The sequence below is a fragment of the Cupressus sempervirens genome, chromosome 10 (genome assembly GCF_028749045.1).
Source record: "Cupressus sempervirens isolate cs-2001-9-10 chromosome 10, ASM2874904v1, whole genome shotgun sequence".
NCBI lineage: Eukaryota > Viridiplantae > Streptophyta > Pinopsida > Cupressales > Cupressaceae > Cupressus > Cupressus sempervirens.
In genome coordinates, this window is record NC_143127.1 from 91294112 (window position 1) to 91366200 (window position 72089).

The following is a 72089-nucleotide window of genomic DNA, read 5'->3' on the forward strand; positions in this document are numbered from 1 at the left end:
AAAATGAGATATCGTCAAAAAGCTGATTCAAAGATGGACTAATTAGTATAGGTTTTTTCTAGTTTTTTCTAGTATGGTACTTGTTTTTACTATTGAAGTCTGATTTTTTTTGCATCCTAAGGGGCATAACTTGCTTTATTTTGCTCTATTTTTTAATCTGGAAGAAGGGCCAAAAAGTTCTCTTCAGGATCTTTCCAAATCCTCTACTATTTTCATCAGTTTTTTTTACAGGTACATTTAATCTTCATTTGAAGCTTTTTTTCTCTCTCATTATAAGCAATCTTTTCTAGCTTCTAGGGTTTGGTTTATTGAATGTGGGAGGTGTTTTATTTCTTATTTTCCGTAATTTAGTTTTGTAAACTCAAACTTATATCAAAACAAAACCCCTTCTCAAAAATATGGTTAAGACATCTTCTTGTCTAGAACTTGTAACCCCTCATAACTATCACAGTGCAACCAATTTTACAGAGGCCTTTTGAGGCCATGCAGCACAGGAACAATATGGATGAGGCAATGGGATTGATTTATTTACAAGTATCAAACAATCTATAGTTTTATCTTGATGGATGCAGTACCCCTCTAGCTATGTAGACCAAGCTTAATGGCTTGTTTGGTACAGTGAATGGGTTCAGGGCACTTCAAATTGAGTCATAGCTTACCTCTCTTGTACTAGATTCATTTCCTTCCATTGAAGACTTCTTAATGAAATTCAAACAACAAAGATCTTTATTGCAGGGTTGTGGGAAGATCAAGATTGACACCGAGTGCATTTACCTGATTCTCTCTAAGCTTCATGGAAACCTTCAGATTTTTTGCTTCTACCTTCCATTCCACCATTGATGCTTTAGGTATTAGATTTACCATGGCATCCTTTGAGGTTTTTTGTGATCATTTGACTCGATGGAAAGCTAAGCTCTCTCAATTGGATTCTCTCATAGGCTCATAGACTCATGCATTGGTAGCTCAAATATCTTTTGGAAAGAAGGAGAAGAAACATAAGTCACCTCCTATAGAGTCTCAGATTCATTCTAGCCCTCACCTCTCATCAGGCCCACCTCCTTATAAGGGAGATAAATCAAAGCCAAATAGACCGAATTGTGCTTATTGTAATAAGTCCAATCATGATGAGTTACTTTGCTATAAGAAGAATTTAGTTGGCTCTGCCAAACAAGTTTTTGATTTGACACTTCTCCTTCAAAAGGGAAACATTGATATTCTTCCTACTTCTCACAGATCTTCTTCTTTGTCATCATTTAAGTCATATGGTAAAGACACGGGAAAGGGTCATGCATTATGTGCAACTATTACTCCACATTCTTCTAGATGGTTACCAAATTTAGGTGGTTCACACCAAATGGCATCTTCTTGTGATTTGTTCTCTTCTTTTGAGGCTTCTCTTGCTCCACACATTTTGATGGGGAACACCATTTTTATTACTGTATGTAGGAAAATTTCTATTTACATTGATGATAGTACATTTCATGATGTACTATGTGTTCCATCCTTGTCCTCTAACCTTCTCTCTATTTATCAAATTACTCACAGTGGAACAGAGATGACAATTGATTTTACACAAGATTCAGTGTAAATTAGAGATAGTGAGATAGGAAATATTGTTGCTATAGGGATTGTTGATCATTCTTCTGCTTGTACTCTTTCTCTCATTTTGGTCCACCATCAAAGAATCACTCTTTTTTGCCACGAGAGCCAATTGAGGTGAAGTCAGGTCACTTGAACTTATCTATTGTTCTTGAGACTAGTGTTGTGACTTGTACACCTCATTCTTGTTGGAAAAACAAGGATTAGTTTATGTAAATGTAATTACATTGCCATTGTTAATGGTATGTTCCAAATGCAAATCCCAATCTCTTATAAATATAAGAGTAGGAGACATGTCTCTATGATTAATCATTATTAGTTAACACATTAACAATATAAATCACAATATAACATATGTATTTTATATAGTATATATGTATAATATAGTATAGATATATGTATAATATAATATATATATAATATAATATAATATATTTATAGTTTTATGATATATATAGTATAACTATAATATTATATATATTATATTACATCAACATTGTATGTTAAGATTAAATCAATCCGACTATAGCTATAATATTAACACTCCCTCTTAGTTAGGGAGGATTGATCAAGAACACATTATGCTCTTAATAATATGAAGAGATATCATCTTAGTATGATATTCCTAGAATGGTATATTTAAGCATATCAACATGAATCCATCAACACTCACATATATATGTTAACATATATTACATATGGAATTTGCTTCGATTCACTATGAGGCTAAATTTCTCAACACTCCTTCTTTAGTAAGGAGGGAATTGAAGCAAATATAATACAAGATTAAACACCACCTTAAGTGTGGTCTAGAATAGATTTATATCTTGGTGTCCGGCGTGAAGATCTGGCCCAAAGAACCATAATAAATTTATTTTCACAGTGTCCGGCGAAATCCTACCCAAAGAACCACGACAAATTGATTTTCATGTTGTTCGACAAAATTTGGCCCAAAGAACCATGACAAGTTGGCTATCAGGTGTCTAGAAAAATCTAGCCCGAAGAACCATGATAACACTTGCTCCAACACGTTTTGTGTTATGAGATATATCAACTATTAATAAGGTTGTCACCTTACAATAGTGACCTCACACATATGAAAGATAGTCACCTTTCATAACACAAAATATACAAAATAGTAACCACCATGAACCAAGTCAGAGGGTGGTACAAGGGCTTTCACCTCAATTCTCTCTCATAGAGAAGAATGTATTACAAAGAATTTCACTTAGAACTTTCTCCTCATAGAAAAGATATCATTTACAAAGAATTGCACCTCAAAATTCTTCCTCTGAACATCGATCCTAGGAATTCAGGTCCTTTGATTACTTTCTTAGAACCTCTCTTCACCCAAGGATGTCTTTTGAACTCCTTCTAAATCTAATATCAATCTTCAAACTTTCTAATGATAAGTCATTACTTCCTCATGATATACATAGAAGTAGGCACATCAAAATCATGCAGTCACACACATGTATTTCTATCCTCCCTCTGAGTATCGATCTTCTAAGCTCCTGTGTTTCCTTAGAAGAAGTGTCATTCTCCCTCTTAATGTCGAAGGATCTAATAATCTCAATCATCAAGGATATTTTCTTTACGAGACTTGCTTTATCTAGTTTGATCACAACTTCTTTTAAGCTATTGTCATAAGCTGCCTAATGTGCCATTCTTCTTTTCCTGCAAGATCAACTTTAGATACAAAGAAAAGGATCAAAGCAAAATAACTCTTATAGTATGCATAAAATTATAAATAAGAGAGTGAATATGGTATGAAGATAAATGTAATAATCAAGGCTGATGAATACTTATATGTACATCCTTCATGCAAGTTTCTCAATGAAGGTCCATATGCATCAAAAACTATCTCCATATAGGCATTTGTCAAATAATGGGAATAAAACATTGGTTATTATTTCCCCCTTCAATATAAAATTCTCGCTTATTCTATTTTATAGAGTTTTCAATCCCTATCAACCTCTACATCATTGTCTTTTAAACTTTTATAAATTTGAATTTAAGGATATTTGATACACCATAGACCAAGCTCTTTACAATATGTTTCTCTTTATATATACATATCCTATCCATTTCTAAAGGTTTCTCATCATAGTAGAATTCAATAGCTTCCTCTATATCTATCCTTTGTGACGGTTTATTTATATTGTTGACAACATGACACACGTTTAATGTTTCCTTAGTTTAATTATTTCCAAGTCCTTTGTCTTATCTCACATTTGATGATGTACGGTGAACACAATATGTCTAACCTATTTTGTAATATGTGATTTCATCTCCTTTCATTGTTCATTCGTGGCGAATGTCACTTCCTTGTGATGTACACAAGGGTAGGCCCATTAAAAATCACATAGTCAAAAGGCATATGCATGAATCACAATCCTCTTGATTGCTACAATTTATTGATCATTGAAGAATCCATCTCAACATGGTTTACTCCTTTTGAATCAATATGATCAAAATCATTGAAGGTTGATTGAATCATATTCTCTATCTGCTCCCTTTCTTTTAAGGTTGTTTCTAATGAAATGTCAGTCTCCCTCTAAATAACATTCTTAGTGAAAAAATCAAGGCCAATAGCTCTTATAGTACATACAAATAAGAGAATGTTAACATTAATAATGGTAGTAATTTAACTCATGCATATTACTAAAAATAACATAACTCTTCATTTTATGACATTATTTTGATTTCAACTTTAAATTTACACGTAGTCATTCATAGAAAACTAAGTATGGTCCCTACACTAGCACTATGAAACTTGATTCATTATTTCTATAGATTTACTTAGTGAACATATTATATTATATTATAAGCATTCATCCAATTATTATTCTTCAATAATAACCTACTCTTATTTATATAATATAATCAACTTAATATTCATATATTCATACTATTTCCATTTGCATACAAAAATAATATATTATACTTACCTTTGAGATGCATGTACCTTACAATGATAGAAATAGCGTCTGCTATTAACTTGAAGGAGAAGATGGAAAAGAAAGAGCCTTAGGATCCATATGTTGCAACCATAGGTTAGAAGGTGTCCGAACTTCTTGTGATTTCCTTGTTGTCATTGTTAGTGGTGGGTATGGGTCTCGACTAACTCATGTTTACTTTAAATTATTTACTTTTTTGCCTCCAAATGTAAGACTTTGAATGGTAAGCTAGAACACCTTGATTATATTGGTTGACAATTAAATCCGACTTGGAAGGTTAGTGGTGGCTTCGCAAGTTATTCACCAATGATATCACCATATGCGATAGGCGGTAGAAAAAAATTAAAAATGTGTTGCCACATGTTGGAGGTGGTATCTATATGGGCTAGAAAATAATGGGAGAGATCTTAATAAAATTTATTTTCCCTTTTTTTTAAGCGCCCTCTACAAATTTGATTAGGTGTATAAAATATTCCTAGTGTCCTTGTATTCCTTTACAATTTCCAATATAATTTACAGTAATGTGCACTACAATTTTTTTTAAAAAAAATTCCCACAATGGTTGTATCTTACTGCTTACTCTGATAATAGGTCCAGCGAACTTGATGGTAGCCATCTATTTTTATCTCCTTGTATATTCATGCCTCTCAACAATAATAAACTAGATCCTTATTGATCTCAAAGCCGGTACATGCCATGTGGAAGGTTTAATGTATTGATCAACATAACATGTTTTAAAATACTCCTGCAGCAGTCGAGATACATAAAAAATATCAAAAGTTTAATTTTATTGACAAGTCATTCTCTATACATTAACTTATATCTATAAAGATCGATCATCCACCAGACTCTTTATCGCTCGCTATACTGTTAACTGGCACAATTTTTTGCTTAGATAGGAACCGCTATGATATGAGTGTAGTGAATGATTATGGTGAGTGAATTTGGCGATCTCTTCCAATATGTCAAATTCTTTACCATATGTCGTTTGTGAACATTTGTGATATACTATCTGATAATGTGGCTCGCCATTTTTCTATCAACTATCAAATTTGATATTATTGCCTCTAGCAGCTCTTGTAGTAGTCCAACAACTATCAATTACTTATATTGTATAAATTCTGTGGCATGTATGGAACTGGTACTATTTTATGTTCTGCATAATGAACATTGTTCAACTAAATACCATTCGTAAGATCTTTTTTTCATATCTATTCTTACATTTGCAGTTGGCTGTGATACCATGTTGGAAAAATGTGGATTGGTTTCTGCAAAAGTAATTACACTGCCATTGTTATTAGTATGTTCCAAATGCAAATCCCAATCTCTTACAAATATAAGAGTAGGAGACATGTCTCTATGATTAATCAGTTTTAGTTAATATATTAACAATATAAATCACAATATAACATATGTATTATATATAGTATATATGTATAATATAATATATTTATAATATTATATATATAGTATAATTATAATATTATGTATTATATCAACATTGTATTTAAGATTAAATCAATCCAATTGTAGCTATAATATTAACACTCCATCTTAGTTAGGGAGGATTGATATAGAACACATTATGCTCTTAATTATATGAAGAGATATCATCTCAGTATGATATTCCTGGAATGGTATATTTAAAGAAATCAACATGAATCCATCAACAATCACATGTGTGTGTGCGCGCACACACATACAGATATATATATATTACGTATGGAATTTGCTTCAATTCGCTATGAGGCTAAATTTCTCAACAATTCTCTTATTCAGATTCCATTTGTTACACAAGATTCCTCTTCAACATTGTCTGACATTCCAGCTCCATTTATTGAGCCACCCAATGTAGTTTTTGAGGGCATATCATAGAACATTCATCTCCTCTCTGATGACAAATTCAGCACACCTGTTATCCCACCCCATTGGAGATTTCATTTCAGGATTCTCATGTGTTCTCTTTTGAGCATCAGTCAGGACTTCCAGCTTCACCTCAAATTGAAGGGTTTTGTCTTCTTTGTCCACTACCTTTGTTTCTTCCAGATTGGAGCCACATTGATCTCATCGGTGACATAAGAGTTCTACCATTCAGGGGGCTATGGAGTCTCAATCTTTTTTAGCATCTTTCTATCTCTTTTTGGAGTAGGGGTTTTCCCATGTGGTTTTCTTTGTTTCTCCATTTCATAGAGTTTGGTTGTGCTAGGTACCTCATTAGGTCATGTTGTCAGTAACCATTTATGCTTTCAACATTGTAGTTTCCTTGTTTTTTCATGCATTGTTTGTAGTTGCATTGTTGCTCATCTTAAGGAGGGGTATTAAAGTAAAGGATTAATTTAATTACATTTATTAAATTACTTTTGCTTCCTACTTAAGATTTCACTTTATGCAGATGTATTCCCATTTAATAATTAAATATTAATTATTAAATGTCATTTGTCTCTTAGGGTTTCCCTTTTAGGTTTTACAATCTCCTTCTATAAGGATTGATCCATTGTATATTTGTATTCATCTTTTTTGTCCGATAATATATTCTTGCATATTTCAAAGCCAAACCCTTGCCTTCTTTTGTTTTCTTCTTCTCTGTGACAGGTTTTGGCATGCAGGTGTTCTACAAGATATGTGGATTTGTTATCAAATCTTTCGATAATTTAAAATAATTATTAACAAAATCTAGAAATAAATATTTGTTTTCAAGAAAAGTATTTGTAAGGAGAACTATTGAAATTTATGTCAAGCTTAAAAGCAACTGAAGTCAGACTTCAAAGTACATGCCAAAGATCATTGCATAACTCAATGTGAATTTCAATTTACTTCCAATGTTGCATTGAAGAAAGTACCACCAAAGATGTGCCCAACCAATAAACCATCACCGAATTCCTCTTTTAATTCCAACCGCTCCTCAATTCCTATCACTAAAACTCTCCTTTGAATTGTTTTGTTTTTTGAATGACCTTGAAATTATAGCAAGAATATTAGAGCAAAATAAAATTGAAAAAACCACTCATGAAATCCACTGAATAGGGGTTGTGATGTCTGCTCATGGTCAAGTAAGTGCTCAAGAGTAAAAAATGTTTGTTATTTCAGACTTCTTTGTTGTTGATAGAAGAAAACACTTAGTTTTTTCTCCCTCTATTTGGTATTGTCCCTGAAAATGGCTTCCATTGTATTTGAGTTCCATTGCTTTCAAAAAAAACACTTTAAGTAGATCATTAAGACTATAAGGTTTATCAAATCTTGGAGAAATCGTGTTTTGATCATGATGGAAGGATAGTTTTTCATTATGGTTATATATATATATATATTTATGGTGGAATGTGATTTTATTCTAGGTCTTATTCTTATTTATTTTCATTTATTTTTTATTAGGTATTTTTACTATAATCAAGGTGGTTTCATAGATACTATATTTATATGTATTAAACTCTATCTTAAATTATGGAATAAGTGTCGAGTTATCAAATAAGTCTTGGAATAAGTGTCCAACTATCAAATAAGTCTAGGGCTTCGCCATGTTCCACCTAAGTGGACACAACTGATGAGAATATTGTTTGGGGAAAAAGACCCCAATTTCTTGATTTGATAAATATATAAATTAGGATGGAAATAGTCAAACTATGAAGCCTCTCAATGTGAATGTAGACAATGCCATCAATGATGAGCCCCTAAGGCATAAGTCCAATCCCTTAGGTTCACTTTTGTTTTGAATGCACTTATCATATTCCTCAATAATGATTTGTATATCAATGAAGTATTTATCTATGATCAAATATCTAATGTTTGTATCTAGTTGTTTAGACGTGTGTAATTACATGTGTTAGACATAGTAGTCATAATGCAAAAGAAACCAATACTCACATATACAAGGATTATTATGTGTTGAATATATTAAGTAGTATAATCTATTTACCCTCTTATGTAGTGTTATATAGAATCAATTTGATTTTAATATGTTAATTGATTATTAATTTGAGATATTTAATAAATGGAAGTTACATGTGATTATGTCATAACAACATATAGTATAATACTTAGAATTGTTTAAAGTAACTTTATTTTAGTAACCAAAGTTAGATGGGTTAAAGTTATCTGATTTACTCATGTTATACAAAAGTTAGCTTGTTTTAGTATTTATGTTGTACTATATATATATATATATATATATCAAGTATGAGTCTAAATGGTTACTTTCTCATAGGTCCAGATAGGGTGATAGGGTGTTACAGAAATGAGAACGGCCATTAAATAATTATTAACGTTCACAAGATTAAGCTAGCTAATGAAACAGCCTCCCAAATGTAACTCGGTACTTTTGGTGCTTCCAAATTCTGATTGCGCTTCTCTAAAATCAGCGTAGATCAATAGTAGGAAAAAACTGATCGCCAGAAATTAGTTTCTTTTGTGCTCTTTAAACTAAAAATCTCCGATCCGATAGACTACCTGATGTTCATTCTACGGAATGCGGAATCTTATCCTTTCATGCTGGTGCGTTTAACAGGAGAGATAATAGAAACTACAATGCCAGAAATGAGGACGGCGGAAAAAGACAAAGACTATATATATTCTTAACAGATCAAGATGAACTGATAAACTCCTGTATCAATCTTCCAAAAAGTCTGAAACCACTTAAATTAACTTCCATTATTCAAGAAACTGAAATAGCCGTTTCCAACATACACATCAATTGCATAGCTTTCATATTCTGAAACTTCTCCCGAGTAAAAACTCAAGACAATTTCAGACTTTGCTTTAAAGGGATGTGAATAGTATCAAATTGTTAGTACCCCAAGACATAAGATAAAAAAGAACTCTTATATTTATATTTACTGTGTAAATACAGGTTTGTATTATTTTCCAGAATTGAACAAGAAAACTGTGATCAAGGGCATTGATCTAAGTTATTTGAAATCCCTATAAAAGATACTGCTCTTTAAAAAACACTTATAATTAAGCCAGACGAAACCTGTCTGAGCATAACTTGGGCGAAGGTAGAGCAACCTGCAGTTTTCATCAAACTCTCACATGCTACCTAAAGAGCTAATGGTTAATTACTCGCAGTTAATCTAGTACAGCATCTTACCCACTATGCATTGCACATAACTCTCCCTGATCATCTTCAAAGTGTAATCAGCGCATGGTTTTGTTCTAAGGGGAGGATGGATTAGAGCCATGGGCAGAAAACTGTGAAGCTGAATCTTCATGTGAAACGTAATTATAATTCAGAGGAACCATTGGCCTTGGGTGCTCTCTTTTGCCATTGGCAGTAAGACCTTGTCGAGCAGGAGTAAGCCCATTCATTCTGGTATGCTGGACACCAAGAGATAATCTCCTATTAAAAGGAGCGCCATTTACAGAGTTTCCATTTACAGAATTTCCATTCAGACGCAGGCCCATTGCTTTTTTGCTTGAAAGCTGCTTATGGGGACTTGCCCTTGCACCAAAAATTGTTTCTTGTTCAATTGTCAACTGCCCCTGAAGACGTTTTTTATCCTGAAGACGGAAGCAAGGGGTAATTAGCATATTTTAAAGCATTAAAAACAAATGAGAGAGATTGCTTAACAATTACATACCCTGAACCTCCTCTTTTCCTCTTCTCTCTCCTGCCTTAACATGTTGTATTCATCTAACATTGCCAAAAGCGGCACCTGTGGGGTTCAAAAGATGATGCAAGGGAAGTAAATGTCATAATTAACATCTCGAGAATCTATGGTTAAATCAAATTTATTGAGAACAATAAACAAAATCCTTGACATCAAATGGCCTAAGATCAAATGCTCACTTCATCATATAAGAAAGTCGTTCTTCTTTCTTCCTCCCAATTCCTGGTTTTTGCCATCAACGAATCCACAAGAGCTACATCCACAAGAACAATCTCAGTTTCCATCTCCAAAATTGAAGATTGGAAGTGTCCAGGGAGGAACATTGTTATAGTTGTATTGAAACAAAGTTCAAGTTAAAAGATTTACAGCAGCCTCAGAAACAATTGAGAAGTTTCATTTGTCCATTGCTCCTAATACTTACCCGGAATTTTGTTGACCATCACCCGCGCACGTTCTGCCCGTTTAAGATTTATATGGGCACCTCTGCTCACGCTGTATCTGTTTTCATCCTGCGCATGAATTGCTCAAAGTTTACAGCAGAAACTTAAGAGTTTTACTCATATGGGTAGTGTAAAATGTATAAATGCTAGAATCAACCAAAAATAAAGTGCGTCGTACTCAAAGCTTACCCTGTTATAATCCTCCAGCCAATTTTCTTCTTCACAAGCCGCCATCCATTTCTCCACCTTCTCCATTATTTCTTTCCGACTTTGTGCTTCTTCTTTGGCTTTTGCAATCTGATCATCCATGCTTGCCAGAAGATCCAAATGATCAATGGTACCTTCATAACAGATCAACAATAATTAGTAAAGACAAATCAAATAGAATTATTAAAAACCAAAAGCAGATTACAAACCAGAATCAATCATGGCCATCATATTCTCTTGTGCAGACTTGATGTCTATTTCCATGTGAGCCCGCCTACATATATCTTCAAGTTCTGTTTGCTTCTTAACTAGAAGCTCCTTCAGTTTGCTAGCTTTAAGCTGATCCAACCTTTTTACTTCAACCTCGGCCTGAAGAGAAGAAAAATGAATGTCATTTAAAGCAATTTGATTGACTTGATAAGGAAAAAATATGTAATTATGGATATCGGGTTGCATCTAGAGTTGCTGAAAGAAAACACACCTCTTCAATGATATCAAGAGCGAGTGCTCTAGGAACTGAAACATCTTCTACTGAAGCTGAAATATAGCAAGTCACGTGATTAAAATGTTTCTGTTCCTCTTTAGGAATATCCATCAGATTCCACAATTCCATTAATTCTGCACCCAGTTCCTGGATCTGTGTGCCCAGAAAATTGTAGTCATAATGAATTATAAATCACTAAGGCACTATAGAGTATCGACTTATTTTCACCAAGACCATCCAAAGCAAATTTGATACTCTCACAATTCAGCTGTATCTGACTAGCATTTCTATCCTTACAAAAGTTCATCTCAAAATATGCTAGCAGATATTTTTGGAAGCACCTATTGTAAATATCTATTACAAATCGATTAAAAGAAGATATCTCTTGACTTATTTTAGATCGATTTTAGTTTAGATAAATAGCTAGATTTTTAAATCTGTACCACTATTTAAAAGCGAAACTTGCCAAAAAAAATTATTGTTTTATACCTGCTTTTCTTGAAAGTTGAAACATACTATTTAAAATTCAATTGATTGTTTTCGGATTTTTAGCACACATTCTTTCACTTCAACCTGCCGTGCTGTAGAATGTATCTCAATGTAATTAACAGAACACTTAAATAACTTATAACACACTGATATTGGTGCTACTTACAATCCTTGGCAATTCAGTTATTGCCTTTCCAATGCACACACAGCTTATAGCTTCTAGCTTTTACCTAATGGACATGATTAGAACTGTCAAGCACACAGCCCAGCATGACAAAAATTCCAACATGATACTTAAGGAAAAGACGAGTCCCAAAGCAACTTTTGCAGTGTTCCCAATTGTAAAGAAGAAACAAAATCAAGAGTAGATAACAAGGAGAGATTGAAAAAGAGGTCCTTATATAATGGAATCGGTTTTCCTTCCAAGTTTCATAAATTCTGCTCTGCAAGACTTCTAAGATTTCAGGACCAGTTGGAATGATTGATGAACTTGATGAGATGATGCAAATTAATGTACAGAGATTACCTAGTCTACAATCCCAAAGCATCCAATTTTAGCCTGAAAAGCTTCTTATAAGGGCGGTAAGTATATCTTCTTAAACCACTATTTTCAACATGTGTAAGATCAACTAAATATGTAACTTGAAATAATCGACTACAACAAATTTCAATTGAGTAAAACGCATAGGCAAAGCAGTATAGGGGTCTACAGAGGTTGTAGATCTCTCAAGGTTATATGGAAACCTTGAGGTGAATATGATTGAAGCAGATCCTTAAGAAGCGAATTAAAACAGGGCTTAATTTTTGTCTGTGATATGACCATCAGTTGCAGCAGGATGGCAGTTCCATAACCACCAGCTGCATCAAGGTAACTTGGATTCCTGACTTCGCAATATCTCTTCCATTTCCTGACTTCTAGGATTCTTGCTTGCAACTCTGTTGTTAAATTGCTGTATGTGCACCCCTGAGGAGTCACTGAGAGCAAGTGAAAATAATTACACCATTAACAAATTATGTAATTCATTCTTTTGCATCTAATCGATGCTGTGCTCCCTAACTGAGCATTTTAGGAAGATCTGGAGTCAGCCGGGGATAGTGATTCCATTCACATACTCTTGAGTCTTTATTGAATGTTATGAGAAGTGTAGCATGCATGTACAATAGAAAGTGCATCTAAATTTGTTGTAGAAGCATTGCAAGTTTTAGTGTAATGTCCATATGCAGTTGATATCCTTGAAGGCCTCCAAAGGCAGTAAGCTTGCATATATACAGAGAACATAGTGCATACACAGGAAGTAAGCTTAAAAATATGCGGAGAACATAGGGCAAATGAAGGCAAGGCCCCCATTATTCTGGAGTTCCCATGTTGGATTCTCCAAATGAATATCAAGGCTGATTACAGATAAAAGGGAGACTCGTCGATGCCACATCCCTGCATAAAGAACCATTCCATGTGGGGCAGTGGCACTTAATAAAGTAAAATGTTCAATAAAAATAAAGAAATTGAGATATCAGCAAAACTCAAAGGAAGTGACTGACAACACACAATAAATGGGAATGGGGCAAAAGTTTGGATAACAGGCTGTGCCATCAAGAAACCATAGCATCCCTACTTGTAGGAGGCGTGGCCTGGCAATGAATGCAGGGCAAAAATGGCATCTTGTGGTAATTAATTACCTCACAAACTCCCCTCTGATTGCATTTACACTCTGCCTAGGCTGAACAGGAGAAGAGTGTGGGAGACTGAAAGAGAAGGCACTAGATACAGAGTCCGGAGGGTGTCCGTTAGAGTCGGAAGAGCGAGAAATATGAGCAGAAGGAGGAAGAGCATGACATTTAAAGCCAGACTCCATAGTCTCTGATGGCAACCCCCCCTGCTTGTGCAGAAATAAGGGCATTGGAACTGGTTGCGGAGTTCCATCAAAGCATAAAAAGGATGGAAAAAATTTGGTGGAGGACACAAATGACTGCAAGGAAATTTTTAAGTAGAAGTGAAGGAGTTGTAGGTTCAGGAAGAAGAAGAGCAAGCATGAAGGAGTTGCACATCCAGGGAGAAATGAAGAGCATAACAAAACGGCACATGGACCTGTAAAGTCAAGTACTGTCACTGTTGTTAAATTTATTTAGGTAAAAATCAAAAGCCACCTTTAAGTTTCTCAAGCTTTGTGTTTTCCATTTCAAGTTGGCTAAGGAACATGTAAGTGAAGATTTAACAAAAAGGGGGCAAGGAAGGGGGAGAGGAAAGAAAAGAATTGCAAGGAGGGAAACATGCTCGGTGGCAGCTCAACCAAATTTTATAGCATCTGTTATCTACGAATTCATATAGGAAACATGAATGAAATAAGAAAGCATAGCTAAGGCATGTGAACTGTTTGACAAAATGCCTCAAATTAATGTAAAACGATGCAATTGTTAGAAGCTAGAGTTGTCGTTGCACCAAAAGATCACCCTGTCAATGCTCGATACAACCACTAGACTTATAGAACACAGGAGGAGGTTAAGCCATGTCACGAATCCTGAAGGGGAACATTGGTGGTTAGTCCAACAATCCCCCCCTTAGCATTACCCGAGGAGATTCAAACCTCTGACCAAGCTCTAATGTCACTTGTTAGAAGCTGGAGTTGTCATTGCACCAAAAGATCGACCTGTCAATGCTCGATACAACCACTAGACTTATAGAACACAGGAAGCGGTTAAGCCATGTCACGAATCTTGAAGGGGAACATTGGTGGTTAGTCCAACAGCAACACCTAGGTAAAAGGATATGCTTGAATTAGATATGTAGAGAATGCTTTAGAAACCTTTATTTAAATATAAAAATAGTACTGTCTCCTATGCTTTGATCAAAGTCGGAAAAAATGGGTATATATGCCCTTCAAATGTTGTTTGAAAATGGATTTCTATTAGGATAGTTGTCATTCCTACCCACGGCATGGCCATGACTCTTTTATTACTTAAAAACTCAAAATTAAACTACATTATTGTATGCTTCTCATGTCAGCTAACACAATGTAATCCATATATCACCATAAAGTTGACATAGTCAAGGAATGATTCCATTTGGAAAGCTCTAGTGGTAAAAGTTAATTCAACTGATATCCTAGTGAATAGATAAAATATTAAACCTTATAAATTATTAAAAATCTTCCAGATAGTGATGCTTGGCTAACCTGAGTTTTAGCTAAGAAAATGGCGTACAAGTTTAGGTGTTGAAGATGAGAAATAAATGATCATGGAAAGGATTTGTTAACCACAAAGTAGAGAGTTGAAGATGCCTACCTTCTTTTAAAAGTTTCCTTAGCAAGCTCAAACAGAGTTAGAATAATCACCCTAAGGCATGATTCTTTGATAATTATACGTAGAATAAAATTGTTAAGTCTCCATATCATGTGTATTATGGTTTATAATTTGTATTTTATAGATAAACTTGGTGTCCATCACTATTTTGTGCAACAAGGGAAAGTGATCATGCTATTGACCATATCCCTAAGTTGACAATCCTAGTTCTAATACAGATTCTAGTTACTGGATTTGGCAAAAACCAACCAAATTAAGCACTACTAACTGATGGGAACCATTTAAAGGAACCTTGTTGGAGTAAGACATCGTAATTATTAAAACCTTTGTTATGGGAACCTATGCATAGATGTCCTTTAAGAAACAATATGAGGAGAACTATGTGCCTTTGATCCATTGAATAGCGGGTATTTAGGTAGTCCTTGGGTGAAGAGTGCTGCTGTGGCCTCAAGACCACAGTAGGAGGGTCTAAGGAGGACAACTCCCAAGTTTAGGGGTTGTTCCTAAACTATTTAACCTTACCTCTTTAGTAGGCTTCAAATGAGGCCACAATAGTTATTAGATGGTTATGAAAGAGTTAAGAAAACTTCATAACTTGTATTTAATACATAATGTTCTTTTAAATAGCAAGATAAATGAACTGAATGTGTTGAGTACCTTATAGCCAGTATCTAGTTAGTCAAGGCCATCCTCTATCGATTCTATGCAATTGTTATGCATTTGAGAAATTTAAACTTGGAACTTTAGTCACCTAACTTGCCTAATTGTGATATATTTAACAATTATCTAGTACTATGAATCTTGTTTTGTATGACCCTTACAATTGTGAACCACCAAGATATTTAGGATATTTATACAATAACAAGCAATCATTGGACAATGTCAATGATTAATGTCTAGGCTACTACAAGGGATTAGTCAGCATTCGCCTAATTTACAATAATGAAGTTGCCAATGGCTATTGTGGATATGATATGATAATAATTAAAAAGTTGTCGTTGGACCATGCCAATATGATAGATGCCTAGAGCTACTATTTTATCTTTTGGACTAACCAACATTCACATGGTTTTTAGAGGTGAGATATTACTAGAGGTTCAAAATTCATGTAGTAACAATCACTAGTAGTTACTTTACCATGCAGGTAATAGCAATCAAAGCTAACTCTAATAGGAGGGTTCACTAGCAATCACCTATAACACAACATGGATGTACTCAATGCCAAGTGTTACTTGAGATTGTGCAGAGGATAGTTGACAATGTCACTAAGGTTACCTAGTAGTATATGTCAAAGCTACTTCTTACGTGGACAAACTTGCAGCTAATGGCCTATAAACAATTTAATTGGAATGCATGAAGCTAGGTTGGTTCAGTACATGTGGAAATCCTTGGGTGTGAGGACAAACCATAGTGTAGTATGCACCAAATCCTCTTCTCAGTAGTCAAATGGCATTCTTGACCCCATTGGGTTGAGTCAAATGGTATATTGACCCTATTGCAGGCAATCATTAGACAATGTCAATGAATGATGTCTAGGCTACTACAAGGAATTAGTCGACATTCACCTAATTCATAATAATGAAGTTGTCAATGGCTACCCTAGATATGATATGATAACAGTTAGCAATTTATCACTGGACCATGACAATGATAGATTCCTAGAGTTACTATTGTATCTTTTGGATTATCATTAGACAACATTCACATGGTTCCTAGAGGTGGGGTATTTCTAGGGATTGTTAAGGACATTATATCGTAACAATCACAAGTAGTTACTTTATCATTTGGGTAATAGTATCAGAGCTACCCATTATAATAGGAGGGTTTACTAGCAATCACCTATAGCATGGTGTAATCAATGCCAAGTATTACTTGAGATTGTGGAGAAGATAGTTAACAATGTCACTGAGGTCAAATGGTGGTATATGTCAGAAGCTCCTTCTTCTTAGGTGGACAAACTTGTGCTAGCGGCCTAGAGATAATTTAGTTGGAATGCATCAAGCTAGGTTGGTTCACTACCTATAGAAATCCTTGGGAATAAGGACAGACCATAGTGTAGTATGCATCAAATCCTCTTCTCAATAGTCAAATCATACACTTGACCCCATTGGGTGGAGAAAAATGACAAGCAATCATTGGATAATGTCAATGATTGATGTCTACGCTACTACAAGGGATTAGTTGGCATTCACCTAATTCACAATAATTAAGTTTCCAATGGTTACCCTATATATGATAAGATAATAGTTATTACGTTGTCATTGGGCAATGCCAATGGTAGATGCCTAGAGCTATTGTTGTATTTGTTGGATTAGCCAACACTCACATGGTTCATGGAGGTGGGCTATTTTTAGAGGTTATTTAGGATCTCATATAGTAACAATCATGAGTAGTTACTTTATCGTGCAAGAAATAGTAGTCAAAGCTAACCATTATAATAAGAGGGTTCACTGGTTGACGCCTACAACACGGGTGTAATCAATGCCAAGTGTTACTCAAAATTATGAAGAGGATAATTGACAATGTCAGTAAGGTCAACTATCAGTATATCTCATAAGCTACTTCTTCTTAGGTGGATAAACTTGTTGCTAGTGGCCTAAGACAATTTAGTTGGAATGTATCAAGCTAGGTTGGTTCACTACTTGTGAAAAGCCTTGGGAGTGAAGTATGCACAAATTCAATTCTCGATAGTCAAATGGCATAGTTGATGACATTGAGTTGAGGACATACGAAAGTGTAGTATGGGATGCACCTAATCCTCTTCTCAATAGCTAAATGGTATACTTGACCCAATTGGGTTGAGATGAATCCTCGATGTCGTATGATATACATTGAATTCTCTTCCTAGTTGCCATTGTTGGAAAAGACTATGGACAAGAATGCAACCCATGGTGTAGTGCCAACACACTAACATTCCTTTCTATCTAGGGTACACAATGGAAATGATATAGCTATCCATTGCATATGAGCTACTCACAATTATCTTTATGATGCCTATATGAGCCAACAACTACGCCTATATGTTGCAGCTAGTTATCTTGAGTGCCTTGTGTACATATGATGTGTATAAGCTAGCCCCTTCAATATATATGATGTATGCTCAAGACAATCAATGTGTGTATGATCATTGATATGATCCTTGCGAATGTGTATGACTAGACACTAATTATTGGTAATATTGAGTGTGGAACAAAAACCTGATCGCAAAAATTATCTTTTATTATTGTAATGGGCATGAATAAATAGATTCACTTAATTGGTAGTTGACAATAAGATAGATTGGAGACTTACAAAAGGAGAGAATGAACCCCCTCTAATATTTAACTATGAACAATGAAGCCTTTAATTTCCCATGAGAGCATATGTGGGCAGGGAATGCCTAGGGAATACCCCAACACTTGGGAACATGCGACTTTTATGTGGAAACATGAAAATGATCCTATCAAGTTGACATTGCAATGATGAATGGACAAATTAGCACATCAATACTTGGATGTAAACTCTTAGGTTTGATTAATTTGATAATCGATGTTGAGCAAAATAAATAAATTAAAATAGAAAATAAAAATAGAGGTCAAGGATGGATTTTACAATGGGCATCGTTGTGTCATAGCAACTCTATAAATATATTCATGGAAAAAATGTTGAACCCATAAAAAGGAAGGATATTGACTTTTAGTAAATCAATTTACCCTTACTTCTTTAAATTTTGAATTCATACTCATGCTCTCATGTTCCGAAGATTTTATATAGGAAACTTCAGTTTTACTTTTCATGAAGATTCGAATCTGAAGTATTTTGCATACTTCAGATTTGTGAGATATTGAGACATAAAAATGTTGGATATTAAACCACCTATCACATTCAGAAAAAGGTTTTGATATTAATGTTCACTAAACCCCACAAGATAAGACCAAGACTCAGACAAGCATGTTACAGATTGGAATTCTTAACAGCAATAATTTTGACAACATAGATGAATAACTTCAATGTATTCTCTTATTAAAAGTGATATGAATACCTTTCGCAAGCGCCTCTGTTTCTCATTTTTCAGAGATTCCACGGTGTTGGCCAGTTTCACAAGTGTACCATCACTTATGCTCATTGACTCAATGCTTGTTGTATCGTCCAGGCTCGGATGAACTTCAGAAACAATCTTAGAGAAGTCTATTCCCACAACAGCCGAAAGATCGTGCACAATGTTAACATAATCAAGAACTTTCTGGAGCCTGTCATTCTACCAAGAAAATAAGTAATTGTGAGACAACAGAATAACAGATGGCCTAGGTTACTTATAGCTTTCACATAACAAGTTTACATTTGACAATATCTGCTAATTAAAATGAAGGGAATGGCAGTTTTTATCATGAAAGAACCAAGCTAGTATGAGTTCTGGTTTTAAAGTTCTGAAGTACCCAGAATTTTCGATTTAAAAAAATCGCATTCATATGGATATTTTGTTCCAAAGGTAGTTAAAATCAATTGATTCAATCACGACTACCTTTTCTCTGTGAAGCTCTTGAAGCTGCAAACAAAATTCATCAAGCCTCTTTAAAGAGAGATCATGATCATCCAATCTTAGCCTTTCATAGATGTCATGAGACTTTGAGTTTCCTGCAATCTGATCACAAATTTGATGTATCTGCACTTGAACATCCATAAACTTTTTAACCCTTTCTTCTTTTTTCTGCCTTAGATCCTCCAAAGCTGGAGCAATTGCAGATATCTGTTCCTTCAATGTTCCTGTTTGCTTTTCTGGCTGTGTAGAGAATGGACAAATAATCAAACCGAATCAGAATGTGGCTTCTTTTCTTTTTTCTGTATTACAAGACCATTAACAAATATCCTGCATATTCAGGCATCAACATAAGACCAGTACTAGTTCTTGTAAGCATTTGGTAGAGACTAATATAAGTTCCTTATGAACAAACACACTAGAAATCATCTAGAGAAGGCCATGAATGACTACTTAGACATCCACTTTATTCAGAAATTACATCTACACTAGAGGCCAACTATGAAAAAACAATTGTCGTAACTTAGAATTCAACTTTATATATCCTTGTGAGCGTTTAACTTGGGTTTCTACGATAAGAACCTGATGCATTAGCCAATTAGACCCGATTCCTTTGACATATATGGATTCTTCAGATCTTGAAATGGTGCCAAATAACAACAAAAGGGGTTTGGTATTGACTGGGGAAAATAATGATAATAGCTGATTCTAGTAGCTTCTGGATTTTATTAGCAATCCTTGGTCATGATTTCAGTACAATAACCATTCAATACAGACAATTCGGACCCGAATAAAGATTTAATATGACTACTATGACCATATAAATAGCGGTGAAGATTTTGGGGTTGAGCCTGGTGCTTTATGGGAATCCATTGGCAAGAAGAACCATCATAAACCAAACCATAGGAGAACAACAGGGTTCTCAGTTTCCCGACACAAACTTCATTTCATCCTGGATGATCTGATTTTTATTTCAATCCAAATTCATAAAAAGGAGAAGCCGAATTAGGATTACATCTAGTTGCCAGCGGAATCAACCCAGCCCTGGAAATACTTGAAGTCCAACTGTTTCTTTCGGATTATCGATTTAGGTATTTATCTTTCCAAATTAATCAAAGAGCATTTGCCCTTAAATGTCGGGCGGTTGAGGAGTACCTAAAGTTGCCTTGAATGCAGGTGCAGACTGCAGCTGGATGAGAAGTCTTGGACATGATATAACTAACCTTAATTCACGGATAAACCACGAATGACCAGATAGGAGTCATTCATCGCAGAGGCCACAATGTCAAGGATTCGTCAACTTTCAGAAGCAAGAAAGGGAAGAATGGCATAATTGAACAAAAAAACATCTAGATATGACAGTGCCAGTATATTCAGATTCGGCATAAGAAGTGAAAAGATTTTAACTGAATAAATAGCAAATGCCAATCGCTAACCATTTTGTACAAATTTCCACCAAACAAGGCTACCAAGGCTCCTGATCAACTGAATTAAAAACATATTTCCAGTATACACGTGTAAAGTTCAATAAAGATACCTAGGCCGTAATATGGTATTATCAACATTTGAAGTCCCAACACGCCAACAATGAAAAACAAGATACCCAAAGAAACCAAAACAGAGAATTCCCAAAGTGCATGCAAAACATACCCGCCCTACAAAGGATCTTTCACCTAAAACAGAAAGAAGATGAGCTAGCTCAGCCTCTGAATCAGCAAGCTGCTGATGTAACTGAGCCCTGGACAAATTAGCTCTGTCCACCTTCCTCCTGTAGACTTCCAAGCATTCCTGCTCCAATTGCAGCAGCATCTTGTCTCTTTCGGTATCATTTTCTCCCACTTCATCCCATATCAACTGAATTCGTAATCAAACCCCACATCAGAACATTGCTGATTTAAATCAAAACAAAAAACCAAGATCATGGAAACAATGGTACCTGTAGATCATGCAACAGCGACCCACAAGTAGTCTCGGTTAACACTGAGTTCTGTAATGTTTTGGCTGCCATTGATGTATTCTTCAAAGAAGAAAGAGCCTGTAAAACCATACCAGGTAGCTGAATTTTTACATCTGAAACTTGGGTTTTGCTTTGATCGCCAACCATATCATCGTCTCGTTTGATTGCCATTACCTAGCAGAAATTTCAGAGCAAAAGGTATGAAAGGAAAAAGAGAAAAAAGGTGTTAGGTGAAGTGACTCTATAACAGAGCTTTGAAAATCTATCTTTCTTGCAGAATTTCAATGAGTATGCTTCAAGTGAGGGAGAATGACGAAAATATGGTGCATGACATGCACTTATTACCTAACCAGCTTTAGCTTATTACAAATTGAAAGAGCCTTTCAGATGAAGACAATGAACTGGAGGATGAATTGGTTGATCATATCAAATCATTGGAAATTGTTGTGATGCACAATTAGAATTTATTTTATTTTTCCCTCCAATGAATTGTTTGAATCCAAGAGCAGATCTAACGTCTATTTTGTGGCTTTGATTTATGAACCTTTATGAGAAATTGAGGGAAACTTTTCAGAACGTTAAAGATGTCAACGACAAAGGAGTTCTTTAAATTGTCTTTGGGGAATTATTATTGGCTTTTTCGTCGGCAAAAGTTCTATTTTTAGTTCAAATGATCTGGAAACAAATTCAAATTCATTTTATGAGGGGAGTATAGAGCCTATGCTTATTATCATGTTCCGACAAGTTAAAAGTTGAAAAAGGCAATAAATAATTGTTGCAAGAATTCCCTAAACCTTTGTGTGTTTTTTCTTTCTTTTTTCAATATGGCGATTTTTAATAATATTGATTTATTTTTTCAAATAATTTAATTTTTTTAAATAAAAAATATCAACTTGTCGTATAAAAAATTAAATAATTTATCTTAAATCTTAATGAGTAGCTACTTAGGAGGGTTTCATATCGAAGAAACTATTTATACTATCTAGTGAGTGTGAATCATAATCATCATTATAGGGAATAGGTGATGTCAATAAAGAATACTTTGCAACCATTAAATTTATTATAAGATGACTAGAAGTTTTTATTTAAACAAAAAAAAAATGATTTATTTAGTAATATCTTATATTTGTGTTTTTTATTAAGGTAAAACAGTGCCTTGAAACCCTGTACAAAAAGTGCTAAAGATTTAAACCATTATAGCCCAGAAGACAAAACGTGACATAATCAGAATAGGGCCAGCCAAAGAGAGGCAATAGCAAAAGGATTGAAACCAGTACAGAAAACCAAAAACACAAGACCCAAAGAGCACAAACTACTAGCCCATATTCTTCAAAAGCTCAACAACCTCGAGCTCAAGCTTGTCCATCCTCTCAACCACTTGCTTGAGTTGCTTGACCTCCACAGTGGTAGCAGAAGCCATCTTCTAGTGTTGGATCGCAGTCTTTTACCTAGACCAGTCTGGCTATCATCTTGCCCCTTATCATCTAAGATCTTAACAATGTCCTTGTCCATCAAGGAACCTTCTAGTAGCTTGCTAACAATTTTTTTAATGTGGTCATATTTAGAAGCTTTTAAAATTTTTAAGCTATGATCGGCAATGCCTTTAAGGGTGTTCTCCGAACCAACAACCCCATTGTCCAAGTCTAAAACTTTGGCCTCTAGCTTGTAAAAGTCAACAATATCCATCACAGAGCCCATGTTCACTCCAATACCTCCATCATCCCCAGTATCCTTTTGACTTTTAACCCTGCTCTCAAGGACATTAACCCTACCATTAATATCATTAATTTCGTGGAAAAGCCCCTTCATGGCCCTGAAGTTATCCAACAAGCTATTTCTAGTCGTAAGCAAAATGTCCATCTTAGGTTATTTGTTGGAGTCACTGAGGATTAACATAACAGGGTCAATAAGCTCTCTGAGATCCACATTACCAGGCTCCTAACCCCTAAAAGATAAGTTCATCTTTTCTCTAGCAATTCCCAACTTCATTGTGCTCATATCAACATTCCTCCACACTATTTTCTTCTCCATCAGATGGGGATCCCTAAGAGGGGAATTGGGGGGATCCCTAAGAGGAGACTCTTTGGCAACCTTTTTCCCATCTCTATTGGGAGTCTTGGAGACCATCTTCTTATGTTTCTTGTTCCTCATAGCAAGGGAAGGGGAGGTCCTAGTCTTTCTGCAACTATCTTGCTCATCTTTATATGTTGCCATATCATCTTCCTCCTCATTGTACTCCTCATCTGAGGATATAACCACTTTAGAGGTTTTACACTTTTTGCTTTCCTCCATAACTATTTTCAAGTTATGTTTAGAGGAAGAACCCTTGCCCTTATCTTTAGTGGTAGAGGCGTCAAGATCCTGAGAGTGCATATCATTATTGTCCTTCAAATCTTGTTGGGAATCAAAGTCATCATGGTCTACTCTAGACTCACCCTTTTCCTCGATAAGTTTACCAACATAATGGACCTTTATATATTCCTAGAAATTAAAAGCATCAAGCCATCATGAATCGAAGGATTAGTAACCACCCTATCCCTAATCCCATGGATGGTGTCATTCATAGAAGGATACAAGTAAAGAGGAATAGAAATCTTGATAGCATGCCTGAAGTGATTCAAATGAACAAAATGATGGGTGCAGACTCAGGAAAATCTCCCATCTAGAGTGACATAGTAGATGATAGCAAGCAAGACAAACCTCCAAAGTTTCTTTATGGAGTTGGGCATGTAGTAAGTCTTATCATCCTTAACCAGGGCATCTCGCTCTTTGTCATCTCTAGGGAACTCCTCAAAAATAGCCTCATAAATCTTCATGTCCCTATAGAATTTCTTCCCAGTATAGGAATTTATGTGACCTAGGAAATGAGGTATCATCATTGTCCTTTGTCTCAAAGAAATCTTGTTGGGAGTTAGAGTCATCATCCTCTACTCCAAACTCACCCTTTTCATTAATAAGTTTACCAACAGATTGGACCCTTATATATTCCTAAATTAAAAGCATCAAGCCCTCATGTAGCGAAGGATTAGTAACCACCCTATCCCAAATTCCATGGATGGTGGCATTCATAGAAGTATACAGATAAAAAGGAATAAAAATCTTGATAGCATGCCTAAAGTGATTCAAAAGAACAAAATAATGTGGCAAACCCAGGAAAATCTCCCGTCCAAAGTGACATAGTAGATGATAGTAAGCAAGACAAACCTCCAAAGTTTCTTTATGGAGTTGGGTGCATAGTAAGTCTTACTCTCCTTAACTAGGGCATTTCATTCTTCATCATCTCTTGGGAACTCCTCAACAATAGCCTCAGAAATCTTCATGTCTCTATAGTCCCCGCTATAGGAATTATTGTGACTTGGGAACAAGGTTTTCCATAACAGTAACCCTGCTCCCAAAAACATCCAGTGTCTCTTTGTTCCAGTTCTTGAGAAAAAGCTTAGTAACGTCAAGGTTTCCCCTGTGTAGCCTCTCCATGAATGGTGTTAGACCTCCATTATGTAATATCTCCCAAAACCTAGTTCTTCTTCACCACTTCTCACAGTTGGAAAGCTCCCTACATCTTCATTGGCCACCCACGCTATTATGTTGCAACTCTCAAACCAAATATTGAGAAGAAACATAGATATTTGTGCACCATACATTGGTTGTAAATGATGATAAAGGAAAGAGTGATAAAAACTCCCCCTCAAAATGTGTGAGAAAAAGGTGAATTCATTACACTTCTTGTCCTTGCGATGCAACAACTACCTCGTAATCACAAAGCCCTCACCTCTAGGTAGTATCGACATCATTGGGAATTCTGTCTTCTTTGCCATTTATCAAATTATAATTAATACTTGAAATGATGTCTATAGGGAGGGTCATGTCACCCTCCCAGATCACCTTTATATCAATTCTAACTGCTACATTAGGTAAAGAGTCAGCAACTATGTTGGACTTTGTATACACAAAATAGTTGTCCATAGTGCTTAGGAACCCTTTAGTCTCTCAAATTATATCATCAATAGTCCAAAAAGGATTTGAGATCCCTTTCAAATAATCAATAATATTTTTTGAGTCATTCTCCAACCACATATTAGATATACCCATGTCCTTAGCCATTCTAGTATCTAGTCATTGTTGCCTTCGCACAGTGATTGATCTTCTTTCCCAAGGGAAGCACCACCACCACAAGGCATTGGCCAAAATGAAATTTTAACACTCCCCCACACCTAGCCATCCCAGGGTATCCCTCAGAAGCCCCGTGAAAGTTAGCCTTGGCCCAATCAATAGGAGGAAAAAGCCATATGTTATCCCTTCTTTTGTAGTCATTAGGGTTAGCTTTAAACATAGATTCAATCACCAGATTTAAGTTAGAGAAACCACCCCCAAAATAGCTAAGATTTTCCAGGACAACATTAACAGTATTAAAGTAGACCACATTAGAAGAAGAAGATCTATCTCTTAAAATCATGTTGATGCTCCAAATTCCCCATAAAATATGAGGAAGAGAGGGGGTCTAGAAATGTTTAAAGTCATTGGAAGGGCTAAAAGAAAGGGACCACTGAACAAAGCATTCAAACATGCTAGAGAGAAGAATCCAGAGGAAGTTGAGCTCACCAAAGAAGAAAGACTAAATTTCTTTGGAAAAAGGATAGTTGATAAATAGATGATTGACAGATTCAACGTCAGCACAACACATGGTTGTTCATGTGGATATAGGAGAAGTCTAGGTGGGTGGGGCTGGGAAGTCGGGTTGGGTCATATAATAAAGAATGGAATCGGATATGCTTCGATGGCGTGTGGCCCTTATAATAGTAGGTGGATAAGTCCTACATGTGAATGCACATGCAGGGTGGTGCAGAATCATAGGGTCCCCTTCTGGCCACATGTTCAAGAGATAAAATCCCCTCTTACACAAATTATCTACAATAAGAACTATATTCTGAAGAAGGATCCAAAAAAAGTATTTAGTTTTGGAATAAGACTAGTGATCTACACATTCACCTAGCATGGGAGAGAATTAGGATAATAGATAAGAGATGATAAGTTGAGTCCACAAAAAAGGACCCAAAAGGAGAAGAAGCCTAGACAAGGACATCTGACCTATCACCAATAAAAATGGAAGAGAGAATAGACATCATGAGTGCCAACCGGGGGGAAACCTTGCATAATTTCACCCAAGGACCACCCTACCAATAACTATCAACATAAGTACCATATCTCACTGAGCAAGTATTTGTCCACACATTAACATCCTCATAATTAACCAATTTGTCAATCGAAAGCCAATTGTTCTCCCAAAAACTGATTAAGCTCCCATTATCAACCTTCCATTTCATATCCATCAAAGCAATGCCTCTAGCTTTCAAAATATTGTTCCAAATGGAAGAACCATTTAGAAAAATATTAGAAAACAAGAACTCCTAAAATGAGAGATTTTTGTAGAGATACTTAGAAGCCGAATATCTCTCTATCCTCACTTATTATTAAAAATTCTCCATACCTACTTGGCCATTAGGGCTTCGTTAAAGTCTCTTATCTTTCTTATACCCAAGCCTCCCCTATTCTTAGGAAGGCATACCTTATTCCAGGATATAAGATGGAGTCTTTTATGTTCTTTAATTCACTTCTTGATCCTTTCAATAGCCACCACAAATTTAGAAGGAATAGAGAAAAGACTAAGGGCATATGTAGGGAGATTCTAAAGGGTAGACTTCATGAGTTGAAGTTTACTAGTTTAACTTAGCAACACACCCCCTGCCATCCATCCAACTTCATATTGAATTTGTTAATCAGGATGCTCCAAAATAATTCGGGTGGTTTGAGCCCAAGAGGAAACCTCAAGTAAGTAGTCAGAAGGTCTTCAATATTACATTCAAATATTTCAGCAATACAATGTTGTTTATCAAGGGGAGTATTCATAAAATACAAAGAGATTTTCTCCTATTTAATCAGCTACCTAGAAGCCATACCATAGAAATTAAGCACCTTTTTTTTAATGTTTTTGGCCTCCTTGATAGTAGCAGATCCTCCAAAGATTATATCATCAACAAATTGTTGGTGAGAAAAAATGATACCAACAAAGGTTGAATTAATCACCTCTAAAATCTTTGAGGTAATACTAGCAGATATTAGCCTCCCCAAACATTCATGAACAATAACAAAGAGGATAGGAGATAAATAGTTGCCCTGTCTTAGACCCCTAGAGACTTTAAAGAAGGCAAAAGGAGATCCATTGATAATAACTACCATGGACACATAAGAGACAAGTTGGAAAATCAATTTATAAGATTTTTTTTATCAAATTCCAATCAACACGATCATAAGCCTTGGACAAGTCCAGCTTGAGGAGATAACCTTGGTTCAATAAAGCTTCCAAAGAATGAATAAATTCACAAATCAATATGATGGAGTCAAGAATCTTCCTACTCAAGATAAACCAGACTATTGGTGAGAGATAATTAATGAGAGCAACACAAGAAGCCTAAGAGTGAGCACTTTGGATATAATTTTTTTTACACAAATTGCATAAGATGGTGGGCTTGAACTTATCCATGGAATCATCCCTAGCCACCTTCAAAACAAGGACAAGGAATGTCACATTAATTTCATTCAGCATACTTCTGGATACAAAAAAAATCTTCAACTGCTTTTGTAACATCCATCTTAACAATATCCTAGAAATGCTAAAAAGGGAACATAAGAAAACCATAAGGACCTGGAGCCTTATCCCCTACAAATGAAAAAAGAGCCTTTTCAATCTCCTAAACATTATAGATAGCCCATATGAATTCATTTTGCTCTCTACTAATAACATATAGAATAGTGTTGAGAAGCCTATCTTGGTCATGAAGTCAAAGGTTAGTGTTAGAAAAGAGTAACTCAAAGAAGAATATTTTAGCTTTTGCATTAATCTCTCTCTCATCCCAAATGGTAATATTATTCTTGGCCAATTTAGATATTATGTTGGTCTCACGATGCTTGAGAGCAGTCAGATGGAAAAATCTAATGTTTCTATCTCCCTCCTAAGCCATTACAATATGGACCTTAGTTTCCAAAAAACTTCCTCCTCTCAGATGATGTCATGACATTTAGATAAGATATCCTTCTCTTTTAGGATTCTCTCCAAATCATAACCCAGTTGTTGGATCTCACCTTAAATTTGATTTATATCCATTAGAATGTCAACTTTTGATTCAAAAATGTTATCAAAATTAGTTTTATTCCACTGCCTAATTTTATATTTGACATTACTCAAATTCTTGGCAACTCTGAATATAGATGTCCCATTAATTTTGATACTAGTGTATCTTTCTCTTTAAGGTCAAGTGGCTTAGCCAAATGCTTTTCAAACCTAAACAAAAAGTTCCTCTTTTGGTCCAAGTGATCGAGTATCAAAGATATAGGAGAGTGGTTAGAACCAACATTGGCCAAGGCAAACAAGGAGCATTTTAAAAGAGAAGTCCAATTAAAATAAATTACATCTTTTTCCAATCCAACCTAAATACACTCCTCCCCGAGTCTCCAATTAGACCAAGTAAAGTCAACTCCTTGAATTTCCACATCAATAAGAGGTAGCTCATTAATGAAACTCATAAGTTCTAGCCTACTATCCAAGTTAGCAGCTAAGCCTCCCTTTCTCTCATTTTCTCTCTAAGGGGAGTTGAAATCTCCCATAATGATCCATTTATTTCTTTCCAAAGAACTAATACCCTAATTCTATCCCAGTATTTGGATCTTCCCCTTTTCTAATTGGGAGAATACACATTAGTAATGGTCCAATTATCACTATATTAAATATTAGTAAAATTGATAAAAATGATATTTCCTTCTTCATACAAGAGTTCACCTTTGATTTTAGTAGCATTCCAAAAAATATCAAGGCCCCTAGAGGCACTTTTTGAACTAGATCCAATAACCACAAATTTCTTAAAGACTTTCAAACTTTCCACTCTATCCTTAGTCATTTTAGTTTCCTTAATCAACACAATATCAGGCCTATGGTCTCTGATCCAATTTATCAAAACATCTTGCTTATGTGGTCCATTATGAACACAGATATTCTATGATATCAACTTCATTTTCTCTTAACAACACAGGCATCCTAGATGGTCAGGTGGTTACCATCTACAATACTCTTACTTACCTCTTCTTCTCTAATTGAGATGACCTTTATTATGCCTAATGTTCTTGGTTTATCCCCCATATCTACTTTATTCTTACTTCTTGTAGCAATCAGTGAAGACAAAGTTGGTGAAGGATCCCTGTTATTCTTTTTTGTGGACTTCTTCTTGGAACCATTTTCCCATTACTCCTTAATAGAAGTCTCCACACCTTCACACTGCATAAATAAGTACTCCACATTTCTAGCCAAAGGAATTGCCATGGTCATGTCCTTATTACCACCCACTAACTTAGAGATAGGGATATTAGAGCCCTCTAAAATGTTACATGGTTTAGAATATACAAAAGGGAGGAGAATCGACATTACAGTTTCCATCGACTCTCTAGTCAGATGAATTTCCACTTCCTCTAGAGATTGGTCCTAAAAAAATTTAGGAACAAAAAATATAATAACCAAATCCATTTGAAAAAAGTTAGATGATTCTTAGTCACCCTAACCTTGAGAAGAAGCCTCCACATCCTTCTCTTCTTTGTGGCTTTCTTGAGGGGCACATGTAGGAGTAGCCTTTGATCAAGCCAAGTTTTTTGGGTTTAGACCAAAGCTCACATTCAGAAGCTTTAAAGATCCTTTGGTCTCTTGAGTCACATCCCCAACTTTTTAATCCTTACCCATATCAAGACCTTCCTTATCAAGGTCCTTATCCTTGTTATTGGTATCATCTTGAGGTTTCTCCATTACCTTCATTTTCTTATTCTAGGCTTTTTTTGGTGCCTTTCTAGATTTATCTTTTGCAATCTTTTGGAATATGACTCACAATTTTGCAATGAAAGCAAGTAAACATGACCCTAGTCTCATAATCTATTTTTTGCATCCATTTTCAAAGATTAGAATGGATTTCAATAATCTCTAGCATATTCTTATCCTATTCCACCCTGATACAAATCCTAGCATAGGTAAGTCTCATTCAGGATGTCATCACAGGGTCAATAGAAAGGAGCTCACAAAGAACTAGTCATCCCTTTAAAGATGTCCTCATACCAAAATTCTAGTGGAATCTTAGGAATTCTCACCCAAGTAGGAGCTTGAACAAAAAAAGGATCTTTCAAATCAAGATTAGGTGACCATTTCTGAAGGGCAAGGGTAGACTTACCAATCACCCAAGGACTAGCACAAAAGATCTTAGTTAAGTCCTCATGACAAGAGAAGGAAAAGGAAAGAAATCCCTTTCTCATAGAAAAGACCTCTCCTTGATCCTTAAGGTCCCACTTCTTCTTCACAAATTCGCTAACAACATCAATGTTGGGTCTAGGCCACACAAATTTACCAACTAATGTCATCACCATAAGCTCAATATTATGATTAGTGAGAAAGTTTGGAACAATAATCACAAACTTCCCCTTTTCTTTGTTAGATATGTCTTTGAAATCTAGAAATATGGACTTCTCGTGGGGCTTAATTCCAAAAAGAGTAGTCTAAGGTTTTAACAAGACCTTCCCACCCCGTGGTTGTAGGGGATCACAAGAAGATCTAGCTTGACCAATTTCATGACTCGAGGAGTCCTACAGTTAAATATTCTACATCTGCTAACCACCTTCCAATCATTCCATTTCCCCCGATCTTTTTAGAAGGCTTGTGGGTCCCCATCGATCTCACCTTCCTCTACTTTCCCTAAGTCACTAGAATCATGAGATCTCCCAGAGATCGCACGCTCTGCTTGTCATAGTTTCTATCTACTTGTAAATTCAAATTTCCTCCTCCCTCCTTGCTCACATCGTATCTTATATTTTTGTTATTTTTTCCTTCTAGGATTGATTGTGTAACAACTTTTTTATCTTAATGTTTTGGATCATACTACATGATCCATCATTTTTAATTCCTTTGCTCTCGTGCATCTTGATGATGGATCATGTAGTATGAGCTAAATTGTTGATGCTAAAAAAAATGTTACACAATCAATCCCAGAAGAAAAATAGTACACTGGAAATTTTATTGACTTAAGCTTATATTTTATTATCTTTGAGTTTGAATTTTTTATATTTGTTAGTGAAATGTTAGGAAAAAGGTTAACTAGTCTAATAATGTATTATGAACCAAACCCACTCATATCAATAATCTCAATAGTGGAAATGTCACTTGATCCAACTTCAAACCAATTGAGGTAGACAGAAGTTGGATATATAGTTATTTGGAATTTATTTTTCCTTTTTTCTATTGATTGATTCAAGTTGATTTTATGTAGCAAGGACTAGGTAAAAGGCATGAAATTATATATTGATCAACATAGCAAAATACTATATATCTAATAAAACAATAATAAACATGTATCTAGAAAGGATAGTCAAAGAGGAACATGGCACTAAAATTTGGGCTCATAATAAAAACTAATGAATCATACAACACCATCATCCTACAAAGTCAAAAGATAATATTATTTTTTATTCTAAAACCAAAATGTCACTATAATGCTTCCTTTGAAAAATCTTTGAATAGGTGTCAAATTAATTTGGTAACCACAAACTATGTCAATATCTAACAAAGTCTTGGTCTTTTTTTCAAGATATGATCTTCTCATCTCACTTAATCTTCTCTAAATATGTATGCTTTAAGAAAATGGTGTTTTGTGTTGAAAAAGGGCTTGCCTCAATAAAGCCCATGGAGGATTCAAACTTCCCTACAATAATGATGATTATGAAATAAGTTTAATTTGAAGTACAATGTTGAATAGCACAAGATTGTACCTCAAACATGATGATGTTGATAAGTGTATGTTAATGAATGAGGAAAAGATGTTTTTATATAGGGTTTCCAAGGTTTTTATAAATTATGCCAACCTCAAATAGTTATAAACAAATCTCAAGATCAAACAAGAGATACAAGTTCTTGTTGTTGCAATATGTGAATAGAAGCTTGTAGTTAGAACAATAACTATGTTTTTTTAAGTCGTGTTACAAAAGATTACAGAAGGATTTTTTTTTTAGAATTAATTTATAGGCTAGGAAAGTAGCGGATGTCACCAATCAAACTAGTAATAAAAAAAATCATAGCTATCATTGATTCAAAATACATGAATTGTTTTTCAAAATTAGTTTCTAAATTAGAATGGAATCTTCTTCACATGAAGTTATTTGTAAGCTTCTAGTAATTTAGAATTTTAAATTCATAAATACAAATTTACAAATGAAAGTAATTTCATAATCTATAATAGGCACAACATGTTTTAAAATAATTTAAACTGTAAACAATTAGAAGTAATAATTTTAAGTAGTTAAATAGATTCTTTAAAAAATTTAAATATCTTTAATCGTAGTTTCGCTTTGTATTACATATGTATAGCCAAATTGTCTAATGCATTATTTGTACCATATATCCATATATCATGTAGTTTGACCCTTCAACCTTCATTGCAAAGCTAACCAAATCTCTTTAGTTCCACCAAACTTAGATTAGAGTTGAACAATTTTTCAATTCTTTCAAAATCATTCAATCATAAAATAAATATATATTTCATGTTGAATATGTTAGTATTTGTAAAATTTGGCTTTCTAAATTTGTTCAGAGTCCAAATCATTGTAATGACCCTTAAATAAATTACTCACATCTAAATATTGGGCAAAACCAAAGCATTCATATAAATTACTTAGATCTAAAACATCCACATAATATAAAACAAGTTTGCACATGTGAACTAGATGCAACAAGATGTTTCACATTCATCATTCAAATGATTGCATGCATACATTGTTACATATATTCATTATTTTTTATAGTTAAGACTTCAACAATTGCAAAGATATTCTACCAAATTTGGAAATATTCTAAATGTTGTTGATTTTGAAGACAATTGCTAAATTACTTTTGCAATTTTGACAAGTTAACTTAACATTGTGAGCACATATTTGATAGTTTATTGCTGTATAAGTATGATATTTCATCATTCAACTTGCAATGGATAGTAATAAAAGTCTAGTGCATAATGTGCTAATAAAAGATAGAGTGGGAGGTTAAGATGTTGGGAGTATAATTCTAAACTATTTAAACCAAAAGAGGGGTAAAATTTTTAATGAATATCAAAGAGAGCTAAACAACACAAGAAACAAAGAGAACTACATAACTTTATCCTGGTCCACAAGTTGATCTAGCATCTGAGATAAATCAAGGGGAAGCATCCTAGGATCAAGAATGTTCCAAGCCGACCCTTGCTCAAAGGCCCATTTAGCCAGACAATTAGCCACATCGTTCCACTCACAAGGGATATGCATAAAGGACACAAAATCTAGAGAATTGCATAACTGAATGATCTGCTGAATAGCCAGAGCCAAATGCCAATCTACATGCACAAGGTTCCTATTATGCAATAAGTTCACAACCACCTGCGAGTCAATCTCACAAATGATTCTTTTCCAGCCACATAGACAACACTGTTCCACTACAACCAAGATAGCTAGGGCTTCCATGAGGTTATTAGTATGGTAACCCTTGTATATAGAAAACAAAAACTAGATATCACCAGAACTATCACGCCCAACTCCCCCAATACCAGCCGAACCAAGATTTCCCCGAGAAGAACCATAATTCTAAACTATTTAATTAGAAGTTGATATAAGATTTTATTCAAAAAATCTATCTACAATCTATGGGAATAAAATGTAGCATTCTATACCAAAGTTAAGGTGCAAGACAATAAGTAAAAGATTTCTATACACACTGTTAAATGTGACCTAGTTAGAGGATTTCAATCACCCTGTTAGGAGTGAGCCTTGTTAGAAGACTTTATAACATTCAGACCAAAAGGTAATTGTCTCACCAACAAGTGGCAGGATTGGCATCATTGATAAAATAATGATTGTTCCATGATATGTTATATACTTCAAACAATCTCTTTTCAAAAATCTCCCTCTTTGGCATTGATGGCAAACCAATACCAACAACGATACCAAAAAGAAAATTAATATCTTTGAAATTTCTCCCTCTATCAGTATATGTCCTTCCTTTGTATAAGGTAATGTAAGCTTTGTCAATCTCCTTCAATGTATCTTCTCCCTCTGACTTAAATATCTCTCTCTATATCTCCTTCTTTCTTTCTTATATCCCCCTCTTTGACAACAATGCCAAAGACTTATCATCTTTTCATACAAATATAATCAATTCAAGTTCTCCCTATTTCATGTTGCATGTGACTATAAATTGTTTGATTTGGCTCCTTCATTACTTTAGGCAGCTCCTAAAGTAAGATCCACTACATCAAGTTGTAAGATATAACATTCAACTCAATTGATGCAGGGTACTACTCATGTTTCTTAAGTAGCTTTGGATAGGGGTATCACCCCTAGTTTACCTCTAAGATATTCATGTGCATCCTTAGGTAAAGCTTTTATGAATATATCAACTATTTGTTTTTCTGTACTCACATATTTCATTCTCACTTCTTTGTCTTGAACCAACTCTCTCAAGTATTGATACTTGATTACGATGTGCTTTGTCTTTGTGTGCATCATAGGGTTCTTTGATATGTTTATAGCACTTTTATTATCACAATAAAATACCATAGGTTTAGTAATTTCTTTCTTCATGCCCTTAATTGGTTATTTGTGTGTCACCTAATTTAGTGTTGTAATATGAATACTAACTATTAAATGAAAGCATTAACAATACTAAGCAAGCTAACACTTAAGATAGGACTGAGGGTTATCACCACAAAAAGGAAGTAAACCAAGAATGGCAGGCTCCTAATGGCATAACACATGATATAAAAGATTTGTCCCTAATTAAGATATGTATGCTCACATGTACGCTCAAGTTTTTTATGGATGGATGGAGTGGATGAAGCAAGGTTTCAACAATGGATTCATGGAGGTATTTCAGCATTATAATAGTATTTTGGTAGATTTTAGGCTCTCAAAATAGCATTATAAGTTTGCTTCAAAAGTGGATGATGTTTGTGAAGGGAGAGGCTTCTATTTATAGGCCAAGGGGTAGAGGGGTGGATGGTCAAGATGCAAGGATGGCAAAATGGTGACGGAGTGTTAGGATGCACTCAAAGGAGAGCACATGGATTGTGCTTGTTTGAAGCCAATTAGGAGGTGACACATGTCACAGGGTGATTGGATGTGAGAGGGTAGCATATGGGTTGGTCAAAAGAGTAATGAGGGAGGTTGGGCCATAAATGGGGATGGTTGGGTCATAAATAGAGATGGTTGGGGGGAGAATGAGATTGTTGACTTTGGCTTGGGTTAGCAAGTCTTAACCCATGTTTATGATTGTGCACATGATTAGAAGAGGATTAGGCTTGGATTAGAGAGGGATTAGGGGGTAAGTGGCTTAGATTTGATGGGATGGGTTAGTTAGGTGGCTAAGTGAGGTTAGTATGTGTGAATGGGTCAGATTAGGAGTTAGATAGGGTTTAGAGAGGCTCTTAGGATTTTAGATATTTTATTAAATGATTTATTTAATAAAATGGGGATATAGAATTAAATTGAATAGATTTGAGGATTTATTCAATTTAATAGGGGAAGAGGGATTTAATTGATAAATTGATTTTGGGTGATCTTTTAATTTTATCAATTGGACTATAGTTAATTAAATTAACTAATTAACTAGGGGATGACAATAGATTAATTTAAATATTAAATACTTAATTAATGATGCCTTAGCAGATGACTAAATAGGATTACTTAAGTGATGTAATCAGATTTAGGTGTCTAAATTTTGCTCCTCTTTGAGATAGTGTTGGAACAATACTATTTCAAAGAACTTTGAAGATAGATGACATGAAGAAAACTTTGAAAGCAACATGATTGCCCTAGTCTTGAATAGAAGAGGAGAGAGTGGACTGTGTGATGCCCCCTCAAGAAGATGGCAGGGAGAGAAGGTGAGGCCTGATAGCTTCTTGAAAGGTACAAGAATCTAGGGCAAGTAGGAGGACTAAGAGTGGCGAAGAGAGGTGGTTCAAGGAAGCACATACTCTCACTATGGGAGAATGATATAGAGGAAAACCTTGGGTGCAAGGATAACTAATGGCGAAGAACACTAGCTACAGGGAGAGGGGGGAGGGGGAGTGGTTTTCTAAATTGAACCCAGGGAAGTGATTTGGAAGATGGGAGATTTGGGGAGATTTACGAGTCGAGGATTTATGATTGGTGATAACTAAGATTTTGATTGATGCAAGAGCTATGATTATGATTGATGTAGGAGCTATGATTATGATTGATGCAAGAGCTATGATTATGATTGATAAAGGAGCTATGATTATGATTGATGAAGGAGCTAAGAGTATGATTGATGAAGGAGCTAAAATTATGATTGATGAAGGAGCTAAGAGTATGATTGATGAAGGAGCTAAGATTATGATTGATAAAGGAGCTATGATTATGATTGATGAAGGAGCTAAGATTATGATTGTAAGACTGATTGGATGAGATGCTTGGATAGGATGGAATGTTTTGATAAGATGGGAGTATTAAGTATTCCATTGAAGCTTGAGCGTGTGGATGTTCCAAAGGGGAGCACCACCATGTAGTTGAGCACTTATTTTGATATAGGAATATTGGGAATATGCCAAGATTACTAAGAACATCAAGGCCTTTTTACCAATATTACATAGGACTGACGCGAAACAAACATACAAGGATTGCCCCAGCATCACACATGAATCCTGAAAGAATCAAAGTGGAAATGATACCGGGTAACCCACAAGCAAATAATATTTCCCAACTGCACCATGTAACCACAAGTGATCGCATGTTTGGACTATGCAAGGGTCATATTTGACTGACTTGCAAGCAGAAAAGAAAATGAAAAAGACCTGATCAAAACCTTGTGCTTGAATTGCCCCATTAATAGCACACCATGATATAAAAGATCATGGCGACCATGAGGAGGGAACAACCCAAATCACTTGGAAGAGATACTTTAAGAACCAAACGTGAAATCCTGAAAAGAAAATAAATCAAAAGAAAATGTAAATCCATGAAAAGTAACCTTTTGCCAAAGAGATCGGTACGACTGGATACTGACGGACCAAGATCAGGCGAGAGGAAGGATGCATCCTACAAGGATCTATCAGTAATATTGAGAACTAGGATGAGCTAGGCAACCATCACTTTTTAGGAAAATATTTTGATGACAAGGGATCTCGTATGAGGATTCGCTAAAGCACCTAACCAAGAGAACTGCAAGTTAGAATCAAGCATGAACTAACACGAAGAGATGAGAGATATACAATGATACCAAGTGAAGGATGGACAGGCAAGGATCGTACAGTGGACAAACCAAAGTATTTACAAGGGATTACCATACAAAAGCTTATCATGATAGGATAGTGGTGGGAAAGATGAAGATGAGAAGATTAGGAGAAGAAAATCTAGGGATGAAGAGATAGTGCGATGAAAAGTGTGAGATGAGAAGCTAGTGGAAAGAAATAGGATACAACATACTGTTACAATAGGGGAGGAGAGGTGTGGAAAGGATGGAGGTAGTTGCTGACTTGACTATTATGATGGTGGGTATTGAAGCTTGTTGCCGAAGATATGGATAACGTGTAATGGAAGTGATGGAGAATGTTGTTGGTTCTATAAAAGGTGAGTGAATTTGATGAGATCCCAACAACAAGAAGTGTTAGCTGAAGCATAAGAAAAGTGTGAGCGAGGAATTAAGTTGCGAGTGAAATACCAATGGCCGATTTGCAAGAGCAGAGGCAGAAAATGCCAGAGGCGATAGAAGGAGGAACAGGGGGATGGAGTGAGGAAATGGTTGTGGGGGCAGAAGCGAGGCGTAAAGCAAAGCCAACAAGAAGGAAGAGAAACCTTGCCATGTTGAAGTGTGCGACATTGTGATCGGGGAGTGGTGGAGGCTAGCAAAATTAATCTAGCTCAAAATCAGCCAGAAGAGGAAGAAGAAGATCCAACCTTGCTGCAACTATTAGCAGAAGGTGCGATGCAACAAACAGAGTTGAAGGAAAAAGAGAAGGAGACAAACTTACCAAGTGTGGGAGTGTTGTTAGAGGAAGCAAGTGTAGAAGATCAACCATCTATAGAAGAGACTCTTCTAGAAGAGGAACAAAGATTCGTGATGTGACCAACAATGGTCTTATTGAAGAAGGGAAAAAGAAGTCTAGGGGATATGATGCAGAGCTCTGGGGAACAAAAGGGTGACCTAGTGTTGTCTGCATTTCGGCCATTTCAAGCATTGCAATCCGATGCCACAATACAAGTGGCTCATGATGTGGCTGTGGTGATGGAGAAAGCATTGGCAGTGGAAAAAGAATGGGTTGACTAGGCGGAGAAAGATACAAATTTCTTTCAAGGCCTAATTGAAAGAGCACGAGAGGATGGTGCACGGACTGAAGTTGAGCACCTAGGGATGATGTTAATGATGGAGAAAATAAGAGTGGAGACTATGGAGGTGACTTTGGCAGCTGAGAGAGTGGTGATGGAAAGATGTGAAAATGAATTAGTGCTCCTGTGGTCGCAAGCAGAAGCGTTTAGGGAGTCAGCAGTGGAAACCAATAGTTTAGCATGGAGCTCACAAGAGTAGCTGAATGCAAGTAATGCGTGCATTACATGGTACCAGAATTAGTTGAATACGGTGAAATATGAGAGGGAGTTAATAAAAATGCTAGCGAATAGATATGAAAGAGAACGCGATATTGTATAGAGGACAACAACTATTCCAAGACCAAAAAGACTACGGGCAGAAATGAAAGATGTCATGGAGCAATTAGTGAGGGTGGCACGAGAGGCGGCATACTACATGGGATTATATCACCAAGCGGTCCCTTTGGAGCAATGGAGAGGAGTTGTATACTCTGAAAAACATTTTATAGAGTAGATAAACACACTCTTGAGGCAAGGTAACATCCCAATCCCAATGGATACACTTTGGGCAGGTGTGAGGATGACTCCAGGGGCATCATCATCTGGGACTAGGTCTGAAGGAATGCCATTGATTGGACACCCTGTCTTGCCACCTCCCCTAGGGAGGCCAGAATAAAAAATTGGCCAAACATTATTAGTTAAATGGAATGTTGTTATTGTTGTTGTAGGAGAATAAAAAGTTTGTGCTTGTTGTTGTGGCAATCAAAGGGACAACAGATGTTGTTCATAATGTAATGTCATGTTTTGTTTTTGGGATTTTTATGGAAGATATATGGATGTTTTTGTGTTTTTGTTGAGTATTTAAATGTTTTTGGGATGTGTGATATATATCTAAATGTTTTTTGTGTTTTGGTGATAAATAATGAAATAGTTTGACTCTTGTAAAAGTGGGAACAATACAATCTGTAGAATAAGGGTAACCATGACTTGTAGGCGAGAATGTCTGTGTAGATTTAGCAAGTATGACAGACAATAATAAGACAAAATGTGGGGACTTGTCTCTAGGTGTGTGATGAGATAGATGTTTATGAACCATGGAAAAGGCATTGGGACCTATGCAAGGCTTGTGATGGCCAAAAGAGTTTAAACAGGGTCTTGAAAAGGTCAAAAGAGGGCTTTGAAAAAGGCGTTGGGGCCAAAAAAGATGTCTCAGGGGCCTAAAAAAGGCGTTTGAGTCTAAAAAGATGTCTCAGGGGCCAAAAAAGGTCAAAATAGGGCCTTGAAAAAGGTGTTTGGGCCTAAAAGGTAGTTCAAATGCTTGAAAAAAAGTACTTGGGCCTATAAAGGCATTTTTGGGGCTTGAAAAGGTCAAAATAGGGCCTTGAAAAAGGTGCTTTGAGCCTAAAAAGGCATTTTGAGGGCCTAAAAAAGGTGCTTGGGCCTATAAAGGCATTTTTGGGGCTTGAAAAGGTCGAAATAGGGCCTTGAAAAAGGCACTTTGAGCTTAAAAAGGCATTTTGAGGGCCTAAAAAAGGCACTTGGGCCTATAAAGGCATTTCTAGGGGTTGAAAAGGTCAAAATAGGGCCTTGAAAAAGGCACTTTGAGAAAGCACCTTTTTCAAGGCCCTATTTTGACCTTTCCAAGCCCCAAAAATGCCTTTATAGGCCTAAGCACCTTTTTCAAGCATCTAAACTACCTTTTTAGGCCCAAACACCTTTTTCAAGGCCCTATTTTGACCTTTTTTGACCCACGAAACATCTTTTTAGGCTCAAACACCTTTTTTAGGCCCTTGAGACATCTTTTTTGGCCCACACGTCTTTTTCAAGGCCCTCTTTTGGCCTTTTCAATACCTTGTTTGAACTCTTTTGGCCATCACAAGCCTTGCATAGGTCCCAATGCCTTTTCCACGCCTCATAAACATCTGTCTCATCACACACCTAGAGACACGTCCCCACATTTTGTCTTATTATTATCTGTCATACTTGCTAAATCTACACAAACATTCTCACCTATAAGTCATGGTTACCCTTATTCTACATATTGTATTGTTCCCACTTTTACAAGAGTCAAACTATTTCATTATTTATCATCAAAACACAAAAAAATTCAGATATATATCACACATCCCAAAAACATTTAAATATTCGAAAAAAAACACAAAAACATCCATATATCTTCCATAAAAATCCCAAAAACAATACATGACATCACATTATGAACAACATGTGTTGTCCCTTTGATTGCCACAACAACAAGCACAAACTTTCTATTCTCCTACAACAGCAACAACAACATTCCATTTAACTAATAATGTTTGGCCAATTTTTTTATTTTGGCCTCCCTGGGGGAGGTGGCAAGACAAGGTGTCCAATCAATGGCATTCCTTTAGACCCAGTCCTAGATGATGATGCCCCTGGAGTCATCCTCACACCTGCCCAAAGTGTATCCATGGGGATCGGGATGTTACCACACCTCAAGAGTGTGTTTATCTGTTCCATAAAATATTTTTTAGAGTATACAACTCCTCTCCTTTGCTCCAATGAGACCGCTTGGTGATATAATCCCATGTAATATGCCGCCTCTTGCGTAACCCTTACTAATTGCCCCATGACATCTTTCATTTCTGCTCGTAGTCTTTCTGCTTCTGGAATAGTTCTTGTCCTTTGCGCAATATCATGTTCTCTTTCATATCTATTTGCTAGCATTTTTATTGACTCCCTCTCATTTTTCACTGTATTCAATTGATTTTGGTACCACGTAATGCACACATTACTTGCATTCAGCTGCTCTTGTGACCTCCACGCTAAACTATTGGTTTGCACTGTTGACTCCTTGAATGCTTCTACTTGCAACCGCAGGAGCACTAATTCATTTTTGCATCTCTCCATCGTTGCTCTCTCAGCTACCAAAGTCGCCTCCATAGTCTCCACTCTTGTTTGCTCCATCATTAACATCATCCCTAGGTGCTCAACTTCAGTTTGTGCACCATCCTCTCATGCTCTTTCAATCAGGCCTTGAAAGAAATTTGCATCTATCTCCACCTGGTCAGCTCATTCTTTTTCCACTGCCAATGCTTTCTCCATCACCATAGCTACATCATGAGCCACTTGTACTGCAACATCGGATTGCAATGCTTTAAATGGCCAAAATGCAGACAACACTGGGTCACCCTTTTGTTCCCCAGAGCTTTGCATCATATCCCCTAGACTTCTTTTTCCCTTCTTCCATAAGACCGTTGTTGGTCGCATCACGGATCTTTGTTCCTCTTCTAGAAGAGTCTCTTCTACAGATGGTTGATCTTCTGCACTTGCTCCCTCTAACAACACTCCCACACTTGGTAAGTTTGTCTCCTTCTCTTTTTCCCTTGACTCTATTTGTTGCATCGCACCTTCTACTAATAGTTACAGCAAGGTCGAATCTTCTTCTTCCTCTTCTGGCTGATTTTGAGCTGGATTAATTTTGCTAGCCTCCACCACTCCCCGATCACAATGTTGCACACTTCGACGTGGCAAGGTTTCTCTTCCTTCTTGTTGGCTCCACTTTACACCCCGCTTCTACCCCCACAACCCTTTCCTTTCTCCTTGGCTTTCATTTTCCTCTTCACTCCATCCCCCTGTTCCTCCTTCTATCGCCTCTGACATTTTCTGCCTCTGCTCTTGCGAATCAGACATTGGTATTTTTCTCAATTTAATTCTTCGCTCACACTTTTCTTATGCTAACACTTATTGTTGTTGGGCTTTCATCAAATTCACTCACCTTTTGTAGAACCAACAACATTCTCCATCACTTCCATTAAATGCTATCCATATCTTCAGCAACAAGCTTCAATACCCACCATCATAATAGTCAAGACAACAACTACCTCTGTCCTTTCCACACCTCATCTCCCCTATAGTCACAGTATGCTATATCCTATCTCTTTCCACTAGCTTCTCATCCCACGCTTTTCATTGCACTATCTCCTCATCCCAAGATTTTCTTCTGCTAACCTTCTCATCTTCATCTTTCCCACCACTATCCTATCACACTAAGCTATTGTATAGTAATCCCTTGTAAATACTTTGATTTTTCCATAGTATGTTCCTTGCATGCCAGTCCTTCACTGGGTATCATTGTATATCTCTTCTCTCTTTGTGTTAGTTCATGCTTGATCATAACTTGCAGTTCTCTTGGTTAGGTGCTTTAGCGAATCCTCATACAAGATCCCTTGTCATCAAAATGTTTTCCTAAAAAGTTTTGATTGCCCAGTTCATCCTAGTCCTCGATATTATTGAAAGATTCTTGTAGGATGCATCCTTCTTCTCGTCTGATCTTGGTCCCTTAGTATCTAGTCCTACCGATCTCTTTGGCAAAAGGTTACTTTTTTATGGATTTACATTTTCTTTTGTTTTATTTTCTTTTCAGGATTTCACGTTTGATTCTTCAAGTATCTCTTCCAAGTGATTTGGGTTGTTCCCTCCTTATGGTCCCCACAATCTTTTATATCATGGTGTTCTATGAATGGGGCCATTCAAGAGCAAGGTTTTGATCAGGTCTTTTTCTTTTTCTTTTTTTCTTGTGAGTTAGTCGGATATGACCCTTGCATAGTCCAAACATGTGATCACTTGTGTTTACATGGTGCACTTGGAAAATATTGTTTGCTTGTGGGTTACTCGGTATCATTTCCACTTTGATTCTTTTGGGATTCATGTGTGATGCTAGGGAAATCCTTGTGTGTTTGTTTTGCATCAGTCCTATGTAATATTGGTAAAAAGGCCTTGATGTTCTTAGTAACCTTGGCATATTCCCAATATTCCTATATCAAAATAAGTGCTCAACTACATGGTGGTGCTCCCCTTTGGAACACCCACACGCTCAAGCTTCGCTAGATTACTTCACACTCCCCTCTTATCAAAACATCCCATCCTATCCAAGCATCCCATCCAATCAGTCTTACAATCGTGATCTAACAGTTTTATCCATATCATAATCATAGCTCCTTCATCAATCATAATCATTGTTCCTTCATCAAACATAATCTTAGCTCCTTCATCAATCATAATCATAGCTCCTTCATCAATCATAATCATAGCTCCTTCATCAATCATAATCATAGCTCCTACATCAATCTACATCTTAGTCATCACCAATCATAACTCCTCAAATCATAAATCTCCCCAAATCTCCCATCTTCCCAATCCCTACCCTTGGTTCAATTTTAGAAACCCAATCATCCTCGCACCTCTCCCTGTAGCTTGTGTTCTTCCCCATTGGTTATCCTTGCACCCAAGGTTTTCCTCTATATCATTCTCCAATAGTGAGAGTATGTGCTTCCTTGAACCACCTCTTTTCGCCACTCTCAGTCCTCCTCCTTGCCCTAGATTCTTGTACCTTTCAAGAAGCTATCGGGCCTTACCTTCTCTCCCCGCCATCTTCTTGAGGGGGCATCACATAGTCTAGTCTCTCCTTTTCTATTAAAGACTGGGGCAATCATGTTGCTTTCAAAGTTTTCTTCATGTTGTCTATCTTCAAACTTCTTTGAAATAGTATTGTTCCAACACTATCTCAAAGAGGGGCAAAATGTAAACACCTAAATCTGATTACATCACTTAAGTAATCCTATTTAGTCATCTTTTAAGGCATCATTAATTAAGTATTTAATACTTAATTAATCTATTGTCATCCCCTAGTTAATTAGTTAATTTAATTAACTATAGTCCAATTGATAAAATTAAAAGATCACCCAAAATCAATTTATCAATTAAATCCCTATTCCTCTATTAAATTGAATAAATCCTCAAATCTATTCAATTTAATTCTATTTCCCTATTTTATAAAATATCTAAAATCCTAAGAGCCTCCCTAAACCCTATCCTAACCCCTAATCCAACCCATTCACACATACTAACCTCACTTAGCCACTTAACTAACCCATCCCATCAAATCTAAGCCACTTACCCCCTAATCCCCCTCTAATCCAAGCCTAATCCTCTTCTAATCATGTGCACAATCATAAACATGGGTTAAGCCTTACTAACCCAAGCCAAAGTCAACAATCTCATTCTCCCCTCAACCATCAACATTTATGACCCAAGCCAAAGTCAACAATCTCATTCTCCCCTCAACCATCTCCATTTATGACCCAACCATCCCCATTTGTGGCTCAATCTCCCTCATTACTCCTTTAACCAACCCATATCCTACCCTCTCACATCCAATACCCTATGACATGTGTCACCTCCTAATTGGTTTCAAACAAGTACAATCCATGCGCTCCCCTTTGAGTGCATCCTAGCCCTCCATCACCATCTTGCCATCCTTGCATCTTGAGCATCCATCCCTCTACTCCTTAGCCTATAAATAGAAGCCTCTCCCTTCACAAACATCATCCACTTTTGAAGCAAACTTATAATGCTATTGTGAGAGCCTAAAAACTACCAAAATACTATTATAATGCTGAAATACCTCCATGAATCCATTGTTGAAACCTTGCCTCATCCACTCCATCCATCCATCTAGAAATTGAGTGTACATGTGAGCATACATATCTTAATCAAGGACAAATCCTTTGTATCATGTGTTATGCCATTAGGAGCCTACCATTCTTGGTTTACTTCCTTTTGTGGTGATAACCCTCGGTCCTATCTTAAGTGTAAGATTGCTTAGTATTGTTAATGCTTTCATTGAATAGTTAGTATTCATATTACAACACTAAATTAGGTGATATGAATACTAACTATTAAATGAAAGCATTATGAAAGCATATGGAGGGGTTTCAACATTATGACGGTTTCAAAAGTGGATGATGTTTGTGAAGGGAGAGGCTTCTATTTATAGGCCAAGGAGTAGAGGGATGGACAGTCAAGATGCAAGGATGGCAAGATGGTGAGAGAGGGCTAGGATGCGCTCAAAAGAGAGCACATGGATTGTGCTTGTTTGAAGCCAATTAGGAGGTGACACATGTCACAAGGTGATTGGATGTGAGAGGGTAGGATATGGGTTGGTCAAAGGAGTAATGAGGGAGGTTGATCCATAAATGGGGATGGTTGGGTGATAAATAGAGATGGTTGGGGGGAGAATGAGATTGTTGTATCACCTAATTTAGTTTTGTAATATGAATACTAACTATTAAATGAAAGCATTAACAATACTAAGCAAGCTAACACTTAAGATAGGACTGAGGGTTATCACCACAAAAGGAAGCAAACCAAGAATGGTAGGCTCCTAATAGCATAACACATGATAAAAGGATTTGTCCTTGATTAAGATATGTATGCTCACACGTATGCTCAAGTTTTAGATGGATGGATGGAGTGGATGAAGCAAGGTTTCAACAATAGATTCATGGAGGTATTTCAACATTATAATAGTATTTTGGTAGTTTTTAGGCTCTCAAAATAGCATTATAAGTTTGCTTCAAAAGTGAATGACGTCTGTGAAGGGAGAGGCTTCTATTTATAGGCCAAGGGGTAAAGGGATGGATGGTCAAGATGCAAGGATGGCAAGATGGTGAGGGTGGGCTAGTAGGTACTCAAAGGAGAGCACATGGATTGTGTTTGTTTGAAGTCAATTAGGAGGTGACACATGTCATAGGGTGATTGGATGTGAGAGGGTAGGATATGGGTTGGTCAAAGGAGTAATGAGGGAGGTTGAGCCATAAATGGGGATGGTTGGGTCATAAATAGAGATGGTTGGGTGGAGAATGAGATTGTTGACTTTAGCTTGGGTCATAAATGCTAGAGGGTCAGGGGAGAATGAGATTGTTGACTTTGGCTTGGGTTAGCAAGTCTTAACCCATGTTTATGATTGTGCACATGATTAGAAGAGGATTGGGCTTGGATTAGAGGGGGATTAGGGGGCAAGTGGCTTAGATTTGATGGGATGGGTTAGTTAGGTGGCTAAGTGAGGTTAGTATGTGTGAATGGGTTGAATTAGGGGTTAGGATAGGGTTTAGGGAGGCTCTTAGGATTTTAGATATTTTATTAAATAATTTATTTAATAAAATGGGGATATAGAATTAAATTGAATAGATTTGAGGATTTATTCAATTTAATAGGGGAAGAGGGATTTAATTGATAAATTGATTTTGGGTGATCTTTTAATTTTATCAATTGGACTATAGTTAATTAAATTAACTAATTAACGAGGGGATGACAATAGATTAATTTGAATATTAAATACTTAATTAATGATGCCTTAGGAGATGACTAAATAGGATTACTTAAGTGATGTAATTAGATTTAGGTGTCTACAATTTGATCCATACCACATTTGTTCAATTTATTGCAGCAACCACATATTCAACTTCAACAGTAGATTGAGCTATACAATTTTGTTTCTTATTGATCCAAATGACTAGTCTCTTTCCTAAGAAAAATGCTCCACCACTTGTACTCTTTTTGTCATCAATGTTTCTAGCCCAATCAACATCTGTATAGGCTCTTAACTCAAATTTATCATTTTTCTCGTAGTATAGACCATAATCTTTTGTTCCTTTTAGATATCTCATAATTCTCTAAATAGCCATCAAATGATTCTCCTTAGGATTTGCAGAAAATCTTGCAACGATCCCAACAGCTAATGTAATGTTAGGTCTGCTATGTACTACATATTGCAACTTGCCAATCATAGACCTATACAATGTTTGATTCACTTTAGTAGAATCATTAGTCTTTGAAAGTTTGTGTCCTGTGACCATAGGAGTGCTAACTGGTTTTGAATCTTCCATACCAAAAGTTTTCAATATTTCCTTTACATACTTAGACTGAGTGTAAATACCATATTTTATCTAATATACTTGTAAACTAGCAAAGAACTTTATCTCTCCAAACATAGACATCTCAAATTCTTTCTTCATTTCATTTGCAAATGTCTTACATAATGTATTTTGACCTCCAAATATGATATCATCAACAAAAAATTCAGCTAGTAAAATACCTTTACCTCCTTCCGTCTTTAAATACAAATTGCGATTATCATCAATCTTCTCAAAACCAATCTTTACAAGATAATTGTGAAGACTTTCATACCATGCTCTTGGGGCTTTCTTTAAACCATATAAAGCTTTGTTTAGTCTACATACCATGTTCATGTTGTTTGGATGAACAAATCCTTCAGGTTGTTCTATGTAAACCTCCTCTTTTAGTATACCATTAAGAAATGTTGACTTCACATCCATTTGATAGACTTTGAAACCTTTGTATGGATAGTAAGAAAGTAGAGTTCTTACTCCTTCCAATCTTGCAACTAGGGCAAATGTCTCTCCATAGTCTATAATGTCCTGCTCAAAGATCAATTTTTTTTTTTTTAAAGCATGGAATTAAACAACATCAACATGCAACCAATCATAAGATCACAATGGAAGACATAACCAACCAATCCTAACTCCCAATGAATTTCCAAGTAACACAAAAACCAAAAAATGATAAAGCTATTGAGGTCAAAAAACACATTTGAATCCAAGAGACCCCGAATTCAAAAAGTCCAACACTAGAGTTCGAGAACTCCGTAAAGGGTATCCAAGATGCCTCTTAAAAAATTTTGGTCAAGACAAAAAGTTTTATGTTGGTCACCCAAGCAAGGTTTCTCACAATCTCGTGCAATATTTCTCACTATAGCTAGGCGATACATGAATATAGCGATGTGATACTTATCTAGTATCATACAACATTACTCACACTATAGTATGATACTTTTAGGGTCTGTGTGATAGAGCTTGCTATAGTCATGTGATACTCTTCCAATATTGTATGATAGAACTCAACATTGACATGCGATACTTTCTTATATCATTTGACATAAATCCTTAAGGCATGCAATACTTTATCAATATCGCCCAATGCTAATGCACTGTCATCTAGGAATACAAGGAAACATTCTAATGAACATTCAAAGGGAAAGAAAATAGTTAGAACCTCCACACTAGGGAGTACTAGATCCACAAAATCAAGGCTTGGACACTTGAACACAAGAATAACATGAGACAAAATAATAGGAAGGAAAAACCATTGAACTATCTGATGTGAAACATCATAAGAAGGAACATGTGGAAAGCAACATCACAATGTACATAAATAACTAAACTCATGCACGGTTCATCCCAATCATAATAGCATCATGAGACCTCAAAGGTCCTAGCCATCCCCCACGCGTAACATCCCAAACTTCCAACTAGATAGTTAGAGTTGTCTTATGAGGGTGTCACTACTACAATATAATAACATCATAAAATAAGAAGATCTAACATGCTAATCCAACAAAGCATATATATGCCAACTAATGGTGAATCACATCATCTAACCATGTGTTAAAACATCATAATAAAGGAATGCATCAATGAAAACTAACATCATCTAAACATGATATCCAAGCACTCCAATTAAAGCATAAATCACAAGGAAACATACTCTAGAGACCTAAATATACCAAGTGAAACATCAAGCATCGGTCACAATTGGGAATAGATCATCTCTATACATCGATCCCTAGTAGTGGTATAGGTAGCAATGCCTCCCAAACACATGGAACTCATAGGTCCACTCTTATCGTACTAATGGAGATAATGATCCAACCACAAAAAGACATAAAGTAAACGTCCATGGCTAACACTCATGCCAGATAGTAAAGAGGATTGAAACCAAGATCATGAGACAATGCAATTACAAGTAGTCTAGGTCAGACACTGTATGGGTCAACTATGTAGGGACTATACTGGAGAGTAATATGCTTGGTAATCCCAAGATAAACTTAGTGTGGAAACTCTCTCAAGGTACTCCCTCAAAGACCATCACACTAGTGTGGAAACACTCTTAAGGTACTCCCTTGGAGGCCATCATTGAGTGTCCTCATAATCAAACTGCAAGACATTCGCCCTCAGATAAACTATACAGGCTTGTACCCTAGGATCAAACTGTATAGGGTGTCACATTTTAATTATCTTAGTTTTATTGTCGTGTTTATTTCTTTAGTTATCACTCACTTAGAAAATCCTTCACACCAACCTGGGAAATGGGCACCGAGGTTACGAGAGAAGCCCCTCCATTGTCTACCCTACATACCCATGCTCATCACATGATGAGTTTTTGTAGGTAATGCATATTCCCAACCCAACCCCAATGAACATAGCTCTACCGAAATCACCTAGGAGTTCAGGTCTTGCAAGAACCGACAAATGCACGTGCATGTGCTCATGTTTGGACACACCAACTACATGAAGATCATAAAAAACAAGGGCTAGATGAGAGCATAAGCATAACACCACTCAACCGAATATAAGATCAGGAGTACGGATGTGGCACACATCCCAATGTAACATAAAAATGCCATAGTGGTCGGATTGACATCCTATGGGTAATCTACCTCCATGACCAACACCATGCCAAGAAATCTTTAGAAAATTGGGTGGCACAAAAATCGAGGTGAAAACCTCAAAAAACCAATGCTAATGAAAATCAATGAAAATAAAACCCATTCAACCCAAGGATGAATGAGCCACAAAAGTCCAATTAAAATCAAGTTCGAACACCATATGCAAAAATGACCCCATAACAGTGAAAAACCCCAAACCCCCATCCTGAAAATCAAGGAAATGCTCATACCGACCAAGTGGGTAGAGCTAGCAATTAAAAATGGAGAGAAACACTAGTTCTTGACCTCCTAACAAACAACTACAAAAAATGGAAGCAGAAAAAGAAAAATAGAAGAGCCCTACCTGATAGCCAAAAGGGCAAAAACATGAATTTGAGTAATAAAATAAATATCTTGCAGAAGCTGCCAAAAATCATGGCAATTCAAGGTCTCCCCGAGCTAGATCAAACAAGATTGATCTCGCAATGATCCCATGCTTGTAGCTCCCACAATGAATAGAAATGCAATCCTATAGAAGAGGATTTGGAAAATTCTCTCAATTTTCTTATTTCCAAAAGTGAGAAGTGAGGAATAAAATTCCTTTTAAGATACTTATTCACTTTTTGAGTGAATAATGTATTAGGGTAAATAACAAAGTCATCTAATTAAACCCTAAATCAACCCAAATGAAAATAGGCCATTCCAAGTAATTGGAATTCATCTATGACAAAACTACCGAGAATTATATTAAATTAAATAAAGCCCAAAATTCCCTTAAACCAAAATCACAGAATTTCTTAACAAATTTTGCGACAAATGTGAACCTCTAAAAGCATAGACATGCTCACATGTCTAATCACATAACGCAAATGAGTTTAGATTTATTAAATCACCAAAGGGTTTAATTTAAACAACTAAATAGGATACTTCGATCGTATAGGGATGACATTGGTCAAATATGAACAGTTGAATCACTAACTCCATGTGCCACTGCTAGGGATATAAATCTTGCACACTAAAACACATGATCAAGTGCAATTGCGTATAATAACATAACCAAAGCAATAAATAAATTAAATGACCTAATTTAACCATTTATTTAACTATACCAAAATAATCCATTTACATCACTCACTTTCGCATAAAGTATTACCAAGCAAGAATGAAGTAAATAACCATAGCATCAAATCCAACATATAAACATAATTAGCAGGTATGTCCAAATACAAGATAACTAGATATCATCATAAAACATATTGTCATCTAAAAAAAAACATCATCATCCAGATATGATCAACTAAACAACATAGTAATCTAGCATCTGTGATATTGGAAATCAAAGTATAACATTTGACCATCAAGTCATCTCAAATGTAAAAATAACATGAGTAACAAGTATCTCTCAAATCAAAATATAACATGGTATAGACTAAAAACATGAGAGGCACTACATCCTCCCCCACTAGGCATAGGCTTACTCCTGGAAGCCTGTAAAAAGATAGGGGTATAAATCTCTCAATTGTGTAGCATACTCCCAAGTAGCAGAAGTCTCATAGTTTGGGTCCTACTAGACCCTTACTTGCTCTATGTCCTGACTTCTCAAGATTAGCCTCTAATACTGAAGGATATGGACGGGCTCCAAAGAAAGTTTCTTGTCCTCTACCTACAAAGCATCCCAATCAAGTACATGGATCACATCAAGAATATACTCCCTCAAAATAGAAACATGGAAAACATTATGGATGTGTGATAGGCTAGGTGGCAATGCTAGTTGATAAGAAATAGGACTGATCCTCTCAAGGGTCTCAAATGGTCCAACAAAATGTGGTATCAACTTAGAGCCTTTCCCATAATAGATGGGGCTCTTCCTCGGATGCACTCTCAAAAATACCTTGTCACCAACAAAAAAGGTGACTATCCAACCTATGGGCATCTGCATACTTCTTCTGCTGTCTTGAGCAGTAACCAAATACTCTCTAATATGAACAACCTATTGCTCCATATCTTAAAGCATCTCTGGACTTAAAAGTACTCGTTCCTCCAAACAATCCCAACTTAAAGGGGTATAACACAGTCTATCGTACAAGGCCTAAAAAGGTGACATGCCAAGAGAACTATGATACCAATTGTTATATGCAAACTCAACAAGGTATAAATAGTCCTCCCACTTCACCTGCCTATCCATCACATACATGCAAAGCATGCCTTCAAGAACCTAGTTTACTCTCTCTATCTGTCCATCGGTCTCTAGGTGGTAAGCTAAACTAAAATTGAGCTACGTGCCCAAAGCATGCTGGAGAGATGTCTACTGTGCTAAAGCAAACACTAGATCTCTATTTGATATAATCCAATGAGGGATCTTATGCAATCGAACAATATCTTCCAAGAAAACATGCACCATAGAAGAAGTTATGTATGATGTCCTCATTCATGAAAAATGTGCTACCTTGGACAACTTTTCTACTATCACCATGATACAATCATGTCATTGTGATAACATAGGTAACCCTATGATAAAATCAATAGATATAATATCTCATTTCCACTCTAGAATGGTATGTGGATGCAAAAGATCTGTTAGATGCTAATGCTCTACCTTCACTCTTTGGCACTCGAGACATCGAGCAATAAAATCAACAACATTGCACCTCATCCCTACCCAAAAGTACAATTGTCTAAGATCGGCATACATCTTTTTGACATTGGGATGTGTGGAATATGATGCACAATGTGCTTTTGAGAAAATCAAGGTATGAAGATCACCAGACACTAGTACATAGATATGCCCCAAGTGTCACAACAGTTCATTAGACTCAAGAAAATAACCTAAAAACCTCCCCTCAAGGCTATGTCTAGACTCAATCTCTACCCTCACCTCTTGATACCACGTGTCACTAGGCAAGGCCTTCAAGATATGGTTGTGCAAATCCACTCCCAATGAAAAAATTGATATCTCATGTTGCCTCCTACTCAAGGCTTCCACAACGACATTTTCCTTCCCTTTAATGTAGTGAACATCAAATTCATACTCACACAGGAACTCCATCCATCAACATTGTAATGCATTCAAGTTTGGTTAAGTAAAGATATACTGCAAGCTATGATGATCACTATGTAGCTCAAACTTGTGTCCCAAAAGGAAATGCCTCCAACATACAAGAGCATGCACCACATCCGCAAGTTCCAAATCATGAGTGGGGTAGTTAAGCTCATGGTCCTTGAGTTTTCTAGATTTGTATGAAATCACTAGACCATCCTGCATCAATGCTGCACCCACACCTTCCAATGAAGCATCTGTGCAAACCATAAAATTGCCTACAAGATTAGGCACTACAAGGACTAGTGCACTGGTCAAATGCTCCTTAAGAGCATTAAATGTTGCCTCACATTGGTCTAACCAAACATAGTTCATCCCTTTCCGCTGAAGAGAAGTGATGGGATATGCCACACATGAAAAATCCTTCACGAATCGATGGTAGTAACCTGCCAACCCCATGAAACTATGAACCTCAAAAATGTTAGTGGGTACCAACCAATCCATGATAGCTTGAATTTTCTTTAGATCCACTGCAATACCATTACTAGTGATGGTATGCCCCAAATACTTCACCTCTAATTGGAAGAATCCACATTTACCCAAGTTGCCATACAATTGATGATCTCACAATCATTGCAACACTTGGCGTAAATGGGTGTCATGTTCCTCTATAGTCTTAAAATAGATCAATATGTCATCCAAGAATACAATGACACACCAATTGAACTATGTGCGAAACACTCCATTCATCATACTCATGAACACTAATGGCACATTGGTTAACCCAAAGGGTACAACTAAAAACTCATAATACCCATAACATATGAAAATTTGTCTAATGAATGTCAGCCTCCTGAATACGAAGCTGATGGTATCCTTACTTAAGATCAATCTTTGAGAACACTTGTGCTCCCTTTATCTGATCAAACATGTCATCTATCCTTAACAAAGGATATTGGTTCTTCATCGTCACCTTATTCAACTGTCAGTAGTCAATGTACAAATGCAATGATCCATCTTTCTTCTTCACAAAGATGACTGGTGCACCCCACAGGGATACACTAGGACAAATATGGCCCTTCGCTAACAATTCCTCCAACTGTAAAATAAGCTCACTCAACTCCTAAGTAGTCATGTAGTAAGGAGCTCGTGAAATCAACTCTGCTCCTAGTATGTGATTGATCTAGAAATCAATGTCACGTTGTAGTGGCATGCTTGGTATCTCATCAAGAAACACATTTGCATACTCATGAAGGAGTGGGTGATCATCAAGTGTCACCGTACAGCTCTTGGCCTCCTCAAGATCACTAACAAAGAAACAAATAATCTAACATCCCTTTAGCACACTCTACTTCAGCTGAGTAGCTAAGATCATCTGAAGTGAGATTAGTCTCTGGACCCCCATAAGCTCTACTTGCCTACCTACATCATCAACACAAGGTACCAACTTACATCGACAATCTATATTTGCCCCAATGGGTGGCTAACCAATCATGCCCAACGCGACATCATACAATCCTAGAGGTAGGATGCGAAGATCCAATATGGTGGTGAAGGTACCCAAGTCCAATTCACAACCATAGACCAATGAGTCAATAGCCACTTTAGATTTCATGCCTAACTCAACTTTCCACCTATCAACCTGACGTATTGCCACTAGCCCACATCACTAAACATGAGATGGTGAAATAAAAGAATCTAAAGCACCCGAGTCAAATAATACTGAAGATGAAATACCATGCAATGTACCTATAGCCTTGACTAATGTACCTTGGTGCTCAACTTGACGGTTATCAATCATCGCAAAAACTTGATGGTTCCTACCTGCATCTCCCATGGTAGGCTTTGACATGGCCACACCTCTGCTAGGTCTTGAAGATTTCTTTGAAGAACACTCCATTGATCTATGGCCAAGTTGACCACAAGAGAAACATGGCCCTTCGAAATTGGCACTAAAACCAAATCCACCCTAGGGAGCATTAGAATAGGGTACACTCCCTTTTCTAGAACCTAGTTGACTAATTTGAGGTGGCTAACTCTGCTGAGACTATTGGCCTCCACTTTGGTCACCTCCTTTCTTCCTTGAGGCACCTAAATTCTGTCCACCCTTAGGTTAATTTTTTCATTATCAACCCTTGTGACTATGAACACCTTGGGAAGGTGCTGACTAGGTTTGGCCCTTTCTTGAGGACTACAGCTGAGGGGATTGTACATACTACCCTAAAGGTCATGAACTCTGATAGTGAGAACTCAATCTAACACTGAAACCCCTAGCCACATTGTTCTCAAAAATTCTTGCCTTCTCCATTGCAAGTGCAAGCATTGTCAGTTGGTGAACACAGACATCCCCAATGATAGAGTCCCTAAGGCCCCTAACAAAATATTGTGTGAGGAGTGCCTCATCATAATGGTAACTTGAGTACTGGCTCAACCCATAAATCGCTTCTCATACTAATCCACTGACATATTCCCCTACTTGAGCTCATGAAATTCATCAGTACGGGCCTCACAGTACCGTGGTGAAAAGAATTTCTCTTTGAATCTTTCCTCAAAGATTTCCCAAGTGAGATCTGCCACATCGATACAAAGTTTCTCACTCTCCATATCCCACCATATAGATCCATGGTCTCTTAGCTACGTGATAGAACAACGGGCCTTCATGTTGCTTCCATAGGGTAGTAAGGAGAAGCAACGCCCCATATCCAGTAACTAGGTCTTGACCTTGAGTCTCGTCCCTTGGCCATCAAATGATGGTGGTTTAGACCTTTGAAGTTCTTGCATCATCTCCACCTAGCTGAAGTCATTATCATCCTGACCACTGCCTCTCCATCGGTGCCCTCTACAGCCAGGTGGTGTACAAGAATGTTCACACTCACGACCACGTTTATACACTTCAAACAATCTCTTTTCAACAAGTGATACAATATTACATAGAATTTTTCTTAGAGTAACATATTTTTGTCCAATTGTCTATCTAAACATGACTAATGCAGGATAAATAAAATCAAACAATAAAAGTATATTTAAGATTAAATGTAGAGCATGGCATAAAGTTAATGCACTTTGTCAAAATGCAATGATACTAACATAACATTAGACAAAATTTTTCTTAGAGTAACATATTTATGTCTAAGTGACTACCATAACATCATTACTATAATATATAGAGGACTATTTTTTAGTAAGTGTTTCTGAAGCCAATTTTGTACTTCAAGACTACATCCCTATGCATTTTGGTTTGATGAAGAGTGGAGTGCATATATTCCACTCTTTCACTGCTCTATAGCTACTTGCAAATACATCATAAAAAGGGAGTTAGTGAATCTTTATTGCAATATATAATATTGTTCAAACAATTTTATGCATGTTATCATTCTAGGGAGTTATTTTGTTCACCTCGTGTCCTATATTATCACTTTAGTGAAACACTACCATGTATTTTAGCGGTTTGATAAAGTAATATTCTGAAATCATCTTTGGGCAATGACATATAATAAGTTAAAAATTATGGGGTGTGGATTATGTATATCCTTCAAACATAGACAACAACCTAGTTCATATGTTTATTTCTTACAAGCCTTAGATATACTCTATATTTGTATGATTGTTAACAAGGAAAGGAGATGAAGTAAAGAAATGAGAACATAAAAAATGTAGCCCTCAACATGGTCAACAATAGATTGCAAGTGGTTCTTAATGAAATAGAGGGCTAGTGGTTTCTTTGGAATGGTTTGAGGGTCAATGACAAGAAGAAATTGATCAATATGAACTCATGCATTCCTCTAGTGGAATGTATTTTTCCTATTTTGGGATGCACTATGAATGAGATAAATTTTAAGGAGAAGGCAAGGGAGGTGGTTATGTGTGGAGGAAAAATATTGGTCTCAAAAGGAGCTTACAAAGTGTAAGTAAATTGGGGGTGAACGAGCTCAGAATGGAAAAGGACTAACTCAAACATACATGAAGCACATTTTTTACTAAAACAAAGACCAAGCATGTCAAGGGATATAAAATGAGATAGATTTAAATAAGGAAACCACCATTCACAACATATGTAATTAGGCAAAAATTCCATGGATAAATACTAGGAGTATGGGCAACATATATGGTAAATAGTCTCTGATTTTGATATAATAACCCTTTTATGATTTAAAAAAAAAATTTATGAATCAAAGCATCAATCACATAATAAAATTACAATAAGAACAATTCTTGCAAGATATAGAAAAGTTAATATGAATTGCCAACATATAAAATAGACAAGTCAAACAAATTCCACAAAATAATAAAATTCAACCACTAAAATATCATCAAATAACAATTACAAGATGACAATCAAGGAAAAAAGAAGAATCTTAAACACATAATAGATCAATGCTACAATAGATATAGAAACAAAGAATAAGGGAATGAAAATCCAACCTTAGTATAAAGAATCTTTGAATCTCTCTAGAAAAATAGAGAGTATGACATCTAGAAGGAAGGGTTTCTATCTGTAAAGAACAAGTGAGAAGAAAATAATTAGAGTGAACAAGCCACAAGGTCAGTCTCACAAATAACAAAGCTTCTTTCAAAATATGCATAAGTAGAAATATTAACCTCAACAAACCACAAAAGCAACACACAAATACCAATTTATTTTAATCATGGAAACCCTTGGTCAGAGGAGAAAACCATTGTGGGAATTAGTACACATGTGAGTATTTGCACTCTTTTGAAGTATGCTTGGTTAAAGGCCTAGCCCATTTAGGAGCTTTACAAATTCCTTGTTAGAAGTAGAGCTCATTAAGAGTCACCTGGTAAAGGGATCTACCTCTAACTCTATTAGGAGTAACCTGGTTAAAATATTTGGAATTCTAATTAAAGAGCCACCTAATAAAGGGATTTCACCTTTGGACCTGTAAGGAATGAATTTTCTTGGAGAACCTATTAGGATCCAACAAATAAAATTATATGAGAACAACAACATCCCTTTCTTTTAGAAATCTAGTTAAGCACAATATCTTCTTGTTTTGTATACTATCCACACCTCCCTTCTTAACCACACCTAGCATTCATGGTCTACAACTTCAAAAACTCATCAAATTGAAATAAAGACATTCTTTACTGACTAGGATGGCAATTGCCTTAAATATAGCATATTACAATTTTATTTCACTTCTCTATTCTTCTTGATACACCAAACATATTACCAAACCCTAATCAATCATTTATCAATCCTTTCCACCCTCCAGATGTAACCACATGTCGATTTGATCAATAATAGTCAAACATTTTTTCCTCTTCCCAACATGCTTTCGTAACTTCAAGAAGTTTGATCATCATAATTGATGAGAGGCCATCTCATAATTATGCATTAATTTTCTACATCACCATGATACCTAGATTACAAAAAGATTCACCAAAAATAACTTAATCATTACTAGTTGTGGATCTAACATCAACTATTCTAAATACTTTGCTAACTTGTACAAAATGATCTTTTTCCATTAAAACTATGTTTTCTAGTACACCAAACAACTTGTGATTGCAACAAAATCACATATCTTAGTCTAGATAATGCAAATTGAACCACGACACTTGAATCCAAAAAGATTTTATAAACCAATCAAGTCATTCACCATCTATCAAGTTGTTTGTGGTTTTGGTTTTTTTATCAACATTCAGTTGATCATAACTATTTCTGGATATGTTGTAAGCCTATTTAATCCAACATATAACTATGTAGGGGGAAAATGAATCCACAACCCTAAGCATAGATGAAGGGTGAGAACCAAGATTTACTACCTAATATAGGCTCGATTTAACACAAGGTAAAGTGTTGATTCACAATCTAATGCAAAAGGGTGAATCTCTTGGAATTACTTCTCCCTAACCTCCAAAAAGAGAGATATTTTTTTTTATGCAAATAGATATATAATTTGGAGCTAAGATATAAAATAATAGAAATGTATATTAAAACAAAGAAGGAAAGATGACACACCTTTCAAAATACAAACCCATAAATGGACTTTCAGAGCTTGTTGGAATTTGGGTTCTAAACCTCTAACAATAGAATCTATAAAACTCAAAAATCTTTAGGCTCTTGATTAGGGTTGATCTAGGAGCAAAATCAGGGTCACAATACACCCCTGATTTGTAGTGTCCAAGTGAAAGACAATTTTTGAATCTCTAAAGTTTTGCTAGAAGGGTGTCTAAATCTATGCTATTTTTTGTCTTTCAAAATTTGCAACCTACAAGGAAAAGGGTTTTTGTTTTGTGGATGGGGGGTTTTCCTTGGTCAAACCCTAGTTTAAGAATTAATGTTGAAATGAGATAGAAATAGAAATGCTAGCAAGTAGTAGAAGTAGATCTAACATGAATCAATATAAATATATTAATAATCTCTTAAATTTAGAATGTAATCAAGTATGTTGATGCAATAGCCTTTACTTAACTTCAAAAACTATAGGAAAGGAAGTCAAAGTAAATGAAAACCTTGATGAATGCATGTGCCTATAATTCACCTTAGGAATGATTGTGGATCATGGAGGGATGAATGTAGAATATGCAACAAAGAGTCACAAATGTATGAAGGAAGATCTTGAATGTTGAAAATGTTAGAACTTGCATAAACTCCTCTAATTGCTTGAATGCTTGAATCCTTGATCTTAAATGGAGGAATTGTTTGAATGCTTTTGAAGAATGCTCGAGTGTTTGGAGACTTGAGTGCTTGCATGTGATGATGGATAGATGGAATAATTTTTGGATGGATTGATATGTATGTAAAAAGAGGCAATTGGATTAGCTTATAAAGGGCCAAAATAAAATTTTTGCCATTGGCTGAGTGGACACAAAATTACCACATTGGATCAACCCCACCATGGGACCTGAGAAGGGGACCTAAAAATGGGTCTCAATCAAGGATGCACTATGTTCTTGATTCCTAGGCCCAGAAACCCCCAGGATTCCCTTAGGGTCCCATGACAGACCCTAATTTCAATAACTCAAATGTAGATCTTGATAGAACCTAATTTTAGAGTAGAAAAGAGATTCCAAGTGATTAAAGGAAGGAAAGGGAGGACCCAAGTTGATAGGTCCTACCTCGATCTTTATTCCATGAAATAGGAATTTCAAGGGTGATATATTATGTCATACCCAATTCCATCTATGAGGAATGAGAAGAGATAGAAGAAAATGGGAGAACACAAATTAAATGCGATTGATTACGAAATCACATTAAATATGCAATTGATGATGAAATTACATTAAATAGGTGCTAAATCATCATTAAATTGAAGTGATTCCAATTTAAGATATTACATTTAGCTCCCACTTTAGCGAAAGTGTGGGTCAACCCAAACTTGGGATAAAGTAGAGAAGGAAGAGATCTTGAATGTTGAAAATGCCAAGTCTTGTGCAAACCCCTCCAATCACTTGAATGCTTGAATCCTTGATCTTTAGTGGAGGACTTGTGTGCATGCCTTGAATGACTTTGAAGAATGCTTGAGTGCTTGCATGTGATGATGGATATACAAAATAATTTGTGGATGGATCGATAAGGATACAAAATGAGGCAAATGGATGGGCTTATAAAGGGCTCTAAATACAATTTCTTCCATCAACTAATTGGACACAAAATTAACACATTGGATCAACCCCAACATAAGACTTGAGAAGGGGACCCAAAAATGGGTCCCAATCAAGGATGTACTATGTCCCCGATTCTTAGGTCTAGAAACCCCCAGGATTACCTTAGAGTTCTAGGACAAGTCCCGATTTCAATAAATCAAAGGTAGATCTTGAGAGAACCAAATTTTAGAGCATAAAAGATATTCCAAGTGATTAAAGGAAGAAAAGGGAGGACCCAAGTGGATAGGTCCTACCTCGATCTTTGTGCCATGAAATAGGAATGCCAAGGAGGATCTATTAGGTCCCACCTCAATTCCATCTCAGAGGAATGAGAAGAGATAAGAAGAAAATGGGAGGATGAAAATTAAATGTAATTTTGATGAAATTGCATTAAATGGTTGCTAAATCATCATTAAATTGATGTTCTTCTAATTTAAGACTATACATTCATCCCCAACTTTAGTGAGAGCATGGGTCAACCCAAACTCGCAATAAAGTAGAGAAGGAAGAGTTTGATGAATCTCAAGGAGATAACATCACTTAGTCAAAGGGAATAATCCCCCAAGACAAAGGGTCCTAGCTCCATATCCATTCACAAGGATGCAAAAGCAAAGCAAAAGAAATCAAACCAAAAAGAAAAAGACACAAAAATTGGTTAGTACTAACACAAACCCAAACCAACTAATGAAGAGACCTCGACCAATAACATCTTACTCACTAATATCATGTTTGGAAGGCTATTACAAGAGCATAAGTGATGATATAAGAAATACAAGAGAAACATCATTAATAAAATATTTTCATTATCTATTCCTACGAGCATAAAAGAAAATGTGTGTGTGTGTGTGTGTGTGTGTGAGAGAGAGAGAGAGAGAGAGAGAGAGAGAGAGAGAGAGAGAGAGAGAGAGAGAGAGAGAGAGAGAGAGTACTTTACCCAATAAAGTGGCCACCTTACTATGAACAACAAGAAGAGTTTATTGCAAGAGATGGCATTAAATAGTCTAATGGGGTGGTAACTTGCTAGTCAACCCATTGAAGTTCCATCCATAAATAAATGTACTTGTATTACCATGGCATGGTCTAATAAAAATGTGTTACTCGTGTATGGGACTCAGCACATATTTTTGAATGTGTTACTTGTGTATGGAATTTAGCATATTTTTGCCAAAACTATATATAAAGAAGGGCATATACATGCCCCCTCCTTATCATGTTTATATAATATACATTAGAAGGAAGAGAAAGAGAATACCTATTTCAAACAACAAGGAGATATCCATAAAGTAATAATGTATATGATATTCTTAGTGAAGGGCATTAACCCTTACAAACTAAGAACATAAACAATCATGAAAAAGATGTATCACTTATGGATAGAGGATTCTCAAAAAGGAGAAAGTTTGAATGCAATACATCTACCTAAGAGGATTTCTTGAACAAGATAACATCTCTGAGATAAAGAAGAGGGGAGGAAAAACAAGAATGCACCTATTTAGCCCCCTGTGTATAGGTGGAATAGGGGTCCTTAGATGAAGGATGACAAACCTTAACCCAAAGGAAGGGAAACTGTTTATAATGAGCATATATTTTCTTAATAAAGAAGAAGAGATGACATAGGACATACACCTCTTACCAAAGAGAATCCATAGTCAGGACATAATTCTTCATAAGAAAATTTCACTTAATAAACAAGTACCACTTGGACCTAAGGAAAGTAGATCCTTTGAAAATATGAGGAAAAGAGTGTACAAAGAAGCTTTCTCCTCAAGCCCAACTAAAGAAAAATAAGTCTATGGTGAATTATATAATACCATATGGGAAGATATAAAGATAAGTTGTAAGCAATAGCCTCATTCGTGCACGAATCATAAACACCCTATATGCAACAAGTATCATAGAATAATACAACACCATGGAGAAAAGTAAAGCAAGAAACATCATAAGATATTTTATTCTAAACAATATTAGAAGCTAGAAAAGATACCACATATGAAGTAAACTATAGATGATTATGAAATGAGAAACATTAAAATCCAAGGCATGAAAAGGCATTTGTTAGGCACAAAAACCTAATCTTGCATGTAATAAAGTTTCACGTAGCTATAGATACTAATGTACTATAATAGAAATTTATAGATAAATGAAATACATAGATAAAGGATTCCATTATAGCATCTAAAGAACATCCTACAAATATAACCAATATAGTGAAGGAAGGAAGCATTGCATTGCAATAGAGCACATACATAGCTTATAGAGATGTAGCATATAGAGATAATAGATCCAAAGAAAAAGGAGAAATATCTAATAGACTCCCAAACACTAGATCATAATTCAATAAGGAAATAGTTTCATACAAGCATAAGGTTGTAACAATCAATGCCAAAAAGATTTTTTACAAGAAAATACAATCAAGTAGAAAATATGAGAAGAAACAAACATATAAACTCCCTTAGTGTGTTCCATATATACAAGATATGTGCTTTAATGCATGTAATAAATGATATCGCTATATAGAAGGAACACAACTTACAATAGATAAAGTGTACTCTTAAAAACATATAAGAAGGATAGAAAAGATGGGATGACAAACTAATCTCTCCACACAAGATTCCTAAAAGAAATACATACATACATGAAGAAAAATAGATCCCCATAAGAAAAGAAAGAAATAGGTCTTTCTCCCCAACTAAGAGACAAGAAAGAGATACCTATTGGGTGGTTCCAAGTGCTCATTATGCCATGTAATATGGAACTCTCCCAATAGGGGAAAGGGAAAAGTTAAGTAAAATCATAAAGATGTTATAACACCTTGTGTATATAAGGGATAATTCCTAAAGAAGTTTTTTCACTTACATACAAACAATAGTCACGATCAACAAGCATATGAGAATTATTATATAGTGAAATGGACATGTAAATTTAGAAAGAGAATCTTTAATAGAGTGTTTGTAGTGTCCCTTCTTTGGGTCGTTCAAGATTGATACTCATTTAATCGATATTAATGTCCAGAACGATCATTTAGTTATGAAATGATAATATTATTTGGATTTAGGACTGGAGAATACAAATGCTATCCAAGTTGTCTAGATACCATCTATGGAATCCCTCAAAGTTTACAGGTCCAATTCTGTTTCATGAAGATTTACAAAATGTTGATTCTTACCCTCTATTGGGATAAGATCCATTAGATTGGATTTATACAAACCCCTCCTTGATAACATTGCTGATCACAAATAATAATAAAATTCTTATTATAATAATAGGAACTTACAAATTTTTTGAATGATAACTTAATTTTAATTATATATACTAGTTTAGTTTTTTTATAAAAATAATAGAAAAAAAAATCTTATTTATACTGCAATAGAACATTGTAATTTTATTCACAATAATAATAATAATAATAGAGGTTATCTTTACTGAATAATTATGCCGATAGGCATCTTCTCCTTGAGAAACAATGGCCGGATTGTTCGGACAATCAACAGTCTTACGTCGGCTTTCTGCCTTTCAGGTGTTTGCATGGTGAACAGTCTGGCAGCCATATAGGAAATTAATGTCCTCATCAGCAGTTGAAATAAAGTTGCAACGCCATTTTTTCCATAAGTGTTAGCTCTTCCAAACAGGCGGCTGGGTTGAGCGAACGTGTAGACATTTCACAATCTGAAATGTTATAGAGTTGTTGAGACCCATTGAAATCTCATCCATAAACAACGCCCAATATCACTATGATCTTTAGATAGTACTTCCATAGACTACATAAATAAGTTAAAAGTCCCATGTCGCTGGTATTGTAGGACTACATAAATATGGGTATTGTAGGACTACTTCGTAATCGTTCCCTTTGTAACTATAATTAGCATTCTGCTCATTCCTAAGTACCTGCGCAAAACAGATTTATCTGGAGCTCACAGGTCTTAAATATTTGCATACATGTTAAAAGGCTTTTGGTTTATTGGTGAAATCGAAAGGTTCACAAAGAGTTCAGTAAGAATAAGTCTTATGGAATGTAAGGTCCATGCCATCTAAACTAACAATTCATTTCTAAACTATGTCACCACTGTTGTTTCTTAATAACCTTGTCACAGAGTCTATGAGGAAATAATTATACCAGCAAACCTTTTATAGTAAAGCTTCCCTGCTTGAAGATAAGACATCCACGTTCGGTTCAATCCGAGGAGGAAAATACCGTCAAAAGAATGGCAGTGGGAAGGAATGTCGAATTAATTTTTGTATTGTGGAGAATTGTCCTGTTGTAGAAGGCATCATTAAAATCTATTTTTTTCCCGGAAAGGTGAAGTGGGTGACTGGAAGAATCATTTCACTCCAGAAATGAATAGGCGTATGTGGAGAATAGTTTCCGTGAAGAAAAAAAACACTAGTGATTGGTTCCTACAATCCATATTTATATAGATTTCGATCTTCTAGATTAAACTGTTTTCAAACCATGCTATATGATGATCAAAATAAAGATATTAAAAATAAAATTCAGAATTTAAATTATGTATATCAATAAAAATTGATAAGGTCATTCTTGTTGAAGGTTTTGTAGAAGTGGTCTTAATTATGAAAATTTTGTACTTAAGTGTGCTCGAGTTAGAGTAGAACTGGGATAAGTAACCTTCTAAGGAGTCTCAATGTTTCACCTATGTGAGAATCACTTAGATGCAATAAGAGTTAAGTGTTCAATGATTCTCATGAGAGGGAGGTGGGTTCTTGTGAATCACTACTCATTAGACATGGATAAATGAGTTTGACTCAAAAAACTATGTAGTTTAATTCTTATAGTGCTATCACAATTTCACCACAATTTAACTTCTTGTGATAAATAATGAATTGTTCATATATGAATTTTTAAACACCTCCTTTGTTATGTCTAAACCATACTATATTCTAAATTGTCATATATCCATTAAATTCATAAAAATGGAAATTTCTCATATAATAACAGAGTCCCCCCACACACCTACCTTCACTTTAATATTCAACCCTTCTCTTATATATAAATTTCCTAAGGAAAGAATTAACAATAATTGGCTAGAAATCTTTAGAAAAAAAGAATAAAATATCATGTAATATGAAATGCATTATCTTCCCATTTCCGAACCATATTTTCTGTTTTTTTGAATCTGACCTTTTATTTAAGATTTGTTGCTCAAGAGGATATTTCAATTAGCATTATAAAAATATCAATATCACTCATCAAATAGCTTGTCTATAAGAATAGATGAGAAAATAATGTATTTAGTATTATTAAATTAAAATAAATTTCCAAATTCTTTGTTTCAACTAATCATACAAAAACCTAATGAACAAGATTCCACAGATTGAAGCTAATAATAGGGTGCTAGAAAAGGCTAATAGTGATAATCAGAAGAAGGTGACTAGATTGGAGGCCAAGCTGAATAATATTGAAAAGATGATCAAGAAAATGGTAGATAATAATAGTAATTCTTTAAAGACCATGGCAGATAATGTGAGTAGTCTCCTGAAAAAACTTGAGCAAGAAAAAGAACAGGATTCCCCTTCAGTGGTGGAGAACCAGGGTCCTAGCAAATGAACTTGGGCTCGTTCTAAGAAGAATGAGGATATGAACAAGATGGAAGAGGTGAAGGCCACTGCAAAGAATATGCACATTTTGGTACACCAGGCTGTTGACCTGATAAAGACTATATAGTTGTTTGGGTGCTGGTCTTTTCTTGTCTTTCTGCTGTTTTGTTTTGCTTTGTTTCTAGTTGGCCTCTTTTTTCTATGTTTCTCTTTGCTCTATTAGGAGGTCTATTTTATGTTGATCTTTGCTTTAAACTTTGATGCTAGCTTTAGGCTTTTCTTTCTTGACTCTCATTATTATGTAATAGGTTTCGGGTCCTTTAAAACTTGTTTTTACTTAATCAAAACTAATCATACAAAAATATAAATTATATTGATAAGATGGCTTAAATATGACTTTGTTGTAAATAAAAGGTAGAAAGAACATCAAGTATTTATTATTATACTATTAAGAGTTTATCGTGCCAAAATATAAATTTTATTGATATAAGTTTTCTCACTTACATGGTTATTAATATTTGAGAAAATTTATGTATTTAATATTATACACTTAAGAAAGTAAAATGAATATTTTCCAACAAATTGGTGTTTCTGTTTTAGTCTTTTATAATTGTCAATCTTTAAAATTATATAAGGAATATAGGGGAATGGTTATAAAAGAAAAATACATGGACATTGGTACCCAAACCAAAAGACAAGAATGTGATTGGAACCAAGTGGGTATTCAGAAACAAGCTCAATGAGAAAGATGAAGTCATGTTTCTTTTCTTAGAAAGATGACATGAATTTTGAAGAATGCTATGAAAAAATGGTAGCAGATGGAACTTGGGAAGACCATTGTGATATTTATGATGCCTCCATGGTGACTTGAAGTAACACTCATGTGCACCATTAAAAGGGCCAAGCATCCTAAATCCACAATTTTGATAGTTCATAAACACTTATACTCCATGTCTCATGTCATAATGGAAACCGCTTCAATAGTTTGTACTTCATTAACAAAAATGTCAGTTCTCCCGTAGTACCCATTCTTTTGGAGGAGGCTAATCAAAACTTACAAGCCATAAAGACCAAGAGCCTATAAAGTTCATTATAGATGAAAAAGGGTGAAAAGATATGAAAAAGATGTGTAGAAGATAAATTATTGAAAGGACAGGATGAACCTCTATGGAAGAAAATTTTAATAAGGTGTATTACATAGGTAGCAAGGAAGAAAAAGTAATAAAAGGTTTAAATAATATCTTTTCAATGTTTTAATATGTACAAAAAACATTATGAGAAAAATTTCTAGGTCAATAATTCAGTTACATGATTTGATATATATAAAAATATCGACATAACCCTTGCAACCTTCAAAGGTCTAAGTGCTAGTAATAATAACATAGATGTTGATTTCTATTAAACTATAACTATCCACTAAATATATGATATTCCCTGCATACATTAGTACCAATAATAATAAGCCCCAAAGCCTTGGATGATTTAAATATGAGTTTAACTTTTATGTGATTACCTTTCTAATGTAATTTGCAGCAATGAAAATGAATTTCTTATCACTCCCATATAGGTCGCTTTTCTCATGTAAGTGTTGAATGGGATCATTGGGATGGAATTATTAGTCCCTACCTTATATAAGGCAGGGAACTAATGTTTTTGTTTACCCCCTGTCTATTTCTTTTTTCTGAATAAGAAATCATGTATTGCTAAAGTTTTGGACTATATATTACTAAAGTTTTGGACAATATATTTTTTAATTCATTTATGAAAACAAAAATCCTTTTTCCTAATTGGCTAAAGCCTATTTTCCTTACCTTAAGTCCTATTTTTTGAGTTACAAAATGTATAAAATATCCAAAAAGGATAAGGATGTAATTAATGCTCTTATCAGTGTGCATACGACCACATTTCCACTTGAAAGGGAGTGGATGATTGATCGGTTTCATTTCTAATCTTAAATTAAATCTATTTGTTAGATTTTGTTAGTGAAATTTAATGTGCCTAGTACTCTTTCTTGGCCAAAATCTATTGGGCGTCGTTTATGACTTCAAAGTTTAGTATGATTTACAGGTGTATTTGGGCTGTTCAACTAGAGTATAAAATAATTTTTCTTATGTCAATTATTTTTTAAATTAGTAATTGAGGATTATAATATCTTATTTACTATTAGCCTAAATTTGCATTCTTTTAAAAGGAATTTTATTTTACTTTAATTTTTCTTTTTAGATATTTATGATTAAAAGAATTTCAGTTATCCATTAAGAAAATATATTTTAAATATAAAATCTAAAATTTTGATGTGCTTAATTTAAGATTGGGCAATAAAAATAACATTCCTTATCTTAAATTTAAAATATTAAATTCAATTTAATTTTTTAAAGCAGTATATTTAAATTAACTTTAAAAAAAAATTGATCCATAAATTAACATTAGCTATCTTCATTTAAATATCACCTCTCTTATATATGATTTTCTTCAATAACTTCTATTTTTTTAATTAAAAAAATCTATTAAAAAAAAAGGTCAAATCTAAAATAATGTGAAATATATTATTAACATACTTTTGAAAAAGTATATACTAACATTGATATGAGTACAATTTAATTAATAAATAAACATAATTTAAATGATAAAATTAAAGAATAATTTCTATTTAATTCTTAGATTTTAAACATTAACCATTTTAGACTCTATTAAAAATAAAATGTATCTAGGCTTTATTTTATAATAAAAATAAAAAATAAAATTATAAATATTAAAACTAAAATTAGATATGATGTGATCTTCATTTTTCAACTTATAAATGTTCTCTTTTTATTCTATTTTCCATGTTTCCTAAGCAAATCATTATAAATTGTACAAATAAACTAAATTTTATTCAATCTATAAAATTGTCAATTACTATTAAACTTTTACAAACAAAATATTCATTACTAGAGTAAAGTTATATCTTATTAAAATTGCAAGATGGTTTCCTAAACACATGCTTACAACTACAATCCTAAGTGTGGCCCCAAAAGGTAGGGACTTGAGCTCGAAAAAAGCTCTTGTTAGTCCTTAAACTTATCTTCCCAGGTGCTAATGCTAATTAATTTTTTGAATGCCAAAACTCTTGATTCCTAATGTTTGGATTCTTTTGATTTAAAAACTAATTTTTTAAACAAAATTTAGTTTTTCTGATTGGTGATTGACATTTATTAAACCCTTTGAAAAGTAAAATAAAAAAGATAAAACATAAATCAATCAACAACAGATGGATAAAAGCGTATTAAATGTTTGCTTGCAATGTATTCACTGATTATTAATAATAGATGTACATCTTTCAGTCAAAACTCTTAAATCAAATTACTTTTTGTCATGTTTATGTATGTAAGTAGTCACAAACAAAGATTAAAAAAGTCATGACGATTGTACTCTTGTTTTTTTTTGTTATTAGTTTAATTTATTGTTTAAGATTCTTATTATACATGAGATAATTATATTCAATATTTTTTCTGATAAAGGGTAATAGTTTTATTTGTCAAAAAAAAGCCTTAAAAAGCCTTAAATGAAGGTTAAGCTAAAAGAGTTAAATTTGTATGTATAAACAGAAATAAAATATTCATCATAATTTACTTTCTAAATTTGTGTGGAGGAAAATAATAATAAAAATGATAGTACAAATTTTGATTGAAATTATTTTTGAAAGTGTATAAGATTAAGTTTTGAAAAAATAACAGATTATAATATTTGATTACTATTTTAATTTAAATTTAATATTATTCTATAATCAATATTTAATGAAAATACATAAGAAATTTTATTAATATTATTTGAATTTTAAACCTAATCTTATGTTCAAGTATATAATAATTTTGTATTCATATTTATATATGTTAAAGTTTGATTAGATTTATAAATTTAGATTTTTGTATGAACTAAAACCTTACACTTAGAACCCCACTTTGTAATAGCACTTTGATATTATGTGTGTTTCAAAGTAGGGTTCTTACTCTTATAAAAATATTTGAAGGGGGATATGAACATAACCTTTACCAAGGGCACATCTCATTAAATAAAACCTATCGGCATGAAACCAATAGTTAATATATGTATCTATGCAATCTATATATATTAATATATATTTCATAGATCTATATTGTTATCTCTGTGATAACATTTAATCAAGGAGATGTCCTTTAGGTTAACAGTACTATATCTTTTATTTGACTGACACTATAAAACATTAACACTCCCTCTTAGCTAGGGGGATGAACATGATTCATACACAATATGAATAACATATGACCTTAGTGTTAAAATGGTTTCTGGAATGCCAACTCATTTGACTTCCCAATTTATTGAATGCCAACTCATTTGGCAAATATCAACTCATTTGACTTTGAATATCAACTCATTTGATATTTGAATGTTGACTCATTCAACATTTGAATGTCAACTCATTTGACATTCAGTAGGTGCCTTTGAGTAATGGCCTCCTGAATGTCAAGTTTGCAAGATATTCACCAAGTACTATGAGTAATGGCCTCCTGAACATCAATTTGCATAACATTCACCAAGTACTCAAAAATATTTATAAGGTATGTGCACACACATTCTCATAATGCATACGATATAAACATTCAACATAATCTATCATGATCTGCATAGACATCGTAAGACATCCATCAAAATAGAAAATTAAGTTATTGTAAGATCATCACCTTTCAATAACTCCTACAAATTCAAGTGATAATCATTTGGAAGTCGTCACTGCCTCATGATGTACACAGGGCCCATATGAAATAAATTTTATTAATAAGTAATTCAATAGTACAATAAATATCTTGAGACTCTTCTCATTAATTTCAGCATACCAAGTTTACTTTGGAAGTGATCCAATTTTATTTTGCTAGAGGCTTGGTGCAGATAATAAAGAACTCCCTCGTAATCTCGAAGTTTACAAAATCTTTGAGGTTCTTTTAGAATGCAAAATTTTCTGAATCCAAGTTTGAATTTTTGATTTCAATGAAAGAAGCTTGATGTTTGATTCTATTAGGACATCTTGTTGTAGTGTGACCATATTTTTCGCATCTAAAACATTGTACATGAGAATGATCTTTTTGTTTCTTGAATGGTTGTTTATCATTCTTTCCCTTTTTCCTTTTTGAGTTTGTGGTGAGAGCCTGAATGTCTTCATTTGTGGACTTTGTGTCAATTCCTCTAGTTTTTCGATTACACTCTTCTTGAATGCAATCAAATTTAGTCGATCAAATTTTGGGGGTTCAGGACGAGCACCTATTCCTTGTCTAAAGTTTTCCCATGAAAAAGGCAGCCCATGTAATGATACCATAATTAACTCTTTGTTATCATAGTTGTGACCAACTATTAATAGTTGGTTTCTTAACTCTGTTATCCTCATAAAGTATGATGTGATGGATTCTCCTTTCTTCAGTTTTATATTATTGAGTTGATTTTTCAAAGTGAGAATCCTACTAGTGTTGTTGATCTCAAACATGTCTTCTAGAGCTTTGAACATATCATATGCATAGTCTAATTTTGTGATAATAGGTAGTAGATAATATTTTACTCCATCTACTAATAATTCCATTGCGTGGG

General features: G+C 35.2%; 1 protein-coding gene across 1 annotated transcript; it reads right to left on the bottom strand.

Annotated features, from left to right (window-relative positions):
- Positions 1–9352: 9352 nt before the first annotated feature.
- LOC149532720 (65-kDa microtubule-associated protein 1-like) lies at positions 9353–22035 on the bottom strand. Its single transcript, XM_089803476.1, has 12 exons — positions 21895–22035; positions 21529–21723; positions 21243–21446; positions 19578–19835; positions 19098–19313; positions 11288–11443; positions 11016–11175; positions 10789–10940; positions 10581–10668; positions 10339–10412; positions 10130–10204; positions 9353–10049 (listed from the first exon to the last, which is right to left on the bottom strand). The coding sequence occupies exons 2-12, from the start codon at positions 21718–21720 to the stop codon at positions 9705–9707; spliced, it is 1920 nt and encodes a 639-aa protein (XP_089659602.1). The 5' UTR covers positions 21721–21723; positions 21895–22035; the 3' UTR covers positions 9353–9704.
- Positions 22036–72089: the final 50054 nt, after the last annotated feature.

What these genes read in the sequence shown, in the direction of transcription:
- LOC149532720 (XM_089803476.1), bottom strand. Translation starts at nt 21,720, where the DNA reads ATGGCAATCAAACGAGACGATGATATGGTTGGCGATCAAAGCAAAACC. An exon ending in GGCTGGAGGATTATAACAGG is followed by an intron (nt 10,669 to 10,788) that starts GTAAGCTTTGAG and finishes ATTCATGCGCAG; the next exon opens with GATGAAAACAGATACAGCGT. An exon ending in GATGGTCAACAAAATTCCGG is followed by an intron (nt 10,413 to 10,580) that starts GTAAGTATTAGG and finishes TTGTGGATGTAG; the next exon opens with CTCTTGTGGATTCGTTGATG.